The sequence below is a fragment of the Jaculus jaculus genome, chromosome 1 (genome assembly GCF_020740685.1).
Source record: "Jaculus jaculus isolate mJacJac1 chromosome 1, mJacJac1.mat.Y.cur, whole genome shotgun sequence".
NCBI lineage: Eukaryota > Metazoa > Chordata > Mammalia > Rodentia > Dipodidae > Jaculus > Jaculus jaculus.
The window spans coordinates 178014921-178083027 of record NC_059102.1 but is presented as its reverse complement, the minus strand read 5'-3'; the positions used below and the strand labels follow the sequence as shown (position 1 = coordinate 178083027).

The window sequence follows — 68107 nt, the reverse complement described above, 5'->3', positions numbered from 1 at the left end:
TGAAAGGGATGGGGATAAACAGGGTGTGTCTGAAAAGCAGCCACGACTGCCAGAGCAAAGGACTCCTGGACTTGGATAGAAAGACGCCTTTCATTAGTAAAGTCAGTTATCTGCTCAGGACCCATTATGAGCAGGACAGGAGGAGAGGTTCCATACATAATTTTAAATGGAGTAATTCCTTTTATATAAGGGGTGTACCTGGCCCTTAACGGGGTGGAATGGAAGGAATCCCACCCATCCTTCACCGGTCTCTAGGGTTAATGTAAAGTCTCCTTCAAGGTCCAATTCATCTTTTCTACCTGTCATGAACTTTGGGGATCTTTCAAGGTCTGATTCGTCCTTTCTACCTGTCCTGAACTTTGGGGATCTTAGGTTCAATGTAACTTCCAATTAATCCCCAGCATCTAGGTTAATTCCCTAGTGATGTGACACAAAAGCAGGCCCATTATCTGATTTTATCCTGAGGCACAACCCATAGCAGGGGAATTATCTCCTCTGACAATTTCTTAGTCACTATTTGGGCTGTCTCAGATCGGGAAAGCTTCCACCTATCCTGAAAAGGTATCGACGTAAACAAGGAAATATCTATATCCTACTGATCTGGCTTCACCTCTGTGAAATCAACTTCCCATTATCCACCTGGCTCTGCTCCCTGCTCTCTCACCTTCATTGGTGGTACCTTACCAGAGGAGGCATCTGTCTGTCGGCAGGCCTGACAGCAGCAGGTGGTGTCCTTGATGATGAGTCCATACCTGGGAAGAAAAACGCTGTCCTTATTAGCTTGTTGTTTCCTAAGTGAGTTTCTTCATGTAGTTGCTTAGCCAGTCTCCACCCTAGGGCTTGGGACAGCAACACTTTTCCATTCTCCAGTTGATGCCATCTTTGAGGGGTCTGTTCCTTTATCAGATGAGAGGGGAGCTGTAGGTCCTGTTCCGTGTATGTTGTTTGCTCCAGAAGAGTGGGTGCCAGGAGGGTGACCAGGCAATCTGTTGATTGTTAAGAGGCATCCCTCTTTGCTGCTAGGTCTGCCAGTCTGTTCCCTCTTACTTCTGTGGTTTCCCCTTTCTGATGACCTGGACAATGGATTATGGCTACTTTAGCAGGTGCCCAAACAGCAGCCAATAAGTCCAAATTTCATTTTTATTTTTAATGTCTTTACCTTCTGCTGCTAATAGCTCTCACTCCAAATAGATGGCCCCATGTACATGCACCGTGGCAAAGGCATAACAGCTGTCTGGGTATATATTTACTGTCTTGTCTTTTCCCAATATCAGAACCTTGGTCAGTGCTATAAGTTCAGCTTTCTGAGCTGATGTACCCCGAGGTAGGGCCTCAGCCCACAGGGATTCTTTCAGAATCATCACAGCCGTCCCTACATACCTGATTCTGTCCACAACAAAGCTGCTGAAATCAGAATACATCTTCAGATCAGGGTCTGGCTAAGCCACATCTGTCAGATCCGGGTGGAGTCCATGGAAGGCGGAGGGGATCTCTAGGCAGCCATGCAGAGGGGCTGATGTCTCATCAGTTTCTGGTAGCAGGGAGGCTGGCTTCAAAGCCTCGGTTTGGTGAAACTGCATGCTTGGTTGATCTAAGAGCAAGGCCTGATGGTGGGTTATGTGACAATTGGAAAGCCATTGGTCTGGGGGACTCTTTAAGTGTCTCTATCATATGTGGAGCCCAAGGTTAATTTGTCAGTGTCCTCTGTCAGAATAGCAGCAGCTGCAATAGCCCAGAGACAAGGGGGACAACCAGCTAACCAGCAGCTACTGGGTCTAGCTTCTTAGCTCAAGTCTTTGAGTTAGGATGCCCCTGGCTATCCCCTTCTTTTCATCCATGTACAAGTAGAAGGGTTTGGTTAAGTCTGGAAGCCCCAGGGCAGGGGCTGATGTCAGAGCTGACTTTAGTTCTTAGAATGCTTGTTTCTCATTTTCAGTCCAATTCAAATCGTTCTCTCATGGCCTCATATAGAGGCTTGGCAAATTCAGTAAACCTTGGGATACAAGTTCTGCGGTACCCTACAGCTCTGAGGAATTCTCAGATCTGTCTCTTAGTGAGGATTTGAGTAATGGCCTGAATCCTAGAGGCCAACATCATACTCTTACTTTCTTGGAGTTCGTCTCCCAAGTAGGTTGCCTTACACACACGATACACGATAGCCCAGATGTTGTAAGTTATCTGGAAGATGCTCTGTGGCAGAGGCATTTCTCCTCCATTTTTGCAGCTAGGAGAAGGTCATCCATGTAGCATAGGAGAGTTGCCTCAGGCGTTTCCTTGTGAAAGGCCTACAAGTCTCCATGAAGAGTTTCATCAAATAGGGTGGGGGAAGTTTTAAATCCCTGTGGAAGCCTAGTCTAGGTTAGTTGCCCACTGAGGCCTTGTTCTAGGTCTGTCCATTCAAAGGCAAAAAATGGGTCGACTTCCCTTTGCCAATGGGATACTAAAGAAAGCATCGTTTAGGTCCAGCACAGCTTATATTTGCCTTTCAGGTGAAATCATACTGAGCAAAGTATAAGGGCTGTCTTGTAGGGCCTTGTGCCTTCTGGAAGGTGGCCACCATAACCTTAGCCATTTTCTTAGCCTGTCTATCTTCTGGAGTGTCTCTATTATTATATGCCCTGCAGCAATCTCTATCAACTCTGAAAGAAGTTTACCCTCAAAGCCTTCTATTCTCTGAATCTCTTTTCTAATATCTGGTGCAGACTGAGTTACAAACACAATGTTAATAGCTCATTTATTCTCAGGGGCCTCAGGATCTATGGGGGGTATGTCCTATATGCTTCCTTGCAGCCTTCTGGGAAAGTAGAGGGGGAGTCTGGGCCCTTGGGTCACTTCATTCACCTTAGACAAATTTGTAGGGCACCGAGCCAGCGGCTGCTTGGAGAACACCTGTCAAAGTCTGGAGAAAGAGGTTAAGGGACACCCTGCCTTCAGTAGTGCTGGGATCCCAGTCTGGTCACATGGAAGGGAAGACCTCGTCAATAACATTAGGGTTCTCTGTAAGACGGCTGTCAGCTCCCAACACTAATTTCTTTGTGGTGAAAAGGGTCTGCAAGAGTTGCTGACAGTTCTCCCATGTGGGCTAATGGGTATAGAAGATGGTGTCAAGAATAGATATCAGAGAACCTGCTCTAAATCAGATTTAGGTGCAGCAATAAGAATGGGGGTGCTGGGGAAGTGAACCTAGGTCTTGAGGCTTTCTACATAAGCACCTTCACCATTGAGCCATCATTTACTTGATGCCCCTTTTTGTCATCTGTTTATGTCCTGATACACATTTTAGGTGAGTCTGCTGTTTGCCTTATGTAAGAGTTTGTAACTTGGTCAAGTACCTTGACTCATTTTACCCATCTAACCTTTTGTCGAGAAATTTCATCTAATAGATGTGACTTTAGGTGTTCAAAAGAGAAAAACTATAAAGAGAAACTATAAAGAGTAACAAAGTTATTTGCCATTTGTCATTCCCTTTTTCTTATCAGACACAATTGGCCATTTTGTCTCTGGACAGGGTCAGGGGGACACATGGCTTAAACTTGCATGAGGTCTGAGATAAAAGGGGTGCCATTTCTTTTTCTGGAGTCCAGCTTGCCATGACTTTAAATAGCATATACCAGTAAGCAAGAGCAAAAGGAAAGGACAGAGCCGAGAGCCAAGCATCCTAACATTCCTTGTCTTACTCTGAAGTTGTTTGTTTTTACCTAGGAAATTTATTTTACCCATTTGTAATACATAAGGTGACTGGGTCTTGTCTATGCCTAACCTGGTTAGACTTCCAAAGAATATGAATTACATCTGTGCTTATGACTTTGTGACCCACCACAGGACATCACCTGTGTCTCATGTAAGCTGAATTTACCTTAAGTCTATGCCCCTATATAAAACTTTTAGGGCATCCTTAAAAGTGTGTAAAGAGTTGAAAAATCTTTAACTGTAGGCATGTAGTTTAGGTTTAGCCTAAAAATTAGCTTTCTGTTCCTTCTAAAAGGAACTTCGTTTTAGGCAAAATTTGGTCTTTTTAGATCTCTTACATCCTTTCTACATATGCACATCTTCATCCATATACGTTAACATTCTGATCTAAGTTCCATTCCAAAAGCATTTTTAACAAGCATTCTATGTCCAAAATTAAAAAATACCTTCCCAGTTCTTCAATCAGCTCATCTCAACCCATAATTAACCATCTTTTTTATTTTTAAAAAATTTTTTTGTTTATTTTTATTTATTTATTTGAGAGCGATAGACATAGAGAGAAAGAGGCAGATAGAGAGAGAGAATGGGCACGCCAGGGCCTCCAGCCACTGCAAATGAACTCCAGATGTGTGCGCCCCCTTGTGCATCTGGCTAACATGGGTCTTGGGGAATTGAGCCTCGAACCAGGGTCCTTAGGCTTCACAGGCAAGGGCTTAAGCACCAAGCCATCTCTCCAGCCCAACCATCTTCTTTTTTATAGAATTATTAAGAAGAACTACACCAGCCAGGCATGGTGGCACACACCTTTAATCCCAGCACTCAGGAGGCAGAGGTAGTAGGATAGCTGTAAATTCAAGAGCACCCTGAGATGACATAGTAGCGAATTCCAGGTCAGCCTGAGCTAGAGTGAGACCCTACCTGGAAAAACAAAACAAAACAAAAAACCTACACCAAATTGATTAATCTTATTACCTATTGACAAAGAAGCAAGTAGTCTGGCTTCAATGAGTTATCCATTTTATTATTGGAAATTTGTAGAGAAAAAGCCTTCCTTGGTATTTAGATCACCAAAAATTACCTGACAACCAGACTTGCTTTATAAGATTTGCTTTTTTGATTTGAGATAGCTCCTATTAATAAACTCCATGAAATACAGTTCTACGAATACAGGAAAAACATGACAACCATTTTGGGGATCATCTTTATCAATATCTCTAACACATTTGGAAGTGCTTTTTTTTTTTTTTTTTTTTTTTTTTTTTTTTTTTTTTTTTTTTTGGTTTTTCAAGGTAGGGTCTCACTCTGGTCCAGGCTGACCTGGAATTAACTCTGTCATCTCAGGGTGGCCTTGAACTTATGGCAATCCTCCTACCTCTGCCTCCCGAGTGCTGGGATTAAAGGCGTGCGCCACCACGCCCGGCTGGAAATGCTTTTATTAGAAGTAACTAAGGAAAGTTTGTTTCTATCTTGAGGCAGGCTGGCCTAGAATTCAGGCCAGTTGCCTCATCCTTTTAAGTAACAGGACATTACAATCTTTTAAAATACCTGGCAAATTATGAGTCACCACCTCAGAGAAAATTTTGATGTTCTTAATAATCCTCTATGTAAGTTGAAGTTGATCTAGAACTTCAACTCAGTAATTATATTTATGAGATCATGTAACAAAATATGGCTTTATTTACATAAAATTTTTGTTCGCCATAGGCTTTAGTTAAATCTGACTTTTAAAGACAAAAACAAAAAAATCTTGAAATAAAACAAATACCAACAAAAGCTTTAGGAGAGACCTGTTGGACTATTTGGGTTAATAAAGAAACCAAAAGGTATCTATAAACAATGTTTTATTTATTTAAAGCCCAAACAAAAGAACTACCAGGCACAGTTCAAATTTAAAAAAATTTTTTTATTAAAAATTTTTTTTGGGGGGGGTTCCAAGGTAGAGTCTCACTGTAGCTCAGGCTGACCTGAAATTCACTAGGTAGTCTCGGGGTGGCTTTGAACTCATGACGATCCTCCTACCTCTGCCTCCCAAGTGCCGGGATTAAAGGCATGCGCCACCACGCCCGGCTGCAAATTAAAATTTTTTTACTTATTTTTATCAAGCAATTTAAAAGTCACATGGTTTAAGATGTGGGGTTAGGAACCCTGAATGGGAGATCCTCCTGTCTCAGTTTCCCAAGTAAGTAGGATAATAAGCCTAGCTCATTTTAATGTTTATCTTTTTTTTCCCCTAAAGATCTTCAAAGTGCTTTTTAACAAGTTTAAAGGAGATTTTTCAACAGAATGATTTTGACCCTTATCTTCAAAGATGAGGACAAGACAAAGGAACATACCAAACACAAACATTCTAGCATTAACGGCTCTCCAGACACTGTCACCTGCCTGCCAAACCAAAACAGAACCAGAAACAGACCTCTGTTCGAAATCTTTGAACTGAGCCAGAGAAGGTCAAGCCAGCCCCTCGATCCCTCATCCAGGGAAATTAATGCTATGTCTGGCTTCCCTCTTGGACCCAGAAAAGTGCGCAAAACCAGAAAAAAAAAAAAAGAAAAAGAAAAAGAAAAGGGTGGAAAATGCACCTCCAGAGGTTTCTTAACCAATAAAGAAGGGGACCAGCAGTCCTGGGCAAAAGTTCCCCATCAATGGCTTGCTACCAACTCCAAAACCAGGAACATGCAGACTGATGGAGATGGTTCTCAGGTCGAGACTAGGGGTCTTTCCCTGGTTCAGTCATCCCAGAGTAGGGGAGAAAGGTCTTGAAATATGGATCCAGGGTGAGCCTCCAAGATGTTATAGGGTCCAGTGTCACACAAGTATCATTGACTCATGGAATGTGAGACAAAGTTTTATTGGGTAAAAAGATAGAAAAAGAAGAAAGCTGTTGCACCAGGTCTGCATCTCAGAGTTCCGGATCTCAAGATGCAGCCCTGATCTTTTCAGAGTATCAGCTTTTATTGGAAATAAGCACATGATGTTTGTAGTAAAAACAGGATCCCTAATTAAGCCACAAAATTACATACTATTAAACAAGGGGGTATTACAAGAAGACACAAGGTTACATAGGTCACATAGGCAGAACTGAGCAAGAAACATTCTATGCTATATAATCACAAAGATACTTAGAAACAAAGAAATACAGGGAGGACATGGTACATTGCACAGAAGGATCATCCCATTTCTTAGGTAACAGTAAACACCTGCATTGAATAGAGGGATCATCCCTTTCCTTTCACATTCCATTTTCCAGGTTAAGCTCTTGTCTGTGAAGCCTAAGGACCCTGGTTCAAGGCTCCATTCTCCCGGACCAATGCAAGCTAGATGCACAAGGCAGCACATGCATCTGGAGTTCATTTGCAGTGGCTAGAGTCCCTGGCCCACCCATTCTCTCCCTCTTTCTCTCTCTCAACCAAATAAATAAAATATATTTTTTTAAAAAAAGGTAATTAACCTAGGGTTTGGGGTTCAAGGACTTTCTTGGATTCCCTAGAACCCCCTTACACCACTTTTGGCCAAGAGACAACAAGAAAGCTAAGACAAACAAGCCTGGAATCTTGCCCTCAAGGAGATCATTATTTAGTGGGGCAGAAAGATGCTGAGAGCTCAGTGCCAGAAGCGAGCTCCAGATGCTATGGGAGCTCACGGTAGGACTGATTCCAGCTAGGATAGGAATCCAGGAAAGAATCTAAAAGAGGCCATTTATTCATAATGGCAAGTGTTCTGACATGGTGAGTGGAGGTGGAGATGAGGGGGTTAGATCTAGTTAGAGGTAAAAATATGAGCAACATATGGAGGAGGCTTGGGGAGAGAACTGTACTATAAGTGGCTTAGTGGCAAGGCTTGTGAAATTATGGCAGCCAAGGCTTTCAGGCCTATGTAAGCATTTAACAGGTAGGAGGAACTTTTTGTTTGTTTGTTTGGTTTTTTTCAAGGTAGGATTTCTGTTCTAGCCCAGGCTGACCTGGAATCTACTATGTTGTCTCAGACTGGCCTTGAACTCATCACAGTCCTCCTACCTCTGCCTCACCGGTGCTGGAATCAGAGTGTGTGGCCTTGAACTCACAGCTATCCTCCTTCTTCTACCTCCCAAGTGCTGGGATTAAAGGTGTGTGCCACAATGCCTGTTTTTTTTTGTTGTTGTTTTTGTTTTTTGAATTAGGGTCTCACTTTGGCTCAGGCTGACCTGGAATTAACTATGTAGTCTCAGGGTGGCTTCAAACTCATGGCTTTAAAAATACATTTTTTATTTTTTAATTTTTTTTATTTATTTATTTATTTATTTATTTATTTATTTATTTATTTATTTATTTGAGAGAAAGAGGCAGAGAGGGAAAGAATGGGTGTGCCGGGGCTTCCAGCCACTGCAAACAAACTCCAGATGCATGTGCCACCTTATGCATCTGGCTTACATGGGTCTTGGGGAGTTGAACCAGGGTCCTTAGGCTTTGCAGGCAAGCACCTTAACCACTAAGCCATCTCTCCAGCCCTGGTTTTATTTTTTATTTTTAGTTTTTTGAGTCAGGGTCTTACTGCTGCTCAGACTGACATGGAACTACTATGTACCCCAGGCTGGCCTCAAACTCATGGCTCTCTTACCTCATCCAGTGCTGGGATTAAGGGCAAATGTCACCATACCTGGCAAAATTAGGAGTTTATATTTTTCAGCAAAGGTATATTTTTAGACAAGCCTGGTTGCACATTGAAAGTACATAAAAGAGTGCTGGAGAGATGGCTTAGTGGTTATGGCATTTGCCTGCAAAGCCAAAGGATCCAGGTTCAATTCCCCAGGACCCACTTAAACCAGATGCACCAGGGGGCACATGTATCTGGAGTTCTTTTGCAGTGGCTGGAGGCCCTGGTGCGTCCATTCTCTCTCTCACTCTCTGTCAAATTAAAAAAAAAAAAAAAAATATATATATATATATATATATATATATATATATATATATATATACATACATATATATATGTATATAAAATCACAAAATAATAGAGCAGCAGGCTATCAAGGAGATAATATTAGAAATGTCTAGATGAATCTGGACTATGCAAGGGCAGTAAGAAAAAGGGAAGAGAGACTTCCAGCCTGCCAAAGGGAGCGAACACTCAAGCACACAATTTAATTAGCTTCTTGGCTTGCCAGAAGATTACAGGGGAATTAGCAGAGCTTGGAGTTTAGGGACCTTACTGGGAGTTGAAGGGAAGTTAATGAGAAAGACGACAGCATGCCCCAGGGAGAAATGAAAGGAGAAGGAATTGTTAGCCAAGCAGAGATGCCCCAGGAGAAACAGATGTCACAGCTCCGAGTCTCAACCTCCCTGGTAGATTACAGGCCTCCTAGCTGAGCTAGCTCCTATCCAATTGCCCCAGGTGCTTGTCCTGTCCTTCTGGGCACCGGGTAAATGACCCAGGAAGAGAAAATGGGAAGTGGATATGAAGGTCAAGTTCCCAGCTCTTTGTTGGCCCTTTCCCCCAGCAAGGCTCTAAGGTTCTAACACCTGCTAGAAGGCAGAACTGAGGCCTTGAGCCCTTTTGTAAGTGGAAGAGGAAGTGACCTTCTCCTTGCTGGATATGATAAACTGCATTTTCCAGACTGTAATAGTGTCTCCCATTCCTCACTGTACTCTTACAGTGTGACCTTGTCACTTCCCAAGTCCCTATGAACAAGAGTTCATAAACAGGGTGCCATGTGCCTTTAATCCCAGCACTCAGGAGGCAGAGGTAGGAGGATTGCTGTGAGTTTGAGGCCACCCTGAGACTACATGGTAAATTCCAGGTCAGCCTAGTCTAGAGTGAGAGACCCTACCTCTAACCCACAACCCCCCAAAAAAAGGTATTCCAGAGGAGCTGAGTAGATGGTTCAGCAGTTAAAGATGATCGCTTGTGGGCTGGAGAAATGGCTTAGTGGTTAAGCGCTTGCCTGTGGAGCCTAAGGACCACGGTTCGAGGCTCAATTCCCCAGGACCCACATTAGCCAGATGCACAAGGGGGCTCAGGCATCTGGAGTTCGTTTGCAGTGGGTAGAGGCCCTGGCACACCCATTCTCTCTCTGGCTCTGTTGCTCTCAAAAAAATAAATAAAGACCCCATAGTTTTTTGTGTTTTTTTTTTTTTTTTAAAGATGATTGCTTGCAAGGCCTGCTGGCCTGAGTTCAATTCTCTGGCCATTCATGTAAAGCAGTGTGAGCATTCATTTACAGCATTTGACCCTGGTGCGCCCATACACAAACACACATAGGCACAGATGAATGAAAGGGTATTCTGGCTACATCTACCTGGATATTTCTTTATTTATTTGAAAGAGAGTGAAAGGCAGATATTTTATAGTCTACAAGGGGGAATTATAGACCACCACACTTTTTTTTTTTTTTTCCCATTTACCCAGGCTGGCTTGGAATTCATTATGTAGTCTCAGGGTGGCCTCGAACTCATGGCAATCCTCTCACCTCTGCCTGCTTCTGAGTGCTGGGATTAAAGGTGTGCACCACCATGACTGGCCAACCATGGTTTTTCAAGACAGTTGTTTCACTGGGATATCCTGATATCTTTGTTGTTGTGGTTTTGTTTTTGTTTTATCGAGGTAGGGTCTCACTCTAGTTCAGGCTGACTTGGAATTCACTATGTAGTCTCAGGGTGGCCTTGGACTCGATCCTCTGATCCTCCAACCTCTGCCACCCGAGTGCTGGGATTAAAGGCATGTGCTACCACACCCGATTTATCTTTTTTTTTTTTTAAGATTTTATTCATTTATTTATTTCAGTTTTTTGAGATAGGATCTCGCTGTAGCCCAGGCTGACCTGGAATTCACTATGTAGTCTCAGGGTGGCCTCGAACTCACTCATGGTGATCCTCCTACCTCTGCCTCCCGAGTGCTGGGATCAAAAGCATGTGCCACCACGCCCAGCAAGATTTTATTTTTAGTGATTTATTTATTAGAGACAGAGAGAGTGATAATGGGCATGCCAGGGCCTCTAGCCACTGCAAACGAACTCCAGATGCATGTGCCACCATGTGCATCTGACTTACATGGGACCTGGAGAATCAAACCTGGGTCCTTAGGCTTCAGGCATGCGCCTTAACAGTTAAGTCATCTCTCCAGCCCTCCTGATATCTTATTTACAGATCTGAGCCGTGTTTGGGGTCATAGGAAGTCTTGAAAGTGTTATCAATGAAGATGTAGCCCTCCTGGGGAGTTAGTTAAGGAGTTTGCAGCTGAAAGGTGCCCTCACAGGTGGGAAAGTGTTATGCTAAGCGCTTTTATTCCCCAATATACGGAGTCAGGGCCTAGGGAGGACAGGATAGCATTATCATAGCTATTTCAGATAGAGAACGAATATGCCAGGGCCTCTAGCCACCTTGTGCATCTGGGTTACTTGGGTTTTGGGGAATTAAATCTGGGTCCTTTGGCTTTGCACGCAAGCACCTTAACCACTAAGCCATCTCTCTAGCCCTTCTTTTGTTTTATTTTTAATTTTTAAACTTTTTATTGATAACTTCCTATAGACTATAAACCATGATAATTCTCTCCCCTCCCCCACTTTCCCCTTCACAAATCCACTCTACATCATTTATTTATTAGAGAGAGAGAGATGCAGGCAGGTAGAGAGCAAGAGAATGGGTATGCCAGAGCCTCTAGCCACTGCTAACAAATTCCAGATGCATTCATCATCTTGTGCCTCTGGTTTATGTGGGTACTGAGAAATTGAATCTGAGTCTTTTGGCTTTGCAAGCAAGCACCTTAACCACTGAACCTTCTCTCCAGTCCTCCCCCCCTTTTTTTTTCCAAGGTAGGGTCTCACTCTACCTCAGGCTGACCTGGAATTCACTGTGTAGTCTCAGGGTGTCCTCAAACTCACAGTGATCCTCCCAACTCTGCCTCCCAAGTGCTGGGATTAAAGGCATGCGCCACCATGCCCAGCCCTTGTTTCTTTTGAGGTGGGGTCTCGCTCTAGGCCAGGCTGACCTAGAATTCACTATGTAGTCTTGGGGTAGCCTCAAACTCACGATGATCTTCCTACTTTTACCCCTCAAGTGCTATGATTAAAGGTGTGCACCACCATCCCTGGCATAAGCTTTTTAAAAAATTATTTATTTATTTATGTGAAAGAAGAGAGAGATGAGAGATAGAAAAAGAGAATGGGTATGCCAGGGCCTCCAGCCACTATGAATGAACTCCAGATACGTGTGCCACTTGGTGCATCCGGTGAGACACAGACAGAGAAACCTCCCTCTTGATACAAAATAATACCTTATTTTCTATCCTTGCTCTTGTTCAATTTTACCATTCGACGTGCTTATACTTAGGATGAACACTTATCATAAGGGCCCAAGAATAAACACAGGATAGTAATTAGACTAATGCTGGGTTTGTGGGCTTCTGCTCATTTCCAATCCCTGTAGGCTTCCTTGGCAGATGACTGGAACCAATTACAAGTATATGTAACCAGCAAAGAGCTAATTTTCCTACTTTAATTCAGGTTAGTAGATGGGATGTTTCTCAATGGCCTATTGACTCTACCAAGAACAAACAGGGATACAGAAAGAAAATTTCAAACAAGAAGACAAACAAGGCCCTACTAAACCTTTCAGACTTATGCCAACACATCATTACCCTCCAACCCTCAAGATGGTTTTCTACTAAATGGATCCTGAGACCAAAGGTACATTGGACATCCCCCAATGAAACCTGGAGTAGGCACCAATGGTTCTGTGGCTTTGGCCCTAGTTATCCCAGGATAGATTGGTTACCTCTTTGAGTGACACAGTTTAGGAGAATCTCCCTTCTTAATTCTGAAGTTAATATGGTTAAAAAAGGTGGGAGCAATTATACAAAATCGTATGGCTCTGGACAACCTTAGCCCAGGGTAGCACAATTGCCATTATCACGGTTAAATGTTGTGTATTTTAGAGTCAGCTTTAGCGGCTGGGATGAACTTCCAAACCAGGCACAGTTATGGTAGGATGAAGGGATTGGCTTACTGATAGAGGGGAAGTTCTTTAATGGCAGAAAAAGCTGGCCTGATTTTACAGATCCAAACAGAGAAAAGACACCACCAAAAAGCAAGCAAGCACTCCTCAAGAACTCCAGGCAAAGCTCAAGCACTTTGCATATGTTTAGACTGGGATTCCAAATCCACCACACTCCTTAGGACAGAACTCTAGGACCAGCCCACAGTGACACTTCCTGCAGCCAGGTGGCTAGAGATCCAAGTTACAAGCTTTCAATAAACTCTGAAAGATAACAACTGTCAACCAAAATTACTTTATCCAGCAAAGCTATCCATCCAAATTGACAGAGAAATAAGGACATTCCACAACAAAAATAGGCTAAAGGAAAATATACCAGTAAACCAGCTCTTCAGAAAATACTTGAAGGGATCCTTCATGCTGAAGAGAAAGAAAAGTACACACATAAGGAAACAGGAAAAAATAAACCATACTCAAATATAGTTAATACCATAGAGTAAAGGAAAAAATAGGAAGAACTACAAAAAAGAAGAATGGCAAGACTATTAATGCACACCTTTAAATAATAACTCTTTCAAAATCTTTTTAAATTGTTTTATATCTTATTTATTTGAGACTGAGAATGAGTGCACCAGGGCCTCTGGCCACTGCAAACAAACTCCAGACACATGTGCCACCTTGTGCATCTGGATTTATGTGGGTTCTGGTGAATCAAACCTGGGTCCTTTGGTTTTAGCTACTGCTAAGCCATCTCTCCAGCCCTCAATAACAACTCTTAACATCAATGGCCTCAATGCCCCAACCAAAAGACAGAGGCTTGCAGACTGGATCAAAAAGCAAGATCCTTCTATTTGTTGCCTCCAAGAAATGCCTTTCCATAAAAGATGACACTATCTCAGTAGAAAAGGATAGAAAACGGTACTCCAAGTAAATGGGCCTAGAAAACAAGCAGGTGTTGCTATCCTAATATCTGACAGGATAGACTTCAAACAAACATAAGTTAGGAGAGATAAACAGGCTGGAGAGATGGCTTAGCAGTTAAGTCACTTCCCTGAAAAAAACTAAGGACACAGGTTTGATTCCCCAATGCCCACATAGAGCCAGATGCACATGGTGATACTTGTGTCTGGGGTTTGTTTGCAGTGGCTAGAACCCTAGCATGCCTATTCTCTCTTATTTGCTTCTTTGTCTCTCTCTCTCTTTCTACCAAATAAATAAATAAAAATAAAATATTTTAAAAAAAATTTAGACCGGGTGTGGTGGACCATGCCTTTAATCCTAGCACTTGGGAGGCAGAGGAGGACCGTTATGAGTTCAAAGCCACCTTGAGACTCATAGTCAATTCCAGGCCAGCCTGAGTTACAGTGAGATCCTACCTCAGGAAAAAAAAAAATAAGTATGTATATATTTGCTATATGTGCATCGAATTCCTCTAGAAGGATCTACTGGAAACAGTTAATAGTAGTTGCATCCTGGGAGAAGAAATAGTTATGTGAGACATCCTTTTCATTGTTTCCCATTCTGTACCCAAAATAAAAAGGGCAGGGAGAGCTGCTGTCTATGAAAGCAGCTGCTTTCTTTTCAACCTGAAACTAGCTGCCAAGCACTAAGCTTTCAAACACCACTGCTAAGCAGACTTCCACCTTTTGTGCCTGTCCTGTGGAAACAATTTTCATGATTTTTATTTTAGTTTATTTTTGAGAGAGAGAGAGAGAGAATTGGCATGCCAGGGCTGTTCAGCCACTGTGAACAAACTTCAGATGTGTGCACCCCCTTGCGCACATGAGCTATATTATACACTTACGTCACTTTGTGTCTGGCTATGTGGGGCCTGGAGATTCAAACATGCATTCTTAGGTTTTGCAGGCAAGCACCTTAACTGCTAAGCTATCTCTGCAGCCCAATTTTGGGCTCTAGAGATGGCTTAGCGGTTAAGCGCTTGCCTGTGAAGCCTAAGGACCCCGGTTCGAGGCTCGGTTCCCCAGGTCCCACGTTAGCCAGATGCACAAGGGGGCACACGCGTCTGGAGTTCAGTTGCAGTGGCTGGAAGCCCTGGTGCGTCCATTCTCTCTCTCTCTTCCTCTCTCTCAAATAAATAAATAAAAAGTTTTTTTTTAAAAAAAGAGAAACTGATTGAGAGGGGGAAGATGTATGATGGAGAGTGGAGTTGCAAAGGGAAAGGAGGGAGGAAATTGCCATGGCTTATTGTCCAAAATTATGGAACTGGTCAATAAAAAAAAATATTTTAGGGGCTGGAGAGATGGCTTAGCTGTTAAGGTGCTTGCCTGCCAAGCCAAAGGACCCAAGTTCAAGTCTCCAGGACCCAAGTAAGCCAGATGCACAAGATGGCGCATGTGTCTGGAGTTGTTTTGTAGCAACTAGAAGCCGTAGTATGCCCATTCTCCCCCTCTCCCTCTCTGCCTGGCACACTCATTCTCTCTCTCAAATAAAAAGAAATAATTTTAAAAAAGAGCTGGATGTGTTGGCGCATGCCTTTAATCCCAGCACTTGGAAGGCAGAGGTAGGAGGATCGCAGTGAGTTCGAGGCCACCCTGAGACTACACAGTGAATTCCAGGTCAGCCTGAGCTAGAGTGAGACCCCTACCTCGAAAAACTAAAAATAAATAAATTTATAAGAAAATAAATAAAATAAATAAAAAACAACAAAAAGTTCAAAAATATTTTATTGGGGGGAGGGAATTACCATGGTTTATTGTCTATAATTACATAAATTGTCAAGAAAAAAACTTTAAAAATAGAGGAAAAGATCATGACATCAAAATAAAAGAGACTAATTGAGATGGGGAGGGGATATGATGGAGAATGGAATTTCAAAGGGGAAAGTTGGGGGAGGGAGGGTATTACCATGGGATATTTTTTATAATCATGAAAGATATTAATAAAAATTGGGAAAAAGCTGGGCGTGGTGGTGCACGCCTTTAATACCAGCACTCGGGAGGCAGAGGTAGGAGGATTGCCATGAGTTCAAGGCCACCCTGAGACTCCATAGTGAATTCCAGGTTAGCCTGGGATAGAGTGAGACCCTACCTTGAAAAAGCGAAAAAGAAAAAAAAAGAAAAAGAAAAAAAATGGGAAAAAAATTAAAATATTTTATTTATTTATTAAAGAGAGAATAAGTGGGAGAGAGAGAGAATGGATTGCACATCAGGGCTTCCAGCTACTGCAGAGAAATTCTAGCTGCACGTGCCACCATGTGCAGCTGACTTACATAGGTACTGGGGAATTGAACCTGGGTCCTTAGGCTTTGCAGTGCCTTAACTGCTGACCCATCTCTCCAGCCCCTCCCACTTCAATTTCTGTGTTCTCAAACCCATAGCTTAATGCTATACTCCAAAATGATTTCTTCTTTTTATATATTTATATTTATTAGAGACTGAGAAAGACAGAGAGAGGGAAAGAATGGGCACAGGAGGGCCTCTAACCACTGCAAAGGAACTTCAGATACAAACGCCACTTTGTGCATCTGGCTTACGTGAGTCCTGGGGAATCAAACTTGGATCCTTAGGCTCTGGAGGCAAGCACCTTAACCACTAAGCCGCCTCTCCAGCCCTTTAAACTTATTTATTTATTAAAAACATTTTTTACTTTATTTTTAATTATTTATTTGAGAGACAGAGAGAAAGAGGCAGAGAGAGGGAGAGAGAATGGGCACGCCAGGGCCTCCAGCCACTGCAAATGAACTCCAGATGCATGCGCCACCTTGTGCATCTGGCTTACATGGGTCCTGGGGAATCGAACCAAGGTCCCTTGGCTCTGCAGGCAAACGCCTTAACTGCTAAGCCATCCCTCCAGCCCCCTAAACTTATTTATTTATTTATTTATTTTTTAAATTTAATTTATTAGTTTTCATTTCAGTGAATACAGGCAGTTTGGTACCATTATTTAGGCTCATCTGTGATCTACCCCCTCCCATTAGACCCTCCTTGTTAATGAAAATGGGTCGTGCATTGTGGAGTTAGCCCCCAGTTATTAGTATGATAAATGTCTCTGCAAATCATGACCCAACATGTAACTCTGACATTCTTTCCGCCCCCTCTTCCGCAAGATTTCCCTGAGCCATGTTGGGTTCATTTTTGGTCTGCTTCAGTGCTGAGGTGTTGGGGGCCTCTGAGGCTTTGGCTCTCTGATTTGGTAGGAGTTGATTTTTCTCTGCGTTGATCTTCCCCTTTGTGATGGTATCCGGTTCACAGGAAAACATCACCCTTGCTAATTTCGCCAGTTGTCCTTAGTTTCAGTTGGGCCCCTTTTGAGGTATGTTGGGGCAGCTCTCTTCTTAGGATCTGCATCTATCTTTTTTTCCCCTTGTTGTTTGTAGTGCAGCTAGGCGGTCGCCATCTTGACCGGAAGTCTTATTTATTTATTTATTTGAGGGAATGAGAGAGAAAGAGAGAGAGAGAGAGAGAGAGAATGGGCACGCCAGGGCCTCCACCCACTGCAAATGAACTCTAGACGAATGTGCCACCATGTGCATCTGGCTTACATGGGTCCTGAGGAATCATATTGAGGTCCTTTGGCTTTGCAGGCAAATACCTTAACCACTAAGCAATCTCTCTAGCCCTCTTTTTTTTTTTCAAGGCAGAATCTCACTCTGGCCAAGGCTGACCTATAAGTCATTCTGTAGTCCCAGGCTGGCCTCAAACTCACAGTGATCCTCCTTTTCTCTGTCTCAAGTGCTGAGCTTAAAGGCATGTGCTATCATGCCTTGCCCTAGAATAAATTTTTTGTTGTGTGTTGGAGATTTCAATCAAACTAAAGCCCCTGTCCCCATTTCTGTGCCGAGCTGTGTTCTGCAAACACCTCAGATTCTAAGCTGAAAAGAATCTAAACAAACTTGTCCTATTCTTATCATAACCCAGCACGACTGTCATTGAGTCCCATCCTGGGTCTGTCAGATATCCTACAAGATCAAACCGTGGGCAAAAATATCCCTGAACAAACAGCTTTCTGTCAAAGGGGAAAGTGGGGTGAGAAAGGGTATTACCATGGGATATTTTTTATAATCATGGAAGTTGTTAATAAAAATTTGGGGGGGAAAGGGCTGGAGAGATGGCTTAGCAGTTAAGCACTTCCCTGTGAAGCCTAAAGACCCTGGTTCGAGGCTCGATTCCCCAGGACCCACGTTAGCCAGATGCACATGGGGACGCACACGTCTGGAGTTCGTTTGCAGTGGCTGGAGGCCCTGGAGAGCCCATTCTCTCTCTCTCTCACCCTCTTTCTCTCTCTGTCACTCTCAAATAAACAAATAAAAATAAAAATAAAATTTAAAAAAATTTTGAAAAACAAAAAAACAGCTTTCTGTTCTACACTTGTACTTCCTCATCAGTGACTGACTGCAAAGGAATCTTCTGTTTGTACATTAAAATCATAACCTTAGAACCTTGTATCCCCCCAGTAATGTAAAAAACTCAAGATGATGTCAGACTGCCTGCTATGCTGTCTATAAAACCACTGAGCTATCAGAGTTTAGGACTCAAGTTTTGGAAGTCATTCCCCTAAGTCCATGTTGACAGGAATACATTTTCTGATTCTCTATCCCTGGTTGCATCTTTGTGTGACTCAGTTTCCAGCAATAGCTTTTTAAAATTTTTGTTTATTTTTATTTATTTATTTGAGAGCAACAGGCAGAGAAAGAGGTAGATAGAGAGAGAGAATGGGCGTGGTAGGGCCTCCAACCACTGCAAACGAACTCCAGATGTATGCGCCCCTTTGTGCATCTGGCTAACGTAGGTCCTGGGGAATCGAGCCTTGAACCAGGGTCCTTAGGCTTCACAGGCAAGCTCTTAACTGCTAAGCCATCTCGCCAGCCCTGTTTTTTGGGTTTTTTAAAATATATTTTATTTTTATTTATCTATTTGAGAGTGACAGACAGAGAGAGGAAGAGGCAGAGAAACAGAGAGAATGGGCGCGCCAGGGCTTCCAGCCACTGCAAACGAACTCCAGATGCGTGCGCCCTCTTGTGCATCTGGCTAACGTGGGTCCTGAGGAATCGAGCCTCGAATCAGGGTCCTTAGGCTTCACAGGCAAGCACTTAACTGCTAAGCCATCTCTCCAGCCCTTTTGTTTTTTTGAGGTAGGGTCTCACTCTAGCTCAGTGTGGCTTGGAACTCACAGTGACCCTCTTACCTTGGCTTGTCAAGTGCTGGGATTAAATTTTAGAATAATATTTTGGTGGGGAGGAGGGAGATAGATATCTACATATTAAAAATCGGCCTGTTTCTGTGGGCTCTAGATGCTCTGCGTCTCTCCTACTTCCCTGCTGAAGTTGGTAATTCTTATACACCTCACTTTTTAGTAGAAGAGTGTATTTTGCTGGTGTGTGTGTGTGTGTGTGTGTGTGTGTGTGTGTATGTTGGGGCTTTTTCTCCCCTAGGCTGTGTTGGCATGGTTCCTCCATTGCCATCTTAACCAGAAGTCTCCTTTCTTCTCCCGGAAGTGGCTGAGACAGGGCCTCGATTTCAGCAAGAGGAAACATTACAGGCCATTGCCGAGGCCCTTGGTTTCCCACCAGGAATAGATGGTAAGACCTTATTGCTGAAGACTCCACACACTTGGGCTGCAGGTCACTAAGAAACCTTGTTGAAGCTGAGCTGAAAACATCGACTGTGAAGACCAGCTGACAGAAAGCTGGAAGGCACGCTGCATGCAGTTCGATGGGAGAGAGAGAAATCACCAGTGAAGATACTCAACAGTGAACACTAGACACTACAAGCTTTGTATTTTGCCAGCCAGGCCAAATGAGCTAATGGGTGCAATAGTGGCAAGTCTGTTATGGGGGAAACGAACCGCCCTCTAATTGGACTGGACACCTGCTCCATGGGAGGGGATACATCCTTGATACTGAAAACCTACAACAGGAATAGTCATGAGCCCTAGGGGTGTAATGTCTGCTGCCTGGATATCCATGACCTCACAGTGCCTGACACTACTACAAAAGACCATCATAATAGGAGGAAAAGATCATGACATCAAAATAAAAGAGACTGATTGAGAGGGGGAAGGGATATGATGGAGAATAGAGTTTCAAAGGGGAAAGTGGGGGAAGGGAGGGAATTGCCATGGCATATTGTTTACAATCATGGAAGTTGTCAATTTTAAAAATATTTTAAAAAGGGCTGGAGAGATGGCTTAGCGGTTAAGCGCTTGCCTGTGAAGCCTAAGGACCCCGGTTCGAGGCTCGGTTCCCCAGGTCCCACGTTAGCCAGATGCACAAGGGGGCGCATGCATCTGGAGTTCGTTTGCAGAGGCTGGAAGCCCTGGCGCGCCCATTCTCTCTCTCTCTCTCTCTATCTGTCTTTCTCTCTGTGTCTGTCGCTCTCAAATAAATAAATTAAAAAATTAAAAAAAAAAAAGAGTTTAAAAAGAATATTTTAAAAAATCTGTAGCCCAGGCTGACCTGAAATTCACTATGTAGTCTCAGGCTGGCTTCAAATTCATGGCAATCCTCCTATGTCTGAGTTTAAAGACATGTGCCACCATGCCCAACTTATTTTTTTAAACATTTTATTTATTTATTTGTAAGAGGGAGAGAGAGGCAGAGAGATGGGGTGGGGGAGAGAATGGGTGTACTAGAGTCTCCAGTCACTGCAAACAAACTCCAGATATGCCATCTTCTGTATCTGGCTTTATATGGGTACTAAAGAATCAAACCTGGGTCCATTGGCTTTGTCAGAAAGCACCTTAACTGCTAAACTATCACTCCAGTTCCCCGGCTGCTGCTGCTGTTGCTGCTGCTTCTTCTCCTCCTCCTCCTTCTCCTCCTTCTTTTGAGGTAGGGTCTCACTCTAGCCCAGGCTGACCTAGAATTCACTATGGAGTCTCAGGGTGGCCTTGAGCTCACAGCGATCCTCCTACCTCTGCCTCCTGAGTACTCGGATTAAAAGTGTGCACCACCATGTCTGGCTTGAAAATGCTTTTTTAAATTTAAAATGTTTTTCTTTTTCTTCTTTCTTCTTCCCCCCCCCCCCCAGGTAGGGTTTTACTCTAGCTCAGGCTGACCTTGTGTTCACTATGTAGAATCAGGGTGGCCTTGAACTCATGGATATCCTCCCTCCACTGCCTTGGCATGGTGGGATTAAAGGTATGTGTCACCATGCCTGGCTGAAAATGCTTTTTTTAAAAAAATTAAGATTATATATATATATATTTTTTGAACTCTCTCTCTAGTCCAGGCTGACCTGGAATTCACTATGTGGTCTCAGGGTGGCCTTGAACTCATGGCAATCCTCATGCCTCTGCCTCCCAAGAGCTGGGACTGGTGGTGCATGCTTTTAATCCCAGCACTCAGGAGGCAGAGGTAGGAGGATGGTAGTGAGTTCAAGGCCACCCTGAGACTACATAGTGAATTCCATGTCAGCCTGGGCTAGAGCAAGACCCTACCTGGCAAAACAAAATAAATAAATAAATAAAAAGAAAAAAAAAAAAAAAAAGAAAAAAAAAAGAAAGAATGGGTAAATGAGGGCCTGAGCCACTACAAAAGAACTCCAGATGCATGAATTATTATTTGTGCATCTGACTTATATGGGTACTAGGAAATTGAACCCAGGTTGTTAGGCTTTGTATATAATCACCTTAACCACTGAGCCACCTCTCCAGCCCTGAAAATGCTTTTTTAAAATTTTCCTTTATCACATAAATGATTGTGTCAAAATTATAGTTGCGGGCTGGAGAGATGGCTTAGTGGTTAAGCACTTGAGGACCCTGGTTCGAGGCTCGGTTCCCCAGGACCCACGTTAGCCAGATGCACAAGGGGGCGCACGCATCTGGAGTTTGTTTGCAGTGGTTGGAGGCCCTGGTGCGCCCATTCTCTCTCTCTGTCTCCCTCTTTCTCTCTTTGTCTGTCGCTCTCAAATAAATAAAAATAATTTTAAAAATTATACTTGCCCATTCGATCTATAGCAGTTGAAAGATATCTCGTCATATACAGAGAAGCTCATTTGTAGAAGTCCTTTACTGTCTAGCAACTGCAAGACATCTTGAAATTTTTCACAATAAAATGATTCTCCTGAGTATTCATCAAATTATATTCCTAGGGCTGGAGAAACGGTTTAGTGGTTAAGCACTTGTCTGTGAAGCCTAAGGACACCGGTTCAAGGCTCAATTCCCAGGACCCACATTAGCCAGATGCGCAAGAGGGCGCATGCGTCTGGAGTTCATTTGCAGTTGCTGGAGATCCTGAGACACCCATTCTCTCTCTCTCTCTCTCTCTCTCTCAATCTATCTGCCTCTTTCTCTCTCTGTCTCTCTCAAATAAAATAAATAAAAACTTGACAAATTTTTTTAAAAGCATTTAAAAAAATATATTCCTAGATATCATCAATTCTCAAGTTCCAAAATCTTGGCTACAGTGAAAGTGCTTACATTTCATTCTGTTCTGGTTGTTGGAAGAACATGTGCCAATTTTGCTCTATTTTTATCATCTGCTTCTTTATTAACTTGTACATAAACGTCAAAGAGATGCTGTAAACTGGGCATGGTGGTGCAAGCCCTTAATCCCAGCACTTGGGAGGCAGAGGTAGGAGTATTGCCATGAGTTTGAGGCCACCCTGAAGCTACATAATGAATTCCAGGTCAGCCTGGGCTAGAGTTAGACTCTACCTCAAAAGAACAAAACAAATAATAATAATTTTTTTTAAAAAGGGGAAGAAGGTCAGGTGTAGAGGTGCACGCCTTTAATCCCAGCACTTGGGAGGCAGAGGTAGGAGGACTGTGGTGAGTTCAAGACCACCCTGAGGCTACATGGTGAATTCCAGGTCAGCCTGGGCTAGAGTGAGAAACCACCTCAAAGAAACACACACACAAAAAAATAAAAGGTGGGGAAGGAGCTAGAGAGGCTTAGCCATTAAGGCATTTGCCTGAACTAAAGGACTCAAGTTCAATTCCCCAGGACCCATGTAAATCAGATACTCAATGTGGTGCATGCATCTGGAATTCTTTGCAGTGGTTGGAGGCCCTGGTGAGCCCATTCCATCATCCATCCATCCATCCATCCATCCATCCATCCATCTATCTATCTATCTATCTATCTACCTACCTACCTACCTACCTACCTACCTACCTACCTACCTACTTATCTATATGTGTCTTTCCCTCAAATAAATAAAATATTTTTAAAAAGAAATTGAGTTTTCTTCATAGCTAAAGAGTTGGAAATCAGCTCTCAGAAGAGCAAACTACAGGCTCAAATCACCCAGGTAATTTATCCTTGTTACTTGATATTCTAAAGCTTCTTTGAGATTTGCTATAAAATTTCCTATGAAGGTGTAATGCATGAAATTTTTGGGCCACATGGTGGAGAAAGCATGATAGGAGCAGACAGACCAGCATCACTCCTGAAACCAGTAACAATCCTCCTCTGAGGAAGACCAGAGAAAAGTTCACTTCTCTATCCACATATTGGGACATCTTCCATTACTGGGGGCAGCACTGCCTTGTTAATAGTTCTCTTTTTATTTTGAAATGTAGTCCCTGAGCCAGTGCTGATTTCTTTCTCACCACTAAATCATATTTAAACTTCTCTGCCAATCTATCAACTTTAGCTTGGATATCTGGATTTCTTGTGAGAGGATCTTGCCCCCCTCCTCCAGCCAAGGTAGGGTTTCACTTTAGCTGGGCTGACCTAGAATTCACTATGGAGTCTCAGGGTGGCCTCCAACTCACAGCCATCCTCCTACCCCTGTTTCCTGGGTGTTGGGTTTAAAGGAGTGTGCCACCTTGCCTGGCTATCATCTGGTTATCTTGAATTGATCTTCCTTTTTTTTCCCCCTCTCTCTCTCTAGGTAGGGTCTCACTCCAGCCAAAGCTGACCTGGAGTTCACTATGTAGTCTTATGGTGGCCTAACTCACGTGATCTCCTACCTCTGCCTCTCAGATGCTGGGATAAAAGCTGTGTGCCATCACATTTGGCTTATTTTCTTTAATATATATATATATATTTTTTTTTTTTGGTTTTTTGAGGTAGGGTCTCACTCTAGCACAGGCTGATGTGGAACTCACTATGTAGTCTCAGGGCGGTCTCAAACTCATGGTGATTCTCCCACCTCTGCCACCCGAGTGCTGGGATTAAAGGCATGAGCCACCACACCTGGCTTCTTTAATTTTTAAAAAAATTTTTAAAAATTTTTTTAATTTTTTTTTTTTAATTTGAAAGAGGGCGGGATGGGGGGCAGATACAGAATGGACACACCAGGACCTCCAGCCACTGCAAACAACTCCAGATGCATATCCTACTTTGTGCACCTGGTTTACTCAGGTCCTGGGGAATTAAACCTGAGTTCTTTGGCTTTGTAGGCAAGCGTCTTAAACACTAAGCCATTCCTCCAGCCTTGAATTGATTATTGTTGTCTTCTGGGGAAAAATCCACAGAAAACGAGCTGAGTATGGTGGTGCACACCTTTAATCCCAGCACTCAAGAGGAGGATCACTGTGAGTTTGAGGCCAGACTGGGACTACATAGTGAATTTCAGAGTGAAACTCTACCTCTAAAAATCAAACAGGCTGGAGGAATGGCTTAGTAGGTAAGGCATTTGCCTGTAAAGCCAAAGGACCCAGGTTCAAATCCCCAGGACCTATATTAGCCAGATGCACAAGGGGGTGCATGCGTCTGAAGTTCATTTCCTGTGGCTGGAGGCACTGGCATGCTCATCCTCTCACTCTTTCTCCCTCTTTCTCTGTCAAATAAATAAATAATTAACTCTCTAAAAACTTAATGACTCTGCATCTCATATATCTATTTAAAAAACACACCAAACAACAAAAACAAAATGTCTGGGCATGGTGGTGCATGCCTTTAATTCCAGCACTTGAGAGGTAGGATTGTGGTGAGTTTGAGGCCACTCTGAGACTACATAGTGAATTCCAGGTCAGCCCTGGCTAGAGCAAGACTCTACCTCAAGGGAAGAAAAAAAAGAAAAGAAAAGAAAGAAAGAAAGCCAGCCCACAGAAGGCTGAAAATCTGTTACATTTTGACTTTTGGAAATTGGAACTCCAGATATGGTATTGGTCAAGCTTTCTGGTGGAAGAGCCAGTACTTTGAGCAAGCACTTTGCCACTGAGCTGTATCACCCTTGCCAGTACTTTGGAAAGTGGAGTCCACAGAGGCATCTCCAGCCAAATGATTACACTTGCTGCTGGAAGAGCTCTGGGGTCTTTGGCTTCCCTTGGGGTTCTTGCACAAAAAGTTTCAAACGCTCCAACTCCTGTGCTCTACTTAATGGAGTCTCACGTGTCCCAGGTTCTTGGTGAACTGTAGTCTTTCTTCCCTCTATAATCAAGCTGTTTCTGTGGGACAGAGTGTACTGGCTCCTTGCCCACAAAGCTTCCATTTATGAGTGTGCCCTTCACATTAACTCTGGCTAGATTTGTTCTCGTGGGATTGCCCTAGGCCTAACCCCTTCAGAATGGGCTCATGACTCAGGCCTGACCAGCAGGGTGGTAGAATTGGCCTCCCAGGAACACCAAGAGGTTTACAGATGGGTGCTCTCCAAGGAGTACTTGCTTTTTCTGGAATTACAAGCTCTAAGAAGACATGGGTGCAATTGCCACATGGGCAAAACCTGTCTGAGAGGAAACCCAGGCAAAGGTGGGCAGAGACAAGGGATGCAAAGTGCCAACTAGGATGCTCTTATTTCAACTACAGGATTAACAACAGCTGGCTGTTTCCATTATTTGAGCTAAACTGGGTGTGGTGGGGCACGCCTTTAATCCCAGCACTCTGGAGGCAGAGGTTGGAGGATCACTGTGAGTTCAAGGCCACCCTGAGACTACATAGTGAATTCCAGGTCAGCCTGAGCTACAGTGAAACCCTACCTCGACAAACCAAAAAAAAAAAAAAACAAAAAACAGCAACAAAAAATTTATTTATTTGAGAGAAAAAGAGGCAGAGAGAAATAATATATATTTATTTATTTGAGAGAGAGAGAGAGAGGCTGTGTGTGTGGGGGGGTGGGGGGGTAAAGAATGTGCGCCAGGGCCTCCAGCCACTGCAAACTCCAGATGCATGTGCTACCCTGTGCATCTGGCTTATGTGGGCTATGGGGAATTGAGCCTGAGTCCTTAGGCTTTGTAGGCAAGTGCCTTAACCACTAAGCTATCTCTCCAACCCTGTTTTTTTTTTCTTTGCTGTTTGATGGGACTGCAGATAATGGATGGACAAGGCACATGATAGGCCATCAGTATTATATTTGTGATGTGCTATGCAAATGCTCTACCACTGGGCTAATATCCCCAGCCCAACAAGTATTTATTGTTAGGTGGTATCTTGATAACGTTTTTCTTTTTCTTTTCTTCTGCCAAGTCACGTTTCTTAGCTGCCATGGAATTCAGACATTTTGGGGCTCTGACCAAGGGGAGGACAGAAACCTATAGGCTTCACAAAAAGATGGGAGATGAGGGGGTGGACAGGAATTTCAAAGCTCAAATGGAGGAGGTGGAATTAGCCTGTTTAAAACATTTGTGACTGCAGAATTTTACACCCACTTTCCATTTATAAATAGCCCGATTTCTTCAGCTTGGCTCCTCCTGCACCAGGCTGCAATGAAAGATAAGAGAGGCAGCAGCTGCTAGAGGCCCAACCATGCAGAACAGAGGAGGCTGGAGGACTGGAACTGTGTATCTTGGGTTCAGAGTGTGTGTGAGGATTAAGGATATTAGGGCAAGAAATTTGGGTCAGAAAATAATTTTGCCATTAACCAGTGTAGGTAAAGTTGTGGATGAGCCCCACACTCTGGTCACACCACACAGCTCCAGCTTTATCTATTGCCTATTGCCCTGCCTTAGTGGCAGGAAAAGATAGACGGCTGCTGCAACAGCTGAGCAGAGATGATGCATCAGGGTGTGGGGCGCAAGGCAGATGACAAATTCAAGAGCATTTCTGAGAATCTGGTAGTAAGTTTTCAGAAACAGGGGAGGGGTAGAGGACTATCGCCATGGTTTCTGCCTTAGGAAACAGTAATAATCATCTTTAAGTACAGGCTTGGGACAAGAGGCTGAAATGAAGCAGTCTGAGGACCCCCAAAGGATGTGTAGTGGATACATCAACAGCACACTTGGATATTCATCCTACCAATGTTTGCCAAGCATTGCTGATATGTTGGCTCTGTCCTGGGAGCTGGTCATATGGCAATCACAGGCTTGCAGAAAGGTTAGGACACCCAGAGATGCAATCCCACTTGTTTTCAGTTGCTTTAGCCTTAGCCTCTATAGGCTTTGACCTTGTTGTCAGTGCCTATGAAACATCCCTTCCCTTCTAGCAATGATAGCTGCCACATGCCAAATTCTTATTGTGTCACTGCACCCACTTTAATCTTCAGTATCATTTCTTATTTTAAAGATGAACCACTTAGAGGGCTGGGGAGATGGCTCAGCAGTTAGTGTGCTTGGCTGCAAAGCCTAACGAGCAGGATTTGATTCCCCAGTACCCATATAAAGCCAGATGCACAAGAGGGTGCATGCATCTGGAGTATGTTTGCAGTGGTTTGAGGCCCTAGTGCATCCAGCCTCTCTCTCCTTGCAAATAAATAAATATAAAAATTTAAAAATACATAAAAAGAGGCTGGCAGCCAGGTGTGGTGGCACCATCTTCAATCCCAGCACTTGGAGGCAGAGGTAGGAGGATTGTCAAGAGTTTGAGGACACCCTGCGACTATATAGTGAATTTCAGGTTAGCCTGAGCTACAGTGAGCCCCAACCTAAAAAAAACAGGGAGTCTGGAATATAATTTAGTGATGAGAGTCTGCCCAGCATGTCCAGGGCTCTGGGTTCAATTATCAGCCCCACCAAACAAATAAATAAATAAAACCAAGTAACTTGTCCAGGGTCCCATAACTGGTGATAGAGCTAGGATCTGCTCCCATTCCACCATTCTGTCTCTCAGAACTCTCAATTCCATGACACCAGCCCCCACTGACTCTGCTTGGCTTCAGTTCATGTGGCTTATAGCCACTTTCCTAGCAGTCATGTGTCTCAGGGTTGCAAGGAGCACCTTCTAGGTGCATCAGGCCTAACTGTTTTATATACAGCTTCACTTAATAACCCCCCACCACACACATACATATAGTTTTTGTTTTTTTCAAGGTAGGGTTCCACTTTAACTCGGGCTGACCTGGATCTCACTTTGTAGTCTCAGGATGACCTCAAACTCAGACTAACCTGAAGATTCACTATATAGTCGCAGGGTGGCCTTGAACTCTTGACAATTCTCCTACCTCTGCCTCCAAGTGCTGGGATTAAAAGCATGTGGCACCACCACACCCAGCCTAGACTTTAAAAAAAATATTTTTATTTATTTATTTGAGAGAGAGAAAGAGAAAGAGAGAGAATAGGTGCACCAGGGCCTCCAGCCACTCAAACTTCAGATGCATGTGCCACCTTGGGCATCTGGCTTACATGGATTCTGGAGAATTGAACCTAGGTTCTTTGGCTTTGCAGGTAAGTGTGTTAACTGCTAAGCCATCTCTTCAGCCCCAGACTCTTTTTGTAAAAATTTGTATTTGTTTATTTGCAAAGGGAGAGAGAGAATGGGGCTTCAGGGCTTCTGGCTATAGCAAATGAACTCCAGACACACGTATCACTTTGTGCATTTGCTGGCCTTTTTTTTTTTTTTTTCCTTCAAAGTATGGTCTTGCTCTAGCCCAGGCTGACCTGGATCTCACTCTGTAGTCTCAGTGTAGCCTTGAACTCAGGATGATTCTCCTACTTCTGCCTCCCAAGTGTTGGGATTAAAGGTGTGCATCACCAACGCCTGGCTTTTTATTTGTTGTTTTGAGGTAGGCCCAACAGACTGATCTTTTTGTTTGTTTTATGAGAGCAAATGCCAGGTGTGGTGGCACACACCTTCAATCTTAGCCCTCCGGGAGGCTGAGGTAGGAGGACTGCTGTGAGTTCAAGCCCACCCTGAGACTACACAGTGAATTCCAGGTTAGCCTGGACTAGAGTGAGACTCTACCTTGAAAAACCAAAAACAAGCGTGAGACAGAATTGGCACACGGGAGCCTCCAGTCACTGTAATCAAATTCCAGACACATCACCACCTTGTATATCTGGCTTACATGGGATCTGAGGAGTGGAACTTGGGTCCTTAGGCTTCCCAGGCAAGTGCCTTAATGGCTAAGCCATCTCTCCAATCCTTTTTATTTTTACTTGTAAGCAGAGAGAAGAAAGAGGGAGGAAAGGAGGAAGAAAATGAACATGATTGGGGGCACCAAGGCTTTTAGAAATTCCAGACACATGCGTCACTTTGTAAAACCTGGCTTTACGTGGGTACTAGGGAATTGACCCCAGGTTGTTAGGCTTTGCAGGCAAGCACCTTAACCACGGAGCCATCTCTCCTCCACACCCCCCCCACAACAACACTCTTGTTTATGATTTCAACATTCTGAACCTCACTCAGTGCTCAGGAAACAGCGTGGAAGACAAGTACATTTATCACCAGTCTGTGTGTCCTCAGCTGCACCTAGCACTGAACTTTGTCTGAACTAAGCACTTAATAACTGACAGGTGCATTTATAAATTCTAAGTGTGGGTTCCTTGGGGGAGGGCAAGACTTAGATATTGAATTCCAGTGGGAAGTGAGCAATCTGAAATAAGGTGTGGCTGTTTTCATTTCACCCTTTTTACCCTAAGGACATTCTCATCAGGCCACTAGGCTTGCTGATGCCAGGAGGGTAGGTGTGGCCCTGGACAGGATAGAGTAGGTACAAGTTTGGGTCTTGTCCTTACCTAACCTCTGGCTCTTCATGCTCCTCTGGAAATAAACACAGTAGCTGACGCTTTCTCCATGGAAATGTGGCATCACTAGGGAATATTGTGCTTTTTGTGAGGCAGAGGTTGACACTTTAAAATCCCGTCATGCATGTGTCATCTTTGGGATTTGGAAATGGAAGTTTAGTGTCAAGGTTTGTTCCCTCTCACACCCATGGTCACAAGTCTTCTTAGGCCCACTCTTCACCTTGCTGCTCTCTAAATTGCTATTCTATAACCCTGTTTTGGTATGTGGTACAATTATATTTGAAGACATTCTTCAAGATTGCAATGATCTGGCTCCATAACAACAGTCATAATATGACACATGTGGGATAAGAGCATCTAGATTGGTGTGTACACAAGTAACTCACGCACCACTAGGCCCTCAAGAATAAAAACACGTATTTGTAGGCATTAAGTGTGTGAGTATACACAAGGGGCCCCTGCCACTGCAAACAAACTGCAGATGCATGTGCTATTCTGTGTATCTGGCTTTACATGACTACTGAGGAACTGAACCTGGGCCTTCAGACCTTGCAAGTGCCTTAAACTGCTGAGCCATCTGTCCAAGATTGCTCACTTGGCAATAAGCGTCATGTGACACAATTGGATGAAAGGTACTTTCTCATTTGGTTAAGAAAAGCAGTTGTCATCCCCATCACAGCTATCCTGAAAGGAAGCTGTTTTTTTTTTTTTTTTTTTTTTTTTTTGATTGGTAGGAATATTTTGTTTTTCAAGGTAGTGTCTCCCTCTAGTCCAGGCTGACCTTGAACTCATGGTGATCCTCCTACCTTTGCCTCCCAAGTGTAGAAATTAAAGGCATGCTAGGACCTGACTGGTGGAAACTTTTTTGATTGTATTCCTTCTAGGACTTTGGTTTTTTTTTAATTTATTTATTTGAGAGCAACAGACATAGAGAGAAAGACAGATAGAGGGAGAGAGAGAATGGGCGCGCCAGGGCTTCCAGCCTCTGCAAACGAACTCCAGACATGTGCGCCCCCTTGTGCATCTGGCTAACGTGGGACCTGGGGAACCGAGCCTCGAACCGGGGTCCTTAGGCTTCACAGGCAAGCACTTAACCGCTAAGCCATCTCTCCAGCCCTAGGACTTTGGTTTTTATCAAAATGCAGAGCCTGCGGAGATGAACCAGTGGTTAAAGGTACTTGCTTGTAAAGTCTTCCAGCCTAGGTCCAATTCCCCAGCACCCACATAAAACCATAAAGCTGAATGCAAAGTGGTACCTGCTTCCAGTACTCATCTGCAGCAGACCCTAAAACACCCGTAATCTCTCATTCAGTCATGTGCTCTTGAATTCCAAGTCAGCCTGGGCTAGAGTGAGACTCTACCTTGAAAAGCAAATACTAGCCGGGCATCGTGGCGCACGCCTTTAATCCCAGCACTTGGGAGACAGAGATAGAAGGATCGCTATGAGTTCGAGGCCACCCTGAGACTACATAGTTAATTCCAGGTCAACCTGGGCCAGAGTGAAACCCTACCTCGAAAAACAAAAACAAAAAACAAACAAAACAAAAAAAAGCAAACACAAAACAAAACAAAAAATCAAGAGTGGAGAGATAGTTTAGCAGTCAAGGCGCTTGCCTGGGAAGCCTAAGGATCCAGGTTCAATTTCCCAGTACCCACATAAAGCCAGATGCATAAGGTGGTACATGCACCTGGACTTCGTTTACAGTGGTTAGAGGCCCTGGTGTACCCATCCTCTCTCTCATAAATAATAAAGTAAAAAAATATTTTAGGCTGGAGATGGCTTAGCAGTTGAGGTGCTTGCCTGCAAAGCCTAAGGACCCAGGTTTGACTCCTCAGAACCCATGTAAGCCATATGGGCATTTGTCTGGATCTCATTTGTGGTGGCACATGCCTTTAACAGCACTCGCAAGGTAGAGGTGGGATCACCACCAGTTTGAGGCCACCCTGAGACTACACAGTGAATTCCAGGTCAGCCTGGGCTAGAGTTAGACCCTACCTCAAAAAACAAAAGGGCTGGAGAGATGGCTTAGTGGTTAAGGTGCTTGCCTGTGAAGCCTAAGGACCCAGGTTTGATTCTCCAGGTCCCACATTAGCCAGATGCAAACGTGGCACATGCATCTGGAGTTCGCTTGCTGTGGCCAGAGGCCCTGGTGCGCTCATTCTTTCTACTTCTCCCTCTGTATCTAATAAATAAATAAAAATGATTTAAAAAAACACTGTTAACAGTCTAGAGGAATAATGATAGGTCTATTTTCATTTGCTTCACTCACTTCTCATTCTGTAGAGACAAAAATTATCTGTTCTGACTTAAGATCACTGCTGGGAGGCTTACTCATTGGTTCAGTGCCTATAAATACAGATGAATAGATTACATACTATTTGGTTTACAGGCCACTTTTTTCCCCTTAGCATTTCATAATCTTCATGAAGCAATAAAATACCTTAGAATTTCATAACATCAGCTCAGAAACATACTAGCTTTTTCTTTCTTTCTTTTTTTTTTTTTTTTTTTTGAGGTAGGGTTTTGCTCTAGCCCAGGCTCATAAGGAATTCACTATATAGTCTCAAACTCATGGTGATCCTCTTACCTCTGCCTCCCGTGGTCTGGTCCTGGGGTTAAAGGCATGTGCCACCATACCCAGCTAAACTTTTTTTTTTTTTTTTAAAGATTTTATTTATTAGAGACAGAAAGAGTCGAGGGGGGAGGTGAGAAAGAGAAAGAGAGAGAGAATATGAGCATGCCAGGACCTCTAGCCATTACAGAACTCCAGATGCATGTGCCACCATGTGCATCTGGCTTACATGGGACCTGGAGAATCAAACTGGGGTCCTTAGGCTTCACAGGCATGCACCTTAACCACTAAGCTATCTCTCCAACCCCAGTTAAACTTTTGACACCTTCCACAACTACGGACAAACCATGCTATTTCCCTCCCTTCCTCCACTATTTGCTTTTGAGTAAATTACTTAAACAGAACCTTTTATATAGTCCCAAGTAGCAGAACTTAAATGAAGAACTTTGCAGACTACTTCTCAGCCTCTGTTTTTTACCCCTCTACCTACTATGCTACCTTCAACTCAACACTTTCCTTTTACTGCTACTTGGCTACTCTTACTATCAAGACCAGTAAGGAGCTGGGTGTAGTGGTGCACACCTGTTAATCCCACGACTCAAAAGGGTGAGGGAGGAGGATTATATGTTAAAGGCTAACCTAGGTTTAAGTGAAGACTGTCTCAAAAATCACCAACAAAGAAAACCCAGGTCCACTAAAACATTAAGTTGTTTCACTGAGCAACCCCTCTAGCTTCCCCAACCAAAGCAGGGTCTCACTCCAGCCCAGGCTGACCTAGAACTCAGTCTGAAGCCCCAGGCTGGCCTCAAACTCACAGTCATCTGCTCAGCTCAACCTTCCAAGTGCTGGGCCCCAAGGTGCGCAGTACCACCATGCCTGGCTTCAGCTCTTTTTTTTTTTTTTTTTTTGGAGGTAGGGTCTTGCTCTAGCCCAGGCTGGCCTGGAACTCACTATGTAGTCTTGAGCTCACAGTGATCCTACCTCTGCCTCCCAAGTGCTGGGATTATAGGCATGTGCCACCATGCCCAGCCTTTTAAATTAATTTTTAAAAAAAGACGTTATTTTTACTTATTTCAGAGACAGAGAATGGGTGTGCCAGGGCCTCCAGCTGATGCAAACAAACTCCAAACTCATGTGCTACCTTGTGCATCTGGTTTATATGGGTCCTGGGGAACTGAACTTTGGTCTTGGCTTTACAGGCAAGCGCCTTAACCAGTAAGTCATCTCTCCAGCCCTAAAATTTTATGGGGCTGGAAAGATGGCTCAGCAGTTAAAGGCACTTACTTGATTGCAAAGCCTATTGACCTGAGTTCAATAACTAAGCCACATGCACAAAACAGTATGGATGTAGAGTTCATTTGTAGTGGCAGGAAGCCCTGGTGAGACCTTACTTTGTCTCTCTCAAAGAAACACAAATACTGGAAAAAAAAAAAAAATTCAGGTGTGGTGGTACATGCCCTTATATTTTTAATATATGTATTCATATTAGAGAGGCGGGGTGTATTAGGGTCTCTAGCCACTGCAAATTAACTCCACACACATGTGCCACCTTGTGCATGTGGTTTATGTAGGTTCTGTTTAGTTGAACCTGAGTTCTTAGGCTTTGCAGGCAAGCATCTTAACTGTTAAGCCATCTCTCCAGCCCTGGTGCTCACCTTTAATCCCAGCACTTGGGAGGTAGATGTACAAGGATCACTGTGAATTCAAGGCCAGTGTGGGCTAGAGTGAGACCCTACCTCAACAAAACAAAACACACACTATATATGTAGCCTGGGTTTGAGTCCACAGCACTCAAATGCACACAGTGGTACATGCATCTTAAATTTGTCTGCAGTGGCTAGAGGTCCTGGCATGCCCATCCTCTTTCTCCCGGACTGGCAGGTTTTGCAAGCACACACTCTAATCAACTGACTCCTCCCCCCCCCCAAGGCAGGGTCTTACTCTAGCCCAGGCTGACCTGAAGCTCACAGAGTGCTGGGGTTAAAGGCAAACACTACCACGTCGAGCCTAATCATTAGTTTGTTTTGCACCAAACAGGGTCTTAGACCATAGCCGAAGCCTAAATCGTGACCCTCTTCTCCACCACCAAATTGCTGGGATTACAGGCATATGTCATCATGCCCCTACCCAACTTCAGAATTTTGTTATAGCTTGTAAGAGTTTTATGGGGAATCATGTTACAGGAACCCCGCTGAAACTCCAAGTTGAATGCTGAATAAGTGAAATGACTGTAAAAGTATTTTGTTCTGTGTTTTGAGACAGGGTCTCATGTAGCCCAAGATGACCTAGAACTCGATACTCCTGCCTTCACCTTCCAAGTGCTTGGATTACATATGTGTGCCATTGCACCTTACTTTTTTTTTCCTTCCCATGTTGGAGATGGAACTCATTTTAGAGAAGTGGTCTACCTCAAGGCCACATCCTCAGCCCTAGATTTATAGGATCTGTATTCTCACTGAACAATCCCAGAATTGCCATCTCAGCAGGCCAAAATGCATGGTAAAAAACTGAAGTCTTGCTGCCCCCTCGTGGCTGGATAGTTACACAGCCAGATATGCTTCTCAACTAGAAACGTGCACAGAAGCCACAGGATCAACATGGTGCATTTTCCTAGATCATCTTTACTTGACAATTTTTTGGGAGAAGAGTAGGTAATGCAAAACATTTTTATATTAAAACAAATGCAGATAATATAGAATATAAAATTTACATTACTTTTTGAGACAAAGTATCTTTTGACATCAAAGACATTTCAAGCTAAGCTACTCATGAGCTCCAGGTAGTATCCCTAAACCCCGAGGGACAGAGAAAACCCCTGTATGCTCATACTATCTAGTATTATGGCCTCTGCCATTTTGATAGAGGTCTAGAAGCAGCAAATAAAATGCTTACTTATTTGGCAAAGTACCAGTGAAATATTTAAGAAGTAAAACCATAGGCTTTTCATCTTAAGAGCATTTTAACCTGCTGTTAAAAGGCCTGAGTAAATAGGAGCTTTATGCTTGAGTTGGAAATTTTCCTTTTAAAGTGATTTTTCCTCCAACAAATGTTTTTACATGCCTAACTTAAGGGTATGACATGCGAGGTGGGCAATAGCCTAAAAACCTTGTGGACTTCAGCCTGCACTACCAGATGTGGAATTACAAACACACTTCCCAAAGGTGTCATCAGGAATGAGGCAAGCAGCTGCTCACCTTTTGCAACAACAAAAAGGAAACAAAAACTTAGGAACAAAAGATTATATACAATGAGAACCATGTAAAGATGGAATTTAAGGACTGACTAAAACTGAGCACTTAGAAAAGGGGGCTACTGTTGCATTATTTATTTTTCATATTTTATGTGTGGGGGAAAAAAAACAGCTTCTTTTGGTGGAAAAAAGCCTTCAGATTTCTATTTCCTTTTCAAATCATGCCCAAGTCTGCAATTGTCCTTTTTCTTTGTTGTTGGTGACATTTTCCTCACTTATAACAGAACAAAGGCATGGAGGCTTCTGGTAGAGATTTTCTACAGTAAGTGAGCAGTAGAGTGCCCTTTTTCAGAAGTAAGACTTGCTTAAGATTGATCCCCTGTGCCTAGAAGCATATATTGGGAGGCAGATCGGTGGATGTGCTGCCTTTTTAAGATCTACTCAAGAAAAATAATCCATAAACTCCCATTTAGTATGTCTAATTCTCTTAAATTTTATAGAATTGTTTCTTTCTTACTGGGATTCTACTCTTCATTTTACAAAGCCTTACAATGAGGCTCAGAGTCACATGAAGACATGCTTGTTCCTGTAGGAAAATATTTGTTTTCTCTTTAAAACAAAAATCTAGAGCAGAAACATCCCCTTTCAGAATATCTAAAGGAGAACACCAGTGGCAAATGATGTTGTGTTAGGAAAAAGAACAAAAAAGGCAGACACCATTCACCTCCTTTTTCCCAAGATTAAATGATTATTAAAAACGCGCGCCACACTGTATAGAAATCAACATTCTCTCCCATAATTCTATGCATCTGGGATTCTAGAAATGTCACTGTCCCTGCCCCCACATCTTCAAATTAACATTCTCAGGTCACAACAGTAAGTCTTCCCAAAGGGAACCTTCCGGAAAAACAAGCTATTTCCTCGGCTCATATTTCCCTGGAAAAAAAGAAACAGAAATAAGGCTTAGCATGAAAGTGAAGCCAGCCAATTCAAATCAGTACAATTGCAAATGAACGTTTCTGGGAGACACAACTAATATGACCAGGACAAAAGTAGAACTCTGTGCCGGGTGTGGTGGCGCACGCCTTTAATCCCAGCACTTGGAAGGCAGAGGTAGGAGGATTGCTGAGACTTCAAGGCTACCCTAAGACTACATAGTTAATTCCAGGTCAGCCTGGACCAGAGTGAGATGCTACCTCGAAACCCCAGCGCCCCCAAAAAAGTAGAACTCTGTATCAATAACAACTAGAGATTTTCACTCTCCAGTAACCTGAGCTACTGAAGAACTAATTATATTTTCTCTTCTTTAAAAAGCAATAGTTTCTTTTTAGGGATAAGAGGATGACTCACTGGTAAAAGGCACTTGATTTGCAAAGCCCTGTGAACCTGGGTTCAATTCCCCAATACTAAGGTAAAGCCAGATTCACACAGTGGTGCATGCAATAGGAGTGCATTTGCAGCAGTAAGGGGCCCTGGTGCACTCATATTTTCTCTCTGCTTGCAAACAATTAAAAATACTTAAATACTTATTTTATTTATTTAAGAAAGAGGCGGGGGGGGGGGAGAGAATATGAATGGGAGTGCCAGGACCTTTAGCCACTATAAACAAACTTCAGAGGTATGTGCCCCTTGCACATCTGGTTCACGTGGGTACTAAGGTATGGAACCTGGGTCCTTAGGCTTTCCAGGCAAGCACCTTAACTATTAATCCATCTCTCCAGGCCTTTTTTTTTTTTTTTTAATGAGAGACAGAGAGAGAGAGAAGGAATATGAATTAGTATAACAGGGCCTTAGCCACTGAAATCAAACTCTAGATGCTTGTGTCACCTAGTGGGCAAGTGCAAACTTATGCTTGCCTCACCTTTGCATGCCTGGCTTATGTGGGATCTGGAGAGTTGAACATGGGTCCTTAGGCTTTGCAGGAAAGCACCTTAACTGCTAAGCCATCACTCCAGCCCCTAAGTTTCTTTTTTACTTATTTATTTATTTTTTGTTTTTTCAAGGTAGGGTCTCACTCTAGCTCAGGCTGACCCAGAATTCACTATGTAGGTCTCAGAGTGACCTCAAACTCATGGTGATCCTCCTTCCTCTGCCTCTCGAGTGCTGGGATGAAAGGCGTGCACCAACACAACCGGCAAGTTTCTCTTTTAGATAGAATGCTAAAAGAGCCCTTGTTGGCCTGAAACTTGCTATGATATCAGACTGGATTTGAACTTGTAGCAATCCTCTTACTTCTGCCACCAAAGTGCTGGAATTACAGGCCACAAACAGCTGAAATAGTCAGGTTTCTAAGAACTAAAAATCTTTCAATAAGAGGCTGGAGAAATGGCTTAGCAGTTCAGGTGCTTGCCTGTGAAGCCTAAGGATCCAGGTTGAATTCCCCAATACCCACTAAGCCAGATGCACAAGATGGCACATTTTCTGTCTCTGCCTGATTTTTTTCCCCCTCTCTCTCAAATAAATAATTTAAAATATGGTTTATTTATTTGAGAGAATGAAACAGAGAGAATGGCTATGCCAGGGCCTCCAGCCACTGTAAATGAACTCCAGATGCAAGTGCCGCCTTGTGCATTTAGCTTACGTGTGTCCTGGGGAATTGAACTTGGGTCCTTTTTTTTTGTTTGTTTTTTTGAGATAGGGTTTCACTTAGCTCTGGCTGACCTGGAATTCACTGTGAACTCTCAGGGTGGCCTCAAACTTATGGCAATCCTCTTTCCTTTGCCTCCTAAATGCTGGGATTAAAGACATGGCGCCACCACGCTTAGCAATTAAAAAAAAAATTTTGTTGTTCACTGTTAGTTATTTGAAAGCAACAGACACAGAAAGCGGGGGGGGGGGGGGGAGGAGGGAGAGGGAGGGGAGAGACAGAGAATGGACACACCAGGGCCTCCAACCACTGCAAACAAACTCCAGACGCATACACCCCCTTGTGCATCTGGCTAATATGGGTTCTGGGGAATTGAGCCTTGAACTGAGGTCCTTAGGCTTCACAGGCAAGCGCTTAACTGCTAAGCCATCTCTCCAGCCCCCATTTTACTTATTTTTATTTTATTTATTTATTTGACAGAGAAAGAGGGGGAGAGAGAATGGGCGTGCCAGGGCCTGCAAATGATCTCCAGATGCATGCGCCCCCTTGTGTATCTGGCTAACATGGTTCTGGGGAATTGAGCCTCAAACCAGGGTCCTTAGGCTTCACAGGCAAGCACTTAACTGCTAAGCTACCTCTCCAGCCCCAATTTTTTTTAATTAAAGAAAAATCTCAGTTGAGTGTCATGGCACATGCCTTTAATCCCACATTTAGGAGGCAGAGGTAGGAGGATCTCTGGGAGTCTGAGGCCACCTTGAGATTACATAGTGAATTACAGCCTAGAGACCCTACTTCAAAACAACAACAAAAGGGCTGGAGGGATGGCCTAGCAGTTACGGCAGTTAGTTGCCTGCAAAGCCAAAGAACCCAGGTTCAATTCTCCAGGACCCACATAAGCCCAGATGCATAAAGTGGCACATGCATCTGGAGTTCACTTGAAGTGACTAAAGGCCCTGGCATGTCCATTCTCTCTCTCTCTCCTCCCTTCCTCCCTCCCTCCCTCCCTCCCTCCCTTTCTTTCTTTCTTTTTATTTGAGAGCGAGAGAGAAAGAGGGAGAGAGAATGGGCATGCCAGGGCCTTCAACCACTTGAACTCCAGACGCATGTGCCCCCTTGTGCATCTGGCTTACCTGGGTCCTGGAGAGTCAAAACAGGATACTTTGGTTTTGCAGGCAAATGCCTGAACTGCTAAGAATAAAAAGGGGAGGGGCTGGGGAGATGGCTTAGCAATTAAGGAGCTTGCATGCCAGGCCTAAGGACCCAGGTTTGATTCTCCAGATTCCTCATAAGCCAGATGCACAAGGTGGTACATGCGTCTAGAGTTCTGACTCCAGTGACTGAGGCACTGGCGTTCTCATTCTCCCTGAACCCCCTCTCCCCCACTGCCAATTAATAAAAAAATATTTTTAAAAAGCCTCACAGTAAGGGTTGGAGAGATGGATTAGATTAGTAGTTAAAGACATTAGGATGCAAAGCCTGATGGAATGGGTTTGATTCCCCAGTACTGACATGAAATCAGGTGCAGAAAGTGGCACATGAATCTGGAGTTTGTTTGCAATAGCAGAAGGCCCTGTTGTACTCATAATTATTCTCTTTCTGTCTGCCACTCTCTCTCTCTCTCAAAAATTACACCCCCCCCACATATATAAAATATATATCACACAATAAGAGTAAGAGCATTCTGAGTAAATGAGTCAAATAATAGGCTTTGAAAAAGTTAGCCTTGCTGGGCGTGGTGGTGCACGCCTTTAATCCTAGCACTTGGGAGACAGAGGTAGGAGGATTGCAGTGAGTTTGAGGCCACCCTGAGACTCCATAGTGAATTCCAGGTCAGCCTGTGCTAGAGTGAGGCCCTACCTCAAAACCCCCCCACAAAAAAGAAAAGTTACATAATTGACACTACTTTTAGTCCTAATTTCTTTTAACTATTTTATTTTTCTTTATTTGACAGAGAGAAAGGAGACAGAGAGGGGGGGGGAGAGGGAGGGAGGGAGGGAGAAAAATAGGCAAGTCAGGGCTCCTAGCCATTGCAGATGAACTCCAGATGCATGTGCCACCTTATGCATCTGGCTTATATGGGTCCTGCAGAATCGAACCTGGGTCCTTTGGCTTTGCAGACAAATGCCTTAACTGCTAAGCCATCCCTCCAGCCCGAGTCCTAATTTCTTCATATGTGAAGCAGGACTGTAAAATATATTATCTACTGGGCTTGAGAGACAGCTTAGCAGTTAAAGTACTCATCTGTGAAGCAGAAGGACTCAGGTTCAATCCTTGGTACCCATGTAAACCAGATGCATAAGGTGGCACATGCATCTGGAGTTCATCTGCAATGGCTAGGAGCCCTGGTGTGCCCATTCTTTATCTGCTTCTTTCTCTCTCTCTCAAATAAATAAAAACAAAATTAAAAAAGAGTGAAAAATAGTACTTATCAGATTGGTGTACTATAATCCAAACACTAAGGGAGGCTGTTGGCCTACATAGTGAATTCCAGGTCAGTCTGGTCTAGAGTGAGACACTGCTTTAAATAAAGAAATGAGGGCTGGAGAGATGGCTCAATGGTTCAAGAAAGTTGCTGGTAAGCCTGCCAGCCCAGTTCCCAGTACCTATGTAAAGCTGGATAAAAAAAGGTCAAAGTAAAGCCCAGCGTGGTGGCACACGCCTTTAATACCAGCACTCAGGAGCCAGAGGTAGGAGTATCACCGTGAGTTCAAGGCCAACCTGAGTGTACTACATTGTGAATTTCAGGTCAGCTTGGGATAGAGTAAGACTGTACTTTGAAAAACCAAACAGATTGAAAAATAAAGTAATTCATTTTCTATGTGCTTTCCTTCTACCATGGGGTGTTAGTGAGAAAGTAAGGAAACAAAAGCCATTTTCCTCTTAAATGCAGACCAAGCTAAGACATTGTCTTACAGAGTATAAAATTTGGTCTGCAGAAGGGATAGGGTTATAGCTCAGTGGCAGAGTGTCTAGCATATGTAAGGCCCAGGGTCCAATTACTAGCACCACAAAAAGAAACTGAAAAATTGGTCTGGGGGTAAAGCTTAGCGGTAGCTCTGGGTTTGATCTCCAGTACTGCCAAAAAAAAAAAGTAGTAGTAAAATTAAGAATGAAGCCAGGAGCGCATGCCTTAAATTCCAGCACTCAGGGGACAGAGGTAGGAGGACTGCTGTGAGTTCAAGGCCAGCCTGGGACTCAACAGTGAGTTCCTGCTAGGTGTGGTAGTATACACCTTTACTCTCAGCACTCAAGAGGCAGTAGAATTGCTGTGACTTTGAGGTCAGCCTGACACTACAGAGTGAATTCCAGGTCAGCATGGGCTACAGTGAGACCCTACTTTGAACCCCCCAACACACAAAAATCAGAACGAAACTACAATATTCATGTTAAGTTTATAGCGAAGTCATTCAAAGTTTTTAGGCTGGATTCACAAGTGGCATGAACAGTGAGCAAAAAGTAACCACAGCATTGGGGCCTTTTTACTTCAGAGTCCAGTCTGAGAGAGCACAAGCTCTATGAACAAAGAGACCTTTTTTTAATCAGAAGCACTGGTGCTATGAAATAATGCAACAAAGAAAGAACTTTATTATATGCTCTCTTGCACAATCCTTTAGAAAATGCATGCCACTCAAAATCAGCTTTAAACTAAGAACCATTTGAAGTGATCCCATGCTAACGTTAGTCTATAGCCAGCCATTCTGTTTTTTTCTTTCTTTCTTTTATTTTTCCAAGGTAGGGTCTCTAGTCAAGAATTCACTATGTAGTCTCAGGGTGGCCTCCAACTCAGAGATCCTCCTATCTCTGCCTCCTGAGCGCTGAGATTAAAGGCAGTGCCACCACGCTCAACTCAGTATTTTCTTTTCTAATAAAGCTTTGCCTAGATTGCCCCACCATATTTGGTTACAGATGATATAAACACATGTACCCACTTGTGCATCTGGCTTATGTGGATACTGGGGAAACGAACCTGGGTCCTTAGGCTTCATAGGCAAATGCCTTAACCATTAAGGCATCTCTCCGGCTTTTTTTTTTTTTTTTTCTTCTTTCTGAGATAGGATCTCACTCTAGCTCAGGCTGATGTGGAATTCACTCAGGGTGGCCTCTAACTCTTGGCAATCCTCTACCTCTGTCTGTGTTGGGATTAAAGGTGGGTACCATCATGCTTGGCACAGCCCAGTTTTTTTTTTTTTTCCCAAAAATTTTTTTTAAAGGTGTGTGATGCCTGCTTTTTTTTTCTTTAATATTTTATTTCTGTATTTGAGAGAGAATGGATGTATCAGAGCCTCCAGCCACAGCAAACGAACTCCAGATACATGGCCCACCTTATACATCTGGCTTACAGGGGTACTAGGGAATTGAACCTGGGTTCTTGGGCTTTGCAGGCAAGTACCTTAACCACTAAGCTATCACTCCAGCCCTGTTTATTGCCCAGCACGGTGATGCATGCCTTTAATCCCAGCACTTGGGAAGCAGAGGTAGGAGAAACATCCTGTGTTCAAGGCTACCCTGAGACTACATAGTGAATTCCAGGTCAACCTGGGCTACAGTAAGACCCTGTCAAAGGAAAGAAAAGAAAGAGAGGGAGGAAGAAGAAAAAAAAGGAGGAGGAGGAGGAGAAGAGGAAGAAGAAAAGAAAGGAGTCTGAAATCAAGGACATTATTTAAATACCTAGGAAAATTAACTACCTGGACCTTAAAATTATTTGTAACTTGAATTTGAATTTTGCTGTTATGCTGGAGTGACACACTGCACACTGCATTAGCAGTTAAAAAGTTAACATCAGGGGTTCCAAGTTATTAAGAAAGCAAACAGGGTGCAAGGGTGAGGCAGGAAAATTATTGTGAGTTCCTGGTCAGCCTAGGATAAAATGAAACCGTCTTGGGGGGGGGGGGAGAAACAGAAGAAAAACTAAATTTAAAGAAAACAAGTAGAAAATAAGAAAGGGATGGGAGCCAGAGGAAAGAGGATTGCCGTGAGTTTGAGGCTACCCTGAGACTACACAGTGAGTTCCAGGTTAGCCTTGGCTACAGTGAGACCCTACCTTGAAAAACCAAAAAAAGAAAAGAGAAAGATATGGGAAAAAATACCTCTTTTTGTAGAATGCACCAACAATCTATCCAGGAAGTATATATTGGGGAGTAAGGAGGGGATCCCCCAGCAAGCCTGAAAAAGAAAAAAAATTACTCAGTTTAGTATTTACCAAAATCATTCAAGAGATACATACTTTTTTTGTTGTTGCTATTTTTAAAATTTATTTATTTATTGACAAGGAAATAGAGAGGAGAGAAGAGAATGGGTGTGCCAGGGCCTCTAGCCACTACAAACTCCAGATGCATGAGCCCTTTTGTGTATGTGGCTTATGTGGGCCCTGGGGAATTGAACCTGAATCCTTTGGCTTTGCAGCCAAGGGCTTTAACCACTAAGCCTTATTTCCAGCCCTTTTTTGCTAATTTTTTATGAGAGCGAGAATTGGTGTGCAAGCAGAGAGAGAAAGAGAGAGGGAGAGAGAGAGAAGGAGGAGGAGGAGGAAGAGAAGGAGGAAGAGGAGGAGATGACGATGACAATGACAGATATACACACAGATACAAAGGAGAGAAACCTGGGTGTGGTGGCACATGCCTTTAATCCTAGCATTCAGGAGGCAGAGGTAGGAGGATATTGTGAGTTTGGAGGCCACCCAGAGACTACAACAACTACAACATGGTGAATTCCAGGTCAGCCTGGACTAGAGTGAGACCATACCTTGAAAAACAACAAAAAGAAGTAGAGAGAGAATGGGCATGACAGGGACCCTGGCGGCTGCAAAAAAAAACTCCAGATGCCATGTACTATTTTGTGTTTCTGAGGAATCAAATCCTGTTCAACAAGAATACAAAACAGGCATACAAATCAAGCATTTACTGTCAATAAATCATAAAGAAATTTCTTCTTCTTCTTCTTTTTTTTTTTTTGGTTTTTCGAGGTAGGGTCTCACTCTGGCCCAGGCTGACCTGGAATTCACTATGTAGTCTCAGGGTGGCCTCGAACTCATGGCGATCCTCCTACCTCTACCTTCCGAGTGCTGGGATTAAAGGCATGCACCACCATGCCCTGCTTGTTTTTTTTGAGGTAGTGTCTTACTCTGGCCCATGCTAACCTGGAATTCACTATGTAGTCTCAGGGTGGCATTGAACTCATGGCAATCCTCCTACCTCTGCCTCCCAAGTGCTGGGATTAAAAGTGTGCATCACCATGTCCAGTTTAAGAGGTAGTTTTAACACAACAAGCTGCACTGAAGGAAGGGAATGATCAAGCATCTCATATTTAGACTTCAAATCAACAGCTGGGTATGGTGGCACACGCCTTTAATGCCAGCACTTGGGAATAGAGGTAGGATGATTGCTGTGAATTCCAGGTCAGCCTGGACTAAAGCAAGACTCCACTTCAAAAAATAAAAAAGATTTTAAATTAACAAATAAAAACTTCAATATTATTCTCTACATTTAGGCTTTTCTTTCTTTTTAAAAAAATTTTGTTTTTTAAGTTTTATTTATTTGAGTGCAACAGACAGAGAGAGAAAGAGGCAGAGTGAATGGGTGCGTCAGGACCTCCAGCCACTGCAAATGAACTCCAGATGCATGCACCACCTTGTGCATCTGGCTTACGTGGGTATTGGAGAATCAAGCCTCGAACTGGGGTCTTTGGGTTTCACAGGCAAGCACTTAACTGGTAAGCCATTTCTCCAGCCCAACATTTAGGTTTTTCATAGTAGATAAATGAAACAAGAGTAATTTTATGATTCAACAAGCTGACTCTTCTGGGCTGGAGAGATGGCTCAGTAGTTAAGGCGCTTATCTACAGATCTTAGCACTTGGGGCATGAATCTGCAGTCCCCGTGCAGTGGCTAGAGGTCCTGGAGAAGCCCTTTTCTTCTGCAGTCTTTCTCTCATAAATAAATACTACAACAGCTGGACGTGGTGGCACATGCCTTTGATCCCAGCACTTGGGAAGCAGAGGTAGAAGGATTGTTGTGAGTTCAAGGCTACCCTGAGACTACATAGTGAATTCATTGTCAGCCTAGGCTACGGTGAGACACTACTTTTGAAAACAAACAAACAAACAAAAAACCTGGGGGCTGGAGAGATTGCTTAATAGTTAAGGCACTTGCCTGCAAAGCCAAAGGACCCAGGTCTGACTACCCAAGACCCATGTAAGCCAGATGCACAAGAGGGCACATGCATCTGGAGTTCGTCAGCAGTGGCTGGAGGCCCTAGCATGCTCATTCTCTTGAACTCTCGGCAATCCTCCTACCTCTGCCTCCCGAGTGCTGGGATTAAGGGCATGCGCCACCACGCCCGGCTAATAGCTATTTAATTTTTTAAATATTTTATTTATTTGACAGAGAGAGGCAGTGAGAAAGACAGAAAGAGTAGGAGAGGGAGAGATAATATGGAAACATCTAGTCCTCCAGCCACTCAAACAAACTCCAGATGCATGTGCTTGCCATCTTGTGCATCTGGCTTATGTGGGTCCTGGGGAATTGAACTTGGATCTTTAGGTTTTCCTGGAAAGTGTCTTAACTGCTAAACTCTCTCTCCAACCCACTATTTCACTTCTTGTTTGAAAATAATGGTATTTTGAATGACATATTAGGTTAGGCACTAAATCCATCCTCAATCTCCCCAGTGCTGAAAATTACACACACACACACACACACACACACACACACACACACACACACGCCTGGCTATGGAACAGAGTTGTTTTTCCTTTTTTCTTTTTAGGTATGGTTTCATTCTAGCTCAGGCTGGCCTGGAATTCATTATGTACTCTCAGGATGGCCTTGAAGTCTGGGATTAAAGAGTGGTACCCAGCCAGAGGTTTGTTTTTTTGTTTTTGGAGGCAGGGTCTTGCTCTAGTCCAGGCTGGATTAAAGGTGTGTATGTGCCACCACGCTCGACCTTTAATCCCAGCACTCAGGAGGTAGAGGTAGAAGGGTCGTGGTGAGTTTGAGGCCACCCTGAGACCACACAGTGAATTCCAGAGCAGCCTGACCTACACTGAGACTATGTGAAAAAAACGAAAAATATATATGCACACACACATATAAACAAGGACTGGAGAGATGGCTTAGCCATTAAGGCACTTGCATGCAAAGCCTAAGGACCCAGGTTCGATTCCCATTCCTCACATAAAGCTGGATGCACAGAGCGGTGCATGCATCTGGATTTCGTTTACAGTGGCTAAAAACCCTGTCGAATCCATTCTCTCTATTTGCCTCTCTCTCATAAATAAATGAATAAATAAAATATCTATTATTATTATTATTATTATTATTATTATTATTATTATATTTGAGAGAGAGAGAGATACAGAAATAGGCGGGGAGAGAAAAAGAGAGAGAGAAAATGGGCATGCCAGGGCCTCCAGTCACTGCAAATGAACTCCAGATGTGTGTGCCCTGTTATGCATCTGGCTTACATGGATCCTGGGAGTCAAACCTGAGTCCTTTGGCTTTGTAGGCAAATGCCTTAACCATTAAGTCATCTCTCCAGCCCAAATAAAATATTTTTTAAAAAGATTCTGAAGCCAGCCATGGTGGCACATGCCTTTAATCCCAGCACTCGTGAGGCAGAGGTAAAGGGATCGCTGTGAGTTCAAGGCCACCCTGAGACTACACAGTGTCACCCTGGGCTAGAGCAAGACCCTACCTCGAAAAACAAAAAACAAAACAAAACAAAAGATTGTTCCATGGGGCAATATAGGGGAAAAATACTAGAATCTAATAACAGCATCAACTAAATTCCTACTAGAGCCGGGCCTGGTGATGCACACCTTTAATCCCAGCACATGGGAGGCAGAGGTAGGATGATCACAGTGAGTCAGAGGCCACCTTGAGACTACATAGTGAAATCCAGGTCAGCTAGACTAGAGTGAAACCCTACCTTGGGGGGGAAAAAAAAAATCTTACTAGGTTAGGTCTGTGGGTTAAGTTTATAGGCAGACCATCATCAAGATAAAAAAAAAAAAAAAAAGCAAAGTTGGGGGCTGGAGAAATGGCTCCCATTCAATTGTCCAATGCCCACATAAAGGCAGATGCAGCAGGATATGATGGTGCTCACCTTTAATTGCAGCACTCAGGAGGCATCAGTAAGAAGTTAAGGCACTTGTCTGCCAAGCTTAGCAACCTGGGTTCTATTTCTCATTTGCAATGGCTAGAGGCCCTGGTGCACCCATTCTCTCTCCCTCTCTCTCTCTGTCTAGATAAATAAAATATTTTCAAAACCTTGAAAAAGGGCTGGAGATATGGCTTAGCAGTTAAGGCGCTTGTGTATGAAGCCTAAGGACCCAGGTTCGATTCCCCAATGCCCACGTAAACCAGATGCACAAGGAAGTGCATACATCTGGAGTTCATTTGCACCATCTCTCTCTTTCCCCTCTCTCAAAATAAATAAATAACTTAAAAAAGATGCTGAAACAAACAAGCTACAACAACAAAGTACTTACCCACAATTGTTCACAGCCATAAGATTAGATACAAGCACAAAGGGATATGTCAACATACTGGCAAAAAACTGTAAAAGGTACAAAAACAGCTGAGTTACTAAATCTACTGTTCATTCCTCCCTAAATGCCTAGTACCGTAATGGCCAGACACTTCAACACTTGTTCTTCTTTTCTCAGTAGTACCTTACAAAGACTGCTACTCTTTTTAGGCTTGAAAACACTTCTTTGCAAAATACTACTATACCCAGCATTTGAACAAAAGCCAGAGACTTTTTTTATTCTGGTACTGAATTCTCATTCATACAAAACTGAACGGCATTCTTTTTTTTTTTTTTTTTTTTTTTTTGGTTTTTCGAGGTAGGGTCTCACTCTAGCCCAGGCTGACCTGGAATTAACTCTGTAGTCTCAGGGTGGCCTCGAACTCACGGCGATCCTACCTCTGCCTCCCGAGTGCTGGGATTAAAGGCGTGCGCCACCACGCCCGGCCTGAATGGCATTCTTTAGGAGGAACACTATAACTAAATATTTTGAAGCATTTCAAAATACTCCTGAAGAAAAGCTAGTATGAACATTCTTCCAAACACAATGGAATTACAAGCATGCACCACCACATTTTTATTTTTTTTAAATTTTGGTTTTTCTAGGAAGGGTCTCACTCTAGCTCAGGCTGCCCTTGAACTCACAGCAATCCTCCTGCCTCTGCCTCCCAAGTGCTGGGATTAAAGGCATGTGCCACCACACTCAGCTCAACACACCTGACATTTTAGGTTGAGTTCTGGGGATTCAATTCAGGTCCTCATCATCATAAGGCAAACATACCAACTGAGCCATCTGCTCAGCCCCAACAGAAACTCCCTTAAAAAAGTAACACACTCAGCCCACACCTTTAATCCTAGCACTTGGGAGGCAGAGGTAGGAGGACTGCCATGAGTTCAAGACCAGCCTGCGACTACATAGTGAATTCCAGGTTAGCTTGGACTAGAGTGAAACCCTCTCTCTGTCTCTCCGTCTCTCTCACACACACACCAAAAAAAAAAAAAAAAAAAAAAAAAAAAAAGGTAACTATTAGAGCAGGCTTGGTGGCACATGCCTTTAGTCCCAGCATTCAAGAGGCAGAGGCAGGAGGATTGCTGTGAATTCAAGGCCAGCCTGGGACTACAAATTGAGTTCTAGGTCAGCCTAGGCTGGTGTCAGATTCTACTTCGAAAAAGTAAAACAAACAACAAAAAAAGAGGTAACTATTAGTTGGTTATGGTGGTGGTGGTGGTGGTGGTGGTAATAGTCATCTTAACTACTTGGGAGGTTGAAGCTAAAGGTCTCCTGAGCCCAGGCAACACAGAGACATGGTCTAAAACAGAAAGGAAAAAAAAATTAAGGTAACTACTACAAGATTTCATTGAGCTTAACAGTTACATTTTCTAGTGGGAAGCACAGGACACAATGTGAGCTGCTCCCATGGTCCTAATGAAAGTTAAATAACACCAAACCACATGGGCTGTATGATACTGTGACATATCAACTTATTATAACCATTGACAAACAAAAACAAATTTGAGGAAGATTTTCCAGTGAAACAGCCATGATCCAACAAGCCAGATTTAAATAACACACAACGTAACAAGTATTCCTAAAAGGTTAAGGGAAGTAAATAACTCACTCCTGTAACAGCTTGGGAGTAACTTTTCATTTCATTCATGGTGGAAACCTGAAACAGGGAAAGAGCCTATCAGAATGAATCACAAATTAAGCCAATAGTCAAATGCCCACAAAGTGTTATTAAATATATTCTAATCTAGTTTCTCTAACAGCTTGAAAATTATTTTTGCAGATTAAAAACACAAAATACTATGAGTACAAAAAAGTAGCAGTCTAAATGATTGACAGTGAGAGTTCATAAAAAGATTCACAAATTGCTTATTTCCATCAATCAAGATTGGCAAATTCGGGCTGGAGAGAGATGGCTTAGTGGTTAAGGTGCTTGCCTGCAAAGCCAAAGGACCTCAGTTCAATTTCCCAGGACCCACATAAGCCAGATGCACAAGGTGGTGCATGCGTCTGGAGTTTGTTTGCAATGGCAGGAGGCCCTGGCGTACCCGTTCTCTCTCACTCTCTCAAACAAATAAATAAAATTAATTTTTTTTTTAAAAGATTGGCGGCCAGGCTTGGTGGTGCACACTTTTAATCCCAGCACCTGGGAGGCAGAAGTAGGAGGATCATTGTGAGTTCAAGGCCACCCTGAGACTACATAGTGAATTCTGGTCAGCCTGAGCTAGAGTGGGAAAACCAGATTTGCAAATTCTTGGGTGTGGTGCCACATGCCTTTAATCCCAGTACTCAGGAGGCAGAGAGAGAGGTGGATTGCTGTGAATTAAAGGCCACCCTGAGACTACACAGCAAATTCCAGGTCAGCCTGCTAGAGTGACACCATACCCTGAAATCACCCCCCACTCCCCAAATTTGGCAAATTAAAAAAAAATTACCATGAAAAACTCCTATCACACCAGGATGGTCTTAGGAACAAAGGTAACAGCCTTAATACTTCAAAGACAAAACAGTTCCTGGAAAATATGCTTTACACTGTATCCAAAAGAAAACTTACTACTTGTGTATACAGCCAGCTTTGTATGACACACTTGGAGATGCTCTATCACTACTGAAGAAGCTTATAATACAGATGTAGCCATATATTTCCTGGTGTATTGTTTTTCACTATGCTACAGAGCTGGCTCTATTCAAAGGGACCCCCACATGTGCTGAGATAAGGGCAAGACATCTATGAAAGGCTGAGGTTTCTAGATTCCCCTAACATTCCTCATTCCAGGGAATATACTCCAACATAACCAAGTACCTCCCCTGTGTGTATTGTTTGCTCTAAAAATAGGTATCTCCTTGAAGCCCTGAACAATGACAGGGCTCTCTTGGGGCAAACTCAGGCACATTTTCGGGACTTCGTAATGTGCACCTCTCTTTAGAAAACACTATGGGTCATTACACTAGCCTTTGAAAACTCAAACTATAATGTTAGCCACATAATGTTCAGCATGGCATATAACAAACTGCCAGTTTAAAATAGCTGCTAGGTAAATACAAAAAAAAGCCCCACTCCAGCACATCTTACCAAAGTCACAACCTACCCCACTGTCCAGTGCATAGGTATTGACGAGGTAGGCCAGCGAGTTACAGAGCCACAAAGAAATGATGTCACCTAGGAGGCGAGGGATCAGCCCTCTATGTGAAGACATAATAAAGAACAAAAAAAAAATATGATTAGTAAAAATATACTAAATACAAATAATTCTCAAAGAATTAGAGATTTCACTAAAGCCAGTGAGTTAGCAAAAAACTAACAATCACGAAGACATTAAAGTAGAAAGGGGACTGGTTGGGAAGAAAGTTTCAATGGGACTGGGAAGGGGACAAGAGAAGGTAATGGGAAATGTGAGCAAAATACATTATATACTGCGCCCAAATTTCAATCCATTCTAGGATACTGAAAGAACAAACCCCACAATCTAACCCTCATACCTAGTTCATCTAGTTAAACATAGCAGTATTCATGGCTGACCTCTAATGACTTTTGTCTCCCCCTCCCCCTGCTTTTGTTTTTTCGAGGTTGGGTCTCACTCTAGCCCAGGCAGACCTGGAATTCACTATGTAATCTCAGGGTGGCCTTGAACTCATGGAGATCCCCCTACCTCAGCCTCCCAAATGCTGGGATTTAAGGTGCACGTCACCATACCTGGCTTGTTCCCATTTTTTTAAAACATATTTTTTATTTTATTTGAGAGAGAGAGAGAAAAAAAAAAAAAAAGAAAAGAGGTAAATAGAATGGGCACGCCAGGGCCTTCAGTCACTATAAATTCCAGAAGCATGAGCCACCTTGTGCATCTGGCTTACGTGGGTCCTGAGGAATTGGACCTGGGTCTGTTGGCTTTGTCAGCATGTGCCTTAACTGCTAAGCCATCCCTCCAGCCCCTGTTCCCATTTTTAAAAAGAATCTCAGCTGGGTGTGGTGGTGCAAACCTCAGAATTAGGTAGGCAAAGGGAGGAACATCACTGCTTGGAACTAGTGAGTGCCAGGTCGGCCTGAGCTATAGTGAGACCCTATCTAGAAAAAAATCTCAGCTATACATAGTCTCTGAACTATAGCCAATTGCTCACTGGACTATTCCCGGCCCTTTGCTCTAGCCCAGGCTGGCCTGGAATTCACTATGTAGTCTCAGGATAACCTTGAACTTTCAGCAATCCCCCTACCTCTGCTTCCCAAGAGCTGGAACCATGGCCTGCTCACTGGACTATTAATAATTATAAGCAGGAAGGCCCAAGATTTTCACCGTGCTTTGTAAAAGAGACTTAGAATGGGTTTACAAAACCATTTGATACCCAAATTTGACCAAGCAAAAGATAAGAAAAATTACCAAAAATGGTCCAAAATAAGCCAGGCATGGTGGCTCATACCTTTAATCCTAGCACTTGGGAGGCAGAGGTAGGAGGATTGCTGTGAGTTCGAGAACAGCCTGAGATCCTATCTTGAAAAACAAAAACAAAAGCAAACAACAAAAAAAGGGAGCAAACAAGAGGCTGGAGAAGATGAATCACCTGTTAAGGCACTTGCCTGAAAAGCCTAAGAACTGGGGTTCAACTCCCCAGTACCTATGTAAAGTCAGATGCACAAAGTGGTGTAGGTATTGAGAGTTTGTTTGCAGTAGCTGGAGGCCCCAGTATGTCCATTCTGTCTTTCTTCTCTCTCTCTCTGCTTCCAAATAAACAAATAACTAAATATTAAGCCAGGTATAGGGGCACACACCTTTAGTCCCAGCATTTGGGAGGCAGAAGTAGGAGGTTTGCCACGAGTTTGAGGACACCTTGAGGCTACATAGTGAATCCCAGGTCAGCCTGGGCTAGAGTGAGATCCTATCAATGAAAACCCAAAACAGCAACTGAAGAACTCAGGAAGCCATAATAAGCCTCAGAATCATCAATAGGCCTAAGTTTCTGCTTCCCAGCAAGCTCAGTTTCCTGATAAGGGGAAGTAGACTGACTGCACCATGCGTTCCTGTGGCCATAGATAAAGTTTGCTTAAAATTAAGTTTGTTTAAAGTTCCTCAAATACACATAGCCAATCACAATAAAGGTTACCTAATCTGCTTGGAATTCCCCTAGCCCCCTGACCACCAGCTTTGCCCACCTGTATCCTAAGCCTATCAGAAAAACGCAAGTGCAGTTACTGCTTAAATCAACCAATCATGTAACCATTCTCCTACTTTGTTCAAATCCCTATAAAAAACCTGGCCCCCTGCTGCTCAGGGCTCTTGTATGAATCCATTGCGCTGGTGAAGTCAAGAGCCTGACCTTAAGCCTGAAATAAAGCTCTTTGCTGTTGCATATGTGTCAGACTCTTAATGGTCTTTGGGGACTCTGTGATCTGGGCATAATACAACAACAACAAAAAACCTACAGAAAAGCAAAAGTTTGGAAAAAAAGTTTTTTAAGGTAGGGGTTTCACTCTAGCCCAGGCTGACCTGAAATTCACTACGTAGTCTCAGGGTGGCCTTGAACTCACTCATGATGATCCTCCTACCTCTGCCTCCCAAGTGCGGAGACTAAAGGTGTGCACTACCATGCCCAGCTTGGAATCTTTTAATAAAATATTTTATTTATTTGAGAGAGAGAAAGGCAGATAGAAAGAGAATGGGTGAGCCAGGGCCTCCAGCCACTGCAAGCAAACCCCAGAGGCACCAGGCTTTACATGGGTACTGGGAGACTCAGGCTTTACAAATAAATGCCTTAACTGCTGAGCCATCTCTCCAATCCAAGTTTGGAATCCCCCGCCCTCCCCCGATAGGGTTTTGCTCTAGTCCAGGCTGGCCTGGAATTAACTATGTAGTTTGAGGCTGGCCTCAAATTCAGTGATCCTCCTACCCTGGCCTACCAACTGCTGGGGCTAAAGGAATGTGCCAGCACCAGCCTTTTTTTTTTTGAGATAGGGTCTCACTCTAGCCCAGGCTGTCCTGGAATCTGCTATATAGTCTCAGGGTGGCCTCAACTCAGGGCAATTCTACCTCTGCCTCCCAAGTGCTGGGATTAAAGGTGTGTGTCACCACGCCTGGCTTGGAATATTTACAATAACAGATTTAAGTTAGAAATTAACAAAACTTAATTTAAAGTAAACACAGTGAGTACATTTTTCCAGGGATTAAGCAAAGATTCGTTGCCCTTATTTTCTCCCTTTCCCTTTTCCCCCTTTTTCCTTGTTTTTCCTCACTCCCCTTCTTCTTTCTACCCCCAATTTTTTTTTTGGGGGGGATGGTTCGAGGTAGGGTCTCACTCTAACCCAGGCTAACCTGGAATTTACTATGTAGTCTTAGGCTGGCCTCAAGCTCACAGCGATCCTCGTACCTCTGCTAGGATTAAGAGTATGTGCCACCATGCCTGGCTCCCCTTCCCTCCCCACCTTTCTTCTTTCTCTCTTTTATTCAATATCTATTTGAAAACAAGAGGGAGAAAGAAAGCATATACGGGCATACCAGAACCTCTTGCCATTGCAAACAAACTTCAGACACATGTGTCACTTTGTGGATCTGGCTTTACGTGGCCACTAGGAAATCAAACTTGGAACAGCAGGTTTTGTAAGTAAGTGCCTTAACCACTGAACCAACTCCCCAGCCCACTATTTTTTATTTTCAAGAAAACTTTTCAGAATGCTGGGATTACAGACATGAGCCACAATGCCCAGCACAAGAAAACATTTCTATTAATACAGAAATTACACAGACAAATCAATATTTATTTACTCACGCAAAAAATCCTAGGATGCCTTCTTCCCGGTAGATGGTCACTATAGAGTCACAAAGTCCACTAAGCACACAAGAAGGCAAAGTACATTAATATTATTTGGGAGTAACAAAAAGATCATTGCACTGTGGTGGTGCACACCTTTAATCCCAGCACTTGGGAGGCAGAGGTAGGAGGATCACTGTGAGTTCAAGATCACCCTGAAATTACATAGTGAATTCCAGATCAGCCTGGGCTACAGTGAGACCCTCCCTCAAATAACAAACAAATTAATAAGAAATTGCAATGATTTTTTTTTCAGACATGGTCTTATATATCCTAGGCTAGCTTTGAACTTTGTATGTTGGACGATCTTGAATTCCTGATCCTATTGCCTCCAACTACTCCCAAGTGCTAGGACTACAGGCATGTACGAACACTTTTAGTCACACTTTCTCGCACTCTCTCTGTAAAGATAGTTAAACTTAGAGAAAGGGAAGATAACTAACTATTAAGGGTGTATTATATATAGTTTAGGGTGAATCTGGCTTCAGTGGTACTGTACTCTGTAACTTGTCTGGGTCTATTTTCTGCCATTTTACCGCTCTTGGTACAGGTCAAACAATGTATTAAAAACGTGTTCTATGGGCTGGAGAGATGGCTTAGCGGTTAAGCGCTTGCCTGTGAAGCCTAAGGACCCCGGTTCGAGGCTCGGTTCCCCAGGTCCCACGTTAGCCAGATGCACAAGGGGGCGCACGCGTCTGGAGTTCGTTTGCAGAGGCTGGAAGCTCTGGCGTGCCCATTCTCTCTCTCTCCCTCTATCTTTCTTTCTCTCTGTGTCTGTCGCTCTCAAATAAATAAATAAAAAATTTAAAAAAAACGTGTTCTACAAATGCCAAGCAATCACAAAATGTAAAGCAGTGAAGGAAGATAGGAGAAAGCTAGCTTGTTTTAGGCAGTTCCAGAGTGAACCCCACATTCCATCCCCTCCTGACACAAGAATGGAATTCTTGGTAGAAACAGAACTAGAGTCTGAGACAGACCTAGTTCAATCTACAGCGCCCCCTGCTGCCCACAAGTCTAACATGCTACCAACCAATCAGGTTGCCTTTATAGGCAAGGAAAAAACCTGATTCCTACCCTGCTCAGCTCCTCCTAAATTTCCTTACACAAGCTCCTAGATTTTACTTCACACGTTTCTGGCTTTACTCTGATCTCTCCTTTAAAAGCCTCAGTTTCAGGGCTGGAGAGATGACTTAGCAGTTAAATGCTTGCCTGTGAAGCCTAAGGACCCCAGTTCGAGGTTCGATTCCCCAGGACCCACGTAAGCCAGATGCACAAGGTAGCACATGCGCTTGGAGTTCGTTTGCAGTGGCTTGAAGCCCTGATATGCCCATTCTCTCTCTCTCTCTCTGCCTCTTTCTCTCTCTGTCACTCTCAAATAAATAAATAAAAATGAACAAAAAAAAATTAAATGCCTCAGTTTATCTTATATCCCTTATGCCCCACAGTTTATGATTTCCCTCTAAATAAACTTACTTTGTAATTTACCATTCTTAAGTTCACCTTTGTTAATTTTTTTCTTTTTGTTTTGGTTTTTCAATGTAGGGTCTCACTCTAGCTCAAGCCGACCTAGAATTCACTATGTAGTCTCAGGGTGGCCTCAAACTTTTGGTGATATTCCTACCTCGGCTTCCCGTGTGCTGGGATTAAAGGTGTGTGCTAACACACCTGGCTCTAAAAAATATTTTTTATTTATTTGCAAGCAGAAACATACATATATATATATAGAGAGAGAGAGAGAGGGAGAGGGAGAGGGAGAGGGAGAAGGAGAAGGAGAAGGAAAGGGAGGGAGAGAGAGAGGAGGGAGGGAGCGCGTGCGCAGTAGGGTCTCTAGCAACTGAAAAGGAACCCCAGATGCATGTGTCACCTTATGCATCTGGCTTACCATGGGCTCTGAGAAATTATATCTGGGTCCTTAGGCTTCACAGGCAAGTGTTTTAACTGCTGGGACATCTCTCCAGCCCATCTTTATTAAAGGTACAACAGAACCCAAAACTTGGGTTCATAAATTTTGGAAGACCCCTCCTGAACCCCAAAATCTTGCATCAATAATGCCCTATTTTGGTTTCAACAGATTTTCTGGAGTACTTAAAAACAAAACACTTATGGGCTGGAGAGATGGCTTAGCGGTTAAGCGCTTCCCTGTGAAGCCTAAGGACTCCGGTTCGAGGCTCGATTCCCCAGGACCCACGTTAGCCAGATGCACAAGGGGGTGCATGCATCTGGAGTTTATTTGCAGAGGCTGGAGACCCTAGTGCGTCCATTCTCTCTCTCTCTCTGCCTCTTTCTCTGTCTGTCACTCTTAAACAATAAACAAAAAATTAAAAAAAAACAAAAAACACTTACCAGTACTTAGATTCTCTGCCAATGAATTGTACCATTGATCTCAGAGTGATCACTAGGACACAGAGAAAAGATTTAATATTAAGAGTATATCAACAGCCCCCCTCCCCAAAGTTTTTTCCACCTAAAGATACATTGCTATCTGGGGGGTGGGAGTCAAACAAGCAGACAAGCAAAAAATATGCAGGTAAAGCACTACAGTCACTTCCTGTGCTAGCCATGGTGGCCAGGAGAGATTGGGTTATAAAATAAAGACAGGAAATTTCAGTCGCCAACTGCCAACATACCGTGGAAGGGATGTGTGATAAGGGTAGCAGCAGAACGAGCGATCATCTCTCGAGTTGTCTAGAAAGAAAGAACACAGTTTTGAAACCTAAACAAACACTCAAATCTCTGTGAGAAGGAATATGGATGGATATTGCACTAGATACCATAGCCCTTCTGCCTTAAGAGCCAGGTAACTAACTTCTATGACATAGGAGATTATCAAACATAACGGACTGAACCTTGGGCCTCACATATGCTAGCTAAATTTTCAGCTGAACAGTGGTTATGAAAGCCAGGCATAAAAGAAATTCTAGGGTATACTCTCCTATTGCTTTTGTCCATCTGATGTTGGCCAGGTGATGTCCACCCTCTGTTAATGCAATCATTTTCCCTTGCCATCATGGAGCTTCCCCTCAAAATCTGTAAGCCAAAACAAACACTAAAACAAAACAAAACAAAACAAAACAAAAAAAAACAAGAAAGAAATTCTAGCCTGGGCTAGAGTGACAGCCTACCTCAAACAAACAAAAGCAACAAAAATAAAAAAATCCAATGGCAAATAACTGGGATGAGAAATAAGCAACAAGAATATCACAGCAAAGTCAGAGTAATACGACAAAAGCACCTCTGGACAAATAATATTCAACATGCAAAGGGCTTGACTACTACTCAATATTGCTATGCTAGATTATTTTCAGCAACTAGAAGATTTTCAGAGCTGGGTATGCTGATATATTCCTGTAATTCCAGCATGCAAAAAGCAGAATAAATTCAAGCCCAGTTTAGATTACGTAGCTATGCTCTGTCAATAAAATAAAATAAAATAAAATAAAATAAAATAAAATCAGCTTCAATTTCAATTTCTTTTTCTTTTCTTTCTTTTTTCTGGCTTTTCGAGGTAAGGTCTCGCTCTAGCCCAGGCTGACCTGGAATTCACTACCTAGTTTCAGTGTGGCATTGAATTCATGGTGATCCTCCTACTTATGCCTCCCAAGTGCTGGGATTAAAAGTGTGCACCGGGCTGGAGAGATGGCTTAGCAGTAAAGTGCTTGCCTGTGAAGCCTGAGGACCCTGGTTCGAGGCTCGATTCCCCAGGACCGTTAGCATGCACAAGGGGGTGCATGTCTGGAGTTCACTTGCAGTGGCTGGAAGCCCTGGCACACCCATTCTTTCTTTCTCTCTCTCTCTGCCTTTCTTTGTCTGTCGCTCTCAAATAAATAAATAACCCCCCCCCACACAAAAAAAAGATTAAAAACAGCATGCACTATCATGCCCAGCTAAAAACAGCTTCAATTTTATTTTATTTATTTATTGGTTTTTCAAGGTAGGGTCTCACTCCAACTCAGGGTAACCTGGAATTCACTATGTAGTCTCTGGGTAGCCTCAAACTCATGACAATCCTCCTACCTCTGCCTCCCGAGTGCTGGGATTAGAGGTGTGCACCACTACGCCTGGCTAATTCCCCCCGCCCCCCAGGTAAGGTCTCACTCTACCCCAAGCTGACCTGGAATTCACTATGGAGTCTCAGGGTGGCCTCGAACTCATGGTGATCCTCCTACCTCTGTCTCCTGGGATTAAAGACGTGTGCCACCACGCCCAGTGATACCTGGCTAATTTTAAAGATAATGGGAGAAAAAATTTTCTTCAGCTATTCCACTCCAAACAGCAAGAACTGTCCTCACTCTTGTAGGTTAAGCATGTAAGAAAGCCCAATTTAAATTGAAGGTGCAACTTCACTTGGGAACAGACTTGGAAGTACAGGTCTTATGATCTAATTCCACAACTGCCACTAGTTGTGGTGGTATGATCATCTCTTACCTCTTTGATAACTCGGTCAAAGGAACATGAGCCTTCTTTTTGTCCATTTCCATGTCCTGACTCCTGGAAATCAAAGTCAAAGGCAGAGATCTTGATGGCTTTAAATAGAACTGCTCCAACTGGTGGCCACCCCATAAGCCAATACTCCACAGAGGTGAAAAGGAAATAGCTTGGCTTTTCTCCTAAAGAGGCCCAAACTGCAATAACTTACAAGAGAAAGAGGCAAATTAGCTTGAACGTACCTCAGGTTTGTCACACTCCTGGTAATACTATAAAAGAAATAAAATGAAAGGATAATTAAGACTATTAATGCGTCATGTGCGAGAAGGCATAATAAAATAGCTAAAATTTCCCCCTATAAATTTTCAATTAATTTATTTTGTAATTAAGCTGGGTGTGGTGGCACATACTTTTAATCCTAGCATTTGGGAGGCAGAATTAGGATAACTGAGTTTGAGGCCAACTGGGGACTACAAAGTATCAGGTCAGCCTGGGTTAGACTGAGACCCTGCCTTGGGAAAAAAATTTTTTTGAGGCGGGGCATGAGTGCTCCAGGGCCTCCTGCTGTTATCAACTCCAGATGCATGCTCTACTTTGTGGATATAGCTTCACAATGGCACTGGGGAATTAAATCAAGGCTGCCAAGCTTTGTAAGCAAGCACCTAATGAGCCATCTCTCCAGCCCCTAATTTTTAAAATTTTGCTTGCAAACAAGGAGCAAGGAATGAGGGACAGAGAAATCAGCCCACTAGAGCCTCCTGTCACAGCAAAAAAAAACTCCACATGCATGTGCCAACTTTGTGCATCTGGCTTTACTTGAGTACTGGGGAACTGGATTTAACTAGCAGGATTTGCAAGCAAATGCCTTTAACTGCTTAGCCATTTGTCCAGCCCTAATTTTTCTTTTCTTTTATTTATTTGAGAGTGTGAAAGAGGGAGAGGGAGGGGGAGAACAGAGAGAGAGATGGAGAGAATGGGCATGCCAGGGCCTCCAGCCATTACAAACAAACTCCAGATGCATGCATCCCCTTATGCATCTGGTTTACGTGGGTGTCCTGGAGAATCGAACCAGAATCCTTTGGCTTTGCAGACAAAACATCTTAACCACTTAACCATCTCTCCAGCTTAGCCATAATTTTAAAAATGTTATTTGGGCAGGGAGTGGTGCACACGCCTTTAATCCCAGCACTCTGGAGGCAGAGGTAGGAGGATTGCTGTGAGTTTGAGGCTACAAGGAAACTACATAATGAATTGCAGGTTACCCTGGGCCAGAGTGAGACTTTATCTTAAAAACAAACAAACAAACAAACAACAACAAAATTTTATTCAGACTGGAGAGATGGCTTAGCAGTTGAGGTACTTGCCTGCAAAGCCAAAAGAACCAGGTTCAACTCCCCAGGACTCACGTAAGCCAGATATGCACAATGTGGTGCGCCCATTCTCTCTCTCTTAAATAAGTAAATAAAATACTGTCAGGCATGGGGGCACACACCTTTAATACTAGAATTTGGTAGGCATGGGTAGGAGAATTGCCATGACTTCGAGGACACCTCCAGACTACATGGTGAATTTCAGATAAGCCTGGGCTAGAGCAATACCCTACACCTCAAGAAACCAAAAAAAAAAAAAAAAAAAAAAAAGGAAGAAAAGAAAAAAAAGTATACACTTTAAATCAGCTACTTTCTTCCACTGAATAATGTAAATTGTCCTCTAGAAGGTAATTAGTTTCTGCTTAGAATAAGTGGTTCAGAGGAAGGTAACACAGATCAAAATTAATTAACTTTTCTTCAAATTCCCCTTGTTTCCTGGGAAAGAATACACTGAGCCAGGCAAAGACACATCCCATCTGTAATCTCAGTGTTTACAGAAGGCAGAAATGAGCAGTTAAGGAGGTTGGAAAACCAAACGACCCAGGTTCAATTCCCGGGTACCCATGTAAAGCCACATGCACAAGGTGGCACATGCGTCTGGAGTTCCTTTGCAGTGGCTAGGGGGCTATGGCACACCATTCTCTCTCTCAAATAAATTAAGTAAATTAAAAAAAAAAAAAAAAAGAGGCAAGTTTTTTCAAGGCCATCTTGGGCTTAAAAAAATCTTGTCTCTACAAAAGAAGAAAGAAGCTGGCTGTGGTGGTATAAGCCTTTAATCTCAGCAGTCAGTAGGCAAAAGGAATGAGGATTGAGGCCAGTATGAGACTATTACATAGTGAATTCCAATTCAGTCTGGGCTAGAAACCCTATCTTGAAAAACCAAATAAATAAAATAAAAAGGGAGAGAAAGAAAATGTTTTTCAAAAGGAAGAAAGGCCAGAGTTTGAAACTGCTTTTTAAAGGAAACCAAAGTGTATAGGAAAATTAGTTGATTTTCCTGTTACCTGTAAAACTTTACCATGGACCACAGTTCCAAGGACTCCTGAGCACAGTCTTGGAGTTAAGCCTGTGAACAATCCACGCCTCCCATCGATGCTTGCAATGTGTTGAGCTGAGAACACAAGTGAGAGGTATAAGTTCTTGTCCAAAGACATGGTTATCAAGAAATTTCAGAGTAACATGCCTTCTACATATTTTCTCTAAGTATCACAGTCCTCAAGATGATCCAATCCCAAATAAATCAAAGACACCTACCATAACAAAAGAGACCAGGAAGCTGACACACTTGCCGCCCAAAAATATTTCGTCCTATTGTTGGAGGAAGAGGCTCATACCCCACCTTAAAAAACAAAAGAATACATCAATATTAAGCAAAATCCCCAGCAATACCATGGCAGGTTTACAAGGACTTGAGTAAAAAACAAAATCGGTGGGCTGGAGAGATGGCTTAGTGGTTTAGGCGCTTGACTGCAAAGCCAAAGGACCCAAACTCAATTTCTCAGGACCACGTAAGCCAGATGTACAAGGTGGCACATGTGTCTGGAATTCATTTGCAGTGGATAAAGGGCCTGGTGTGCCCATTCTCTGCCTCTTTCAAATAAATAAATAAAAATAAAAAACAAAATCAGGGGGTTGGGAAGATAGCTCAGCAATTAAAGGCATTTGCTTGCAAAGCTTGTTGGCCAGGGTTCAATTTCCCTGTGTACCACATAAAAGCCAGACAAAAGTGGCACATCCAATGGGTGTGTTTGCAGAAACAAAAGACCCTGGCATGCCCACACATACAGGCACACAAATAAAGATTAAAAAAAAAAATAAACAAGGGCTGGAGAGATGGCTTAGCGGTTAAGCGCTTGCCTGTGAAGCCTAAGGACCCCAGTTCGACGCTCGGTTCCCCAGGTCCCACGTTAGCCAGATGCACAAGGGGGCGCACACATCTGGAGTTCGTTTGCAGAGGCTGGAAGCCCTGGCGCGCCCATTCTCTCTCTCTCCCTCTATCTGTCTTTCTCTCTGTGTCTGTCGCTCTCAAATAAATAAATTAAAAAAAAAAAAAAAACACCTTGGGCTAGGGTATAGAGAGGTGGCTTAGCAGTTAAGTGCTTGCATGTGAAGCCCAAGGACCCCCAGTTCAAGACTCGATTCCCCCGGACCCATGTAAACCAGATGCACAAGGTGGCACATGCTCCTGGAGTTAGTTTGCAGTGGCCGGAGGCCCTGGTGTGCCCATTCTCTCTCTCTCCCTCTCTGCCTCTTTCTCTCTCTGTCACTCTCAAATAAATCAATAAAAATAAACAAAAAAATACACAAACAACAATAACAACAAACCTGGGCTGGAGAGATGGCTCAGCAGTTAAGGCATATGCCTATGAAGCAATTCTCCAGGTCTCTCATAAACCAGATACAGATGGTGGCACGTGCGTCTAAAATTTATTTGCAAGACTAGAGGCCTGGTGTGCCCATTCTCACTCGGTCTCTCTCTCTCTCAGTAAATAAAAACCCACAAAAATCAGGTTTATTTATTTATTTTTGATGTGTTTGTAGTGCTGGGGACAGAACCTGCTGCCTTGCACACACTCTACCAGGGAGGACACCCTTAGCCCCAGGCTTATAATTTTTACATTTTTTCCCCAATATTTTTAATCTTTATTTTAGAGTGTGTAGGACAGACAATTGGTGCTAGGGTCTCAGCCACTGAAATCGAACTCCACACACCTGCACCACTTAGTGGGCATGTGCAAACTTGGGCTTGCCACATCTTTGTGTATCTGACTTATATGGGATCTGAAGAGTGGGACATGGGGCCTTAGGCTTCGCAGGCAAGCACCTTAACCGCTAAGCCATCTCTCCAGCCCTAATTTTTTAACCTTTGGTGTGTGGGTGTGGGCATGCACATGGTCAAAAGATAACTTTCAGGTGTTGGTTTTTGTCTTCCATCTTGTTTGAAGCAAGGTCCCTCATTCATTGCTGTTCATTTTCTTTCTCTCTCTCTGGTTTTGGAGGTAGGGTTTTGCTCTAGCCAAAGGTAACCTGGAGTTCACTATGTAGTCGCAGGCTGGACACTCACCTTGATCCTCCTACCTCCTCCTGAATGCTGGGATTAAATGCATGTGCACCACCACACCCACCTGGCTTCTTTCCTTTTTTTTTTTTTTTTTTTCCCTCTTCCTTTTCCTTTTTTTGTTTTTTTGAGGTAGGGTTTCACTCTAGCTCAGACTGACCCAGAATTCACTATGTACTCTCAGGGTGGCCTTGAACTCATGGGATCCTACCCCCACCTCTGACTCCCAAATGCTGGGATTAAAGGTGTGCGCCACCACACCCTGGCTTTATTTTAATTTTTGTTTGCAAGGAGGGGTGGGAGAGAGAAGGAGGGGAAGAAGAGGGAGGGAAGGAGAGAGAAAATGGGTAGGCCTGGGTGTCTAGCCACAGCAAATTAACTCCAGATGTATGCATCACTTTGTGCATCTGACTTTACATGGGTATTGGAGAATTGAACTCAGGCTGTCAGGCTTTGTGAGCAAGTGCCTTAATCCATGAGCCATTTCTCTAGCCCTCCTTTTCTTTCTGTTTGCTTGTGTGTGTGTGGCGTATGCATGTGTATATGCCCTTCTTGTGGCTGGAATGTAATGTCAGGTGCCCTACTTTACCACTCTTTCGCCTAGTTTTTGAGCCAGATCCTCTCTCATGGGGCTTCATGGGTTCTTCACTCTCTGTTCCCCTGTGGGACTGAGATTACAGGCCTACACAGCCATACCCACTCTTAGCTGTTTTACAGGTATCTGGAGATTGGAACTCTGGCAGTCTCAGGCTCTCAGGCTTGTAGAGAAAGCAGAAGAGCACCTAAATGCTGAAACATCTATCTCTCCAACCTCAGTTTAGGTTTTCTAAACCAACAATCAAGTTTATCACCCTTATCATTTTCTGTTCTGTCAAAGTGATTAAGACTAGAGTCAATAAACTCCAAGTTGCCCTTTGAGTCAAAGGGCATGGAGTCAATCATATAACTGAGATAGATTATCAAACTGAAAATAGAACAAAGAACAATTATGTGAGGAAGGTTACAGTTTATTGAGGCTGAAAAATATTCTCTAAAAAATAAGCAGAGGATTGGGAGATGGTTCAGCAGTTAAAGGCACTTGCTTGAAAGCCTGATGGCCTGGGTTTGATTCCCTAGTACCCATGTAAAGCCAGATGCACTAAGTGGTACATGCGTGTGGAGTTCTTTTGCAGAGGCAAGAGGTTCTAGTGCACTGACCACCACCCCCCCCAAAAAAGAAAAGAATAAGAAGAGATGGGTTGGGATGGTTGAACTGCCTGTAAAACCTGTTGGCCAGGGTTTGATTCCCCAATACCCACAAAAAGCCAGTAGTACATGCATCTGGAGTTCCTTTGCAGTGGCAAGAGGCCCTGGTGCACCTATTCTCATTCTCTCTCTGCTTGTAAATAAATAAAAATTAAAATTAGGCTGGGTGTGGTGGTGCATGCCTTTAATCCCAGCACCCCACTCGGGAAGAAGAGGCAGGAGGATTGCTGTGAGTTTGAGGCCACCCTGAGACTACCTAGTGAATTCCAGGTCAGCCTAGGCTAGAGTATGACCTTACCTCAAAACCAATAATAATAATAAAAATAATAATAAAACAGTATATATATATATATTTTTGGTTTTTCAAGTAGGGTCTCACTCTAGCTCAGGCTGACCTAGAATTCACTAGGTAGTCTCAGGGTGGCCTTGAACTTACAGCGATCCTCCTACCTCTGCCTCCCCAGTGCTGGGATTAAAGGCATGCGCCACCAAGCCTGGCTTATAAGCAGTATTTTTATATTTGAACAAAATGAGAAGATATCCACTAAGAAAGCATCAACTGCCTATTTGGCTAACTAGACAACAAAGGCCGACGCTCACAAGGATGGATAATACTTAAAATTACAAGCTAGGTTCATATTAAGAGAACAGTGTGCCGCTAATTTAATTAGTCATTTTATAAAAATTAATGATTACCATTTTATGTGTACAAAAGAATAGCTGAATGAATTCTGTAAGACACATTGTGGACTCTCCCTTGTTGACTCTTCCTTGTCTGAGCTTCCCCAAAGAGCTATCATGCAACTTTTTTTTTCAAGGTAGGATCTTGTGTTAGCCCAGGCTAACCTGGAATTCACTACGTAATCTCAGGATAGTCTCACACTCATGGCAATCCTCCTACTTGTGCCTCTCAAGTGCTGGAATTGAAGACATGTACCACCAAGCCCAGCCAGCTTAAGATGTTTTTAAAAAATTGAGATGGCTCAGCAGTTAAAGGGGCTTTCTTGCAAAGCCTGATGGGCGGGGTTCAATTCCCCAATACCCACATAAAGTCAGATACACAAAGTTGTGGAAGCGTGTGGAGTTCATTTGCCTTGGCAAGAGGTCCTGGCACACCCATTCTCTCTCAAAAATAAAATTAAAAAAAACTTTTTTAAAAATTTTTTTGGTTTTTTGAGGTAGGGTCTCACTCTAGCCCAGGCTGACCTGGAATTCACTATGGAGTCTCAGGGTGGCCTCGAACTCACGGCGATCCTCCTACCTCAGCCTCCCAAGTGCTGGGATTAAAGACTTGCGCCACCACGCCCGGCTTAAAAATAAAATATTTTTTGTTTACATTATTTGCAGAGAAAAAGAGACAATGAATGAATACGGCACACCTGGGCCTCTAGCCACTGCAAATGAACTCCAGACATAGATTCCACATTGTGCATCTGGCTTTACTTGGGTACTGAGGGATTGAACCCAGGGCTGGCAAGATTTGCAAGCAAGCACCCCTGAACCATCTCCCCAGTCCCCATGCAGCTATTTTTTTTTAATTTTTTTAAAATATTTTTTGTTCATTTTTTATTTCTTTGAGAGCGACAGACACAGGGAGAAAGACGGATAGAGGGAGAGAGAGAGAATGGGTGCGCCAGGGCTTCCAGCCACTGCAAACGAACTTCAGACACATGCGCCCCCTTGTGCATCTGGCTAATGTGGGACCTGGGGAACCGAGTCTTGAACCGGGGTCCTTAGGCTTCACAGGCAAGCGCTTAACCACTAAGCCATCTCTCCAGCCCAATGCAGCTATTTTTAAAACAGTACTTCACTCCCATCACAATTTGGCAACCATTGATATTGTGAAATCAGAATTTAGAATAATTGAGTGAGGTAAGAGCTTTAAATGCTATTAAAAAATGCTATCTTTTTGAGAACTATTGACTAGTGAGTTTATAGGTATACTGCAAAATACTGTCATTCACCTCATGCAACCTGGCCCCCAAAGTGTCAATTCTGTTTTAGACATCACAATAGATTTCAGTCTTTGATGTTCAAATGTAAAATTTGAATGTGCATGGGTCAACTGGGCAACAATTTGGATAAGTGACAATTCAAGAATTTTAAAAAGTGCCTTCCCCCAACAAAACCTAACAAACAAGTGGCCGTCCTGGTGTCACACACTCATACACAAACACACAATTTCAAAAAGGTGGATAGGACAGGGACTCTAAAATTTACTTTCCTCCTTGACACAATAACGAGGTAATTACGTCAAGGCTCAATAAATGTTTAAGATGAGTGGGTCTGTCCATTACAGGGAAACTTAAAAAAGCAATCTAAAATACTATCATCAGCCAAAATCTAGCCTCCTGCTCTATGAATATACATTTAAGAATTATTTTACACATTAGAAACTAAAGGAAAGAAAAAAGAGTCATCCAGGAGTTCGATGCTTAAACCCAAGCAGAACTGATTTCCAGCTCACTGTCATGAACCACATGGGGTGCAGCTGGAAAATCTCAATGGATCCTTCGGACATCTGACTTCACCATCACTTCTGAATGAGCTCCTTGTGTACATCTTGGCTATCTGTTGTTAAAATCTCTGAACGGAATAGGAGTAAACGGGGGTGTGTGGGGGGAGAACAGCGAATAAAAATCATAACACTGTCTTTCCTGTCATTTCAGTTTTGTCCGTAGGTGAGTACTTCACAAACTCGCGTTGGTGATATTTGAGCGGGGGAGGAGGAGTGGACGCGGGAGGGCGGAGGGCGAATACCAGTACGAGAGGGGCGCCGGGCGATGGCCGGACAGCCCTGGGTGGCGACCCGCCAGGATCAACCTCGGGGAAGGGAAAGCAAAGTTCAGCAGAGCCGCGGAGCAGGGCAGGGCAGAACCCAGGGGGTGGCAGTTGGCTACCGGGGAAGGAAGGAGCGGGCCTCGGCGCCGGGAGCGGAGGCCCGCGAGGCGGTGGGCGCCGTCCCGCTCGAGAGGACGGGGCGGCAGGGCAGGGCAGCATCGCCGGAGGCCAAAGGCCTGAAGCCCGCCCTGGGCGGTGGCGACCCGACGGGACGCTGGCAGGGCAGGGCAGGCAGGGCAGGGCGACGACTCATACCTGGATGAGCACTTTCACGTACATGAGCGGCTGGGACAGGATGGTGAGACCCGAGCCCAGGAGCACCTGACTGGCCGCGTCCGCCATGATGGCACCCGCGGACGGACGGACGGACGGACGGACCGAGCCACCAAGCGACAGAGCCGGTTCCAGGTCACGTGCCGGGCCGCCGGCTACACTGGCCCGCCCGCAGCGCTCGAGCACGCGCGCGCACGCACGCACGCACGCACGCACGCACGCCCCGCCGCCGCGCGGCGTCCCGCTCAGGCCCCGCCCACAGAAACGGCAGGCGCTCGCGAGCGGCTGCGAGGTCGGGGCGGAGCCTGCCAGCCGGGCGCATGCGTCTCTGGGGCTCCGCGCCCTCCACTAGGAAAAAAAAAAAAAAAAAAAAAAACCCCGAGATGCCTTGCGCATGCGCGTGCTGCGAGCGTCACGTTTGGGAGCAGCCGAGGGGCCGCGGTGAGAGGGGAGAGCTTTCGGTCTCCAGCTGCAGGCTCTGAGTGAAACAATGCAGTGTAGGTATAAGGGTGTCGGGCCAAGAAAAGAAATTGCAATCGGATCCCAGCATTTCCTTGGTATCCGTTTATCTCTGCTTTCTTTAATTTTCAGGGTTTGTATCTAAATTTAAGGATAACACCACTTGCCTCTGAGTGCTGTTGTGGACATCGAGTGAACTGTTCACGGAGAAGGCCTTTTTGAAAACTGCAGTACTAAAGTTACTTTAATATTGCCTTCTACCCAGCACAGAGTAGTAGACTTTGGAAGGTAATTATTAGGTTAGAGGGCACATGAGCCTTAGAGTCCAATGGACCTGATCCAAAATGTGCCTCTGGCAACTGCA

General features: G+C 43.6%; 1 protein-coding gene across 2 annotated transcripts; it reads right to left on the bottom strand.

Annotated features, from left to right (window-relative positions):
- Positions 1–35884: 35884 nt before the first annotated feature.
- Positions 35885–67441, bottom strand: Mtch2 (mitochondrial carrier 2). 2 transcript variants are annotated; one of them, XM_045141719.1, is made up of 13 exons: positions 67267–67441; positions 61122–61206; positions 60872–60978; positions 58740–58766; positions 58498–58560; positions 56700–56757; positions 56416–56467; positions 54031–54090; positions 50367–50460; positions 48890–48937; positions 47233–47300; positions 42834–42909; positions 35885–36095 (listed from the first exon to the last, which is right to left on the bottom strand). In XM_045141719.1, exons 1-13 carry the CDS (start codon positions 67351–67353, stop codon positions 36009–36011), a joined length of 912 nt encoding a protein of 303 aa, XP_044997654.1. In that variant the 5' UTR covers positions 67354–67441; the 3' UTR covers positions 35885–36008. The 2 variants fall into 2 exon arrangements, with proteins under 2 accessions (XP_044997654.1, XP_044997655.1); XM_045141720.1 differs by having other exon boundaries at positions 67289–67418.
- Positions 67442–68107: the final 666 nt, after the last annotated feature.

What these genes read in the sequence shown, in the direction of transcription:
- Mtch2 (XM_045141719.1), bottom strand. Translation starts at nt 67,353, where the DNA reads ATGGCGGACGCGGCCAGTCAGGTGCTCCTGGGCTCGGGTCTCACCATC. An exon ending in ACGTGAAAGTGCTCATCCAG is followed by an intron (nt 61,207 to 67,266) that starts GTATGAGTCGTC and finishes TTGTTTTTTAAG; the next exon opens with GTGGGGTATGAGCCTCTTCC. An exon ending in CCTATGCACTGGACAGTGGG is followed by an intron (nt 48,938 to 50,366) that starts GTAGGTTGTGAC and finishes TCCCTGTTTCAG; the next exon opens with GTTTCCACCATGAATGAAAT.